Source organism: Serinus canaria, chromosome 2 (genome assembly GCF_022539315.1).
Source record: "Serinus canaria isolate serCan28SL12 chromosome 2, serCan2020, whole genome shotgun sequence".
NCBI classification, from domain to species: Eukaryota; Metazoa; Chordata; class Aves; order Passeriformes; family Fringillidae; genus Serinus; species Serinus canaria.
In genome coordinates this window covers 64,806,675-64,878,386 of record NC_066315.1, presented here as the reverse complement: position 1 = coordinate 64,878,386, position 71,712 = coordinate 64,806,675, and the positions used below count along the sequence as shown (strand labels likewise).

At 43.7% G+C, this 71,712-nt stretch overlaps 1 protein-coding gene across 1 annotated transcript; it reads right to left on the bottom strand.

Annotated features, from left to right (window-relative positions):
- Positions 1 to 12,629: 12,629 nt before the first annotated feature.
- On the bottom strand, positions 12,630 to 50,274 carry NEDD9 (neural precursor cell expressed, developmentally down-regulated 9). The gene is made up of 7 exons (XM_030236958.2): positions 50,203 to 50,274; positions 33,560 to 34,000; positions 19,092 to 19,193; positions 18,138 to 18,239; positions 16,501 to 17,724; positions 16,087 to 16,176; positions 12,630 to 15,247 (listed from the first exon to the last, which is right to left on the bottom strand). The coding sequence occupies exons 1-7, from the start codon at positions 50,212 to 50,214 to the stop codon at positions 14,756 to 14,758; spliced, it is 2,463 nt and encodes an 820-aa protein (XP_030092818.1). The 5' UTR covers positions 50,215 to 50,274; the 3' UTR covers positions 12,630 to 14,755.
- Between the last annotated feature and the right edge of the window lie 21,438 nt (positions 50,275 to 71,712).

Genomic DNA, 71,712 nt, shown 5'->3' with positions numbered 1-71,712 from the left:
ATCTCTGAAAGCTGGATGGAAGGGAGACACTTTGGCACTGCTTCACAGTGCCTGGGAGAAGGCTCTCATCTGGTCTAGGGCTAATGTTCATGTCTTACAGTGTTGGACTCCACTTCAGGCAAAGGAATTATTATTATTATTATGTAGGGAAAGATGGGATAGGGCCATAATGTGGCCACTCTGGTCACTGTCCAAGTATTGAACCTATAACCTACTATTTGTGGTGTACCTGCCTCTGCTGGCTTGTTTTGTGTGACTGCCACAGTGACTCGTCCCAAATGCTGGCAGTGTACTTGAACTGAGAAGGGTAGGAAGATGTGGGATCTGTGGCCTGAGAGGTACTTGCCTGTGAATCTTTCTCCCTGGGTCTGGGTGTGCTGAACAATTCAGGCTGCTGACTTCTGTCCACAGTCTATTAAAACATCAGCCTTCTATGCAGGTAAGAAGTTACATGTAACCTATGTCTTCCTCGGAACACTGGGAAGGAGATTGCTTTGCTCTATGTCATGTCAATTTCCTCTCCTCTGCACTAGAGTATTTTAACATCTTTTTTGGAGAGTCTGAAGCCTTCTGGCAGCAAGTTTGTTCACAAGTAACATAGGCTGTGGCTCAAAGCAAGTTTTGCTACAACTGTGTGCTAAGTTGTACCGCTGGGGCTGTGTCAACACTGAATTTTTATTAAAGTCAATCTTTAACACCCTAGCACAGTTCCCTGCTCCCTCTTACTTAAGGACTTAATCAGGAGCCTTCTGTCTTTGTGTGAACTTCTTGTTTATTTTGGGTTAATTGTCGTTCCTGTGTGGTAAATGAGTCCTTTGATGCCAGATGATCAGCTGTTGGTCTTTAATGTGTTTAAAAATGTTAGGTAACTTCCTTGCCATGATGGAATGCATCAAAATCTGTCCCTGTCCATCACTTATTTCTAACATTGGTGATCTCAGTTTTTAGAAATATAAAGAGTTGCTCCCCTCAGGTTCTGGAAAGGCCCTGCTTTGAGAAGATCCTCAGGAGAAGGAGAAGATACTGCCTGGTGGTTGCAAGAGGGCTGAGCTTGGTGCAGGGTGCAGGTGTCTGCAAGGTGTAGGCAGAGGATGTGCTTAGCTTGGACCTGCCAGGTCTGCAGCATCTCTGCAGTGATGGTAATCCCCTAAAGCCCTCTCGTGTTGGTGGCTGGGTGGCACCACTTCTGCTGTGACTGCTAATCCTGGCACAACTTGATTTTTGGTTTTCCAAGAACAGAATCAGTTTGATCAACCTTTGGTCTAGGTGGGTTGGGGGCACACTGGCAATCACCAACCACCATGAATACTACAGCCATGTGGGGAAATGTTCATCTTTCCTTCAGGCCAGCAGAGAGGCTATGCCATGGCCAGGAGTTGTGAATTTCACTTTGTGCCTCTGATTTGCCACATTTTACTGAATTTCTTTGTTAGCCTCTTTATTTTCCAAAATCCTAGAATCACAGAATGGTTTGGGCTGGAGGGGACCCTAAAGATCATCTAGTTCCACCCTCCTTGACGTGGGCAGGGACACCTGCCATAAAATGGGGCTGCTCAAAGCACCATCCAACCCAACATTTTCAAGGATGGGGGATTGACAGCTTCTCTGGGCAAAATCACGAGGTTAATTTAACAATTGTGGCACTCAAGTACTAGTAGTGACACTTTTGCAGCCTTAGTTTTACGTTTTCCAAGAGAGACAGATACATTTGGTTTTGCTTTTCTTTGTCCATGCTTCCAGAATGTCCTCACGTTTCTCCTGAGCCCTCAAGGGATGTCATGGATAGTGAAAAACACTTATCCTTGAACTGGATATTGCAGATTCAGTCTGAAATACTAAATAAAGAAATAGATAGTAAAATCCTGGAGGCTTTTATTATCCAGCTTGGGTGGGAAGGGTGCGTGTCACCACTAGATGGCACGGGCCGCCAGGCTTTGGGGATGGGCCCTCCTGGCAGGACTGATGCTGCTGAGCTCTTTTGCGGGTGCTGTCGCTTTATTGTTGTTGTTATTATTATTAATATTATTTTAATTAATAGTTATTCCGCTGTTATTTAGGGCAGCTGCTTGTAGGTATTGAGCTTGGTTCTTGTTTGGCTGTATACTGCATACCTGTGGGAATGCATGGAGCCTCAAGTCTAAGGGCACTGGTGCGTTGCTTTACTTTGTAAAGAAAGGTGACCTCAAAACTGTCTGCTTCAGGAAGAGAGGTCTCAAAAATGCCGAGAGAGGTCTGTTTTTCTTAACTCTTCTCACTGTGCCTGAGGAGAAAAAAAAAAGCCTACAAAACACACCACTTCTTAGGCTTACAAACATACTGTACCAGTGTCTACAGCAGCTTAGGAAAAGTATTGGTTTTGTGGGGCTTTTCCCAATCTGATGGCAAGGGCAAGCCACCTGCTGTCCAGATCTGTTCAAAACCAGTTCTTTATGTTGCATCCTCATGCTTCTCACAATTGAGATGTGATTTGACATTCCATCCCATCAAAGCTGGTCTAAATCCTGCTAGTTTCTGAGCAGGTAAAACAAGGGCTTATGATCACCTTACTTGAAAACCTTCTCCCAAAGTCTAATATTAGTATTAGTCCAATAGTAACCTACCATTAATATAAAATATAATATTAATAGCACAATATAATATTAGTTTTGGGGACAGAGAGCCTGTGTAACATTTTCCTTGAATTAAAGACCAAAATTCTTGAGAAAAGCTAGGGGATAGAGATGTGGTGGGAGCCTTGTTGAGTTGTGCTGCTGATGACTCTATTCAGGGTAAGGGAGGAGGAAGCACTGTTGCACAGGGCATTGGAGAAACCTATTTTCCCCTTACTGAGTACCTCATTTATTACTCAAGACTTACAGTGAGTCCCCGTTAGCAAATCTAGCATTTACACTTAGAGGGTTGCTGGCGTTAAAAACAAGCAAACTTTTTTCTTTTTTTTTTTTTTTCAGTCTCTGTGGCCTGAAAGGGACATTCAGGTTTATTCCAGCTGTGCAGGTGTGTGTCTGAGGAGTCTTCATCTGCAGTTTGGGTCTGAAGGGCTGCTGCTCTTGTGTGAGTGATCTCTAATGCTTGCGAGACTGTCCAAGTCAAAACCAAGATAAAATGCTGGAAATAAAAATTGGGCTGTCTGTAACACCAAAGCAAGGCTGAGGGTGGCACTGGCTCTCACACCACCCCTCTGCTTGGCAGCTGACAGCTCCATGGGGAGCACAAATGCCACTGGAAAGTAGGTGCTTGCCAATGCTCTGGACCACTGCAGCTGTGGCCACCCACCCATCCTGCAGGAGTCTGTACAGGAGGAAGAAGCCTCTGCCCTGTGGCCAGCAGGAGGAAGAGCTGAAGCCAACCTTTCATATGTGTGGTGTTTAAGGCTAAAAAAGACAGGGCTTCTCTTTTTCTCTTGGCCAGACTCCAGCCCAAGGCTGACTAGCCAGGGTCTGTCCACAAAACCAGCAAATGCTGCAGTCACACTGTATTTTCTGCATTCTCCAAGACCCCTGCTCTCAGTTCATGTTAGGTGAGATGTGCCTGTCATCAACACTTTAACCAGGACTGGTGGGTGCTTCAAAAGTAATTGTGATGGACAGCAGGGTGAGCCTGTCCCAGGGAAAGGAAGAAGGTGTGCTAGGATGAGGGGTATGTGGAGAGACTGGTGGGTACAGTGTGTGCTTCCCACTCAGGAAACACAACACAACAGACTAGGGACACCATTTCAAGGTACAGGTACGTGACAGGAGCAGTATCTTTTCTAGGATCACCAAGCACTTCAGTGGTGGCTGCAGCACCAGGTTTCTTGGGATGTTCCACATGTGGATAAACACTTCACCAGCAGGTAATGAAAACCTGCAATCTGCTGCCACAGGATGTCACAAAGATAAGTTTGTGAACCTGTAGATACCAACTAATAGATACTTCCATGGGCAAATCCCAAGTTTATAGGATAATGAGAGGTGTAGTCAGTGCTGTGTTTCCTAACATCCAATATCCAGTGATTGTGAGCACTAGGGAGAGTCGGCCTGCAAATGTACCATAAGCAGACCCACTTGCCCCTTCAGAAACAGAACATGCGGCTGTGTGCTCCATGGCCTGACCCACCTGTAAGTTCTTACTTAAATGTTGTCAGGCTGATAGCTAGAAATGCTCAGAGAAAAAAAAAAACAAACAACAAAAAACAATGGAATACATGCACATTCCCTCAACTAAAAAAGTCTTCCAAGTTGAGAATGAAGAAAACCCTTTGTTTCACAAGTGGCTGTCATATTTACTGCTCTGAACAGTCAGTAAGAAGCCAGCACTCAGTGCAGCACGTGGGAGGAGATGGCAGCCTTTCCTGCCTGGGATGCCCTGCATACTGAGCAGGACCAGCAGAGATCAGAGCTGGGCTCTGCCTTTGGGCTTTGAGCTGCAGCCAGCAGGTGTGAGACTGTCCCACCCTCCTGTAGCTGTTTTCATCAGCGTAGGGGAACTTTGAACTGCTAATTAGTTCCTACGTGTGCAAAAGGTATTATTTGTTCTTTACCTTAACCACAAGGATTAGAGAAAAATCAGGCTTGGAGGACTTGCTTCTGTGTACTTGGAGAGGGCTTTAAAAATAGATACCAGCTGGTGATGGAGCCACAGCTGTGGCTTCTGTGTGCGTAATGCTTGTGCCTTCATCATTGAGCCTGTGGAAAAACAGCATTGCTGAGGAACAGAGCCTGCTTAAATGGCCTCCTAGCTGCTTGTCACACAGTGTCCTCCTGGGAAGTCATGGATGCATTCATGTGGGAAACACTGAATTACACTTTTCTCCTTGATTGGTTTTTACATAGGATGAGAAACTGAGCAATGATCACAGGGCATGGAGATTTTATGCTCTGTTGCCTTGCCTGGAAGTAGAGGTTGGCATTTTCTGCTGAAGTTATTACTTGTGAATAACTTATATGGATCCAATGGGTTGCTCCAAAGATTTTGGTTTGCTGTAGAAGAGATGCCACAGGCTCCTATTTCTGCCTATTATGGGAACTTTAGCATAAAAACTTAATTGTAGCAGAGCCCCTCTGATAAGTAGCTGATGAGCAGTAATGGCTCCATATGAAATATATGAATTATGGAATTTCCCCCCATACTAGAACATCCTGAGGCAGAATCACTTGCTGGAAAACCAGTCAACTGCAGGGCTCTGGATTATATGGCAATACTGGTATCCTGTGCTGGCCTCCAAGTGGGTGCTTTTGTTTTATCCAATAGTGTGTTGTTTGTTTGTGGGACAGAAGACGTTTAGGAGTATTGTGACACTTCTCTATCTGGTTCACAGCTAATGAGCCTAAATACGTGACTCTTTATTCCTGTGCTGCCAGCTGCCACTGCAGGTCACTGCATAGACAGTGCCTGGCTGACACAGCTTCAAGAGTAAGATCTTTAGAAGGTTTTTTTATTTTCTCCAGAGGAAAATAAAAATGTGAAATCTCTATCAGCTGGATCTACATACTCACCATGTAAGGTACTTACTGTTTGCAGTTGTGTCATCCTCATTCCCATACGAGGAGAAAAACAGACAAAAATGGGGTGAGGCATATGTGCTGGTAGTGGAGAAGCATTCAGAGAAAATAAAAAAAGACTTTCACAAAACATTTCTAACTAGAAGAAGAAAGCAAATTCACTTTGTCAGAAAATAATTTTGAAACTAACATTTCAAAACTAAGAGTTGTTCTATTGTTTGACTCTCCTTTAGCCTCTCCTGGTGTTTCAGCCCTTCCTGTGCCAAAGCCATTTAACCTGGCATCTGGTGCATGCTCTCCCTGGAAATGAGTGTCTGAAACTGCAGGTTACACTTTTCAGCAGGACAGAGATATATGCAGATTACTTATGGAGGGGAGCTAAACCTCACCTATCAATCACCCCTATGACCTTTAGGAAACCTGCCTCATTTTCCTCTTCTCCTGTGTTTCCCTGCTCTGGTACAAGGAAGAACAACCTAACCCAGAAATCCTTCAGACTGGGAGTTCCTAAGGAGCTCTGTAACCACCTGGATTCTGCACTGCTACAAGCACAGAGCTGGCAAGAAAACTCCTGGGAGAGTGGAGGCACAGAGCTGTGAGTTATTTGCATGCCCAACTTTTCCCCCATGTGGCACAGAGCTGGTTTTAGTTGATGTGCCTGTAGAGCCAGGGCTGATTGCAAAGCCTGAAGGCTGTCTGAGGGCAGGAGGAGGCGGCAGGACAGGGGGTACTCAGCTTGGATGTGGGCTGTGACATTTGCTGGCTCAGGCTCCAGGAGTGCCCTGACTTGCTGAACCCTCAGGGCCAGTGCTTTGATGGTACCCATACCAGCTTTAGGCTTGGTGGGCCGTGGGGAGTTCGTGAGTTTCTACAGTGTTTTAGTGTTCAGGTTGTGACTTGAGCTGTATGTGTGGCCCCACCAAGTTTCAGGAGGCAGGTCTCCAGGTAGTATTCATCATTCTCAAAATTTAGAAGTGTATGATGTGGTCATTTGCACCTGAGCTGCTTGTCTCGGCCATCCTTAAAGACCTAAGAAGATGCAGTCAATCACTGGAGCCTGTCGAGGATTTATCTCATCCTAAAGTAGATTTAATCATATAGATTGGACTCTGATCAGCTTAAAGGGGACTCTGATGATATTTCTCATGAGCAAATGTCTTTAGATAGGCAGGATAGATTGCATCTGAGGTGTCTCACACTGAGAGTAGATACAGACTAATCCAAATTGAGGCACTTCTGAACATCACCACCCATGGAGAGAAAAGGAGGGAGTGAGGACCAAGCTTTCTTATTCGTGTATCTTGGTGTCTTTGGCACCTCTATTTCTTGGATGGAACCAGTGGTTCTGTGTAATGCCTGCATTTGAGAGACCTGTGGATTTCCACCTTCTCAGGAGCAAAGGCAGCTCCACCTGCTGCTGGAATGAGGTGTCCTGTGCAGTGCAGCCCTGCTCTGGCAATGTCCATTTGGTCATTGTAGCAATTCCCATGAAAGTGATACAGGTTTCCAGCAGGGCTGTTGTTTTTATTCCTTCAGTACATCGGCGAGTGGACAAGTGAAAGCTGTGTCTAGAGCAGCGAGGTCTGAAAACTAACTGCAGGTCAAGCACTGCAGAATGCACATGCTCATTCATCAAAAATTAATTTCTCTTTGAAATGCCTCATGAAGAAAAGCCAGGTAAATTAACTTCTCCCCTTCTGGAATGCAAGCTAATTACAGGTACCTGTTTCCAGCTCAAGTCACCTCCTGAGATAAAAGGCTTTTGGGTGGGCTGGTCCCAACATCCTTCATAAAAACAAAGCATAGGGTGAAAAAACAGCAAAAGTCTATTTTTTCTTTTTCATGTTCATGGCCACTCACCCTTGGGGCCTTTTGTCTTTGCGCTTGACTGGGAATAAAGGAGAACTTGGATCACTGTGCAGCAAAATGCTCTGGGGTCCTCTAACTTACAAATTTACAAAAAGTTGTAAGATTTACTTTGATTCCTTCTGTAAGAAAATGTAAAGCCAGAGCAGGCTTTTTACTTTGCCTTTACTTATTCTCTGCTCTCCTCCAGATTTTTCTGCTTGTCCTTGACTATAACCTTCATTTAACCACAGTTAACTCTGCCTTCATATAAATAGCAGATTCTTCTGGGACATTGTTATTGTGTTTTCCTGGTTGGCAATGGTTTGGGCAGCCTTGGCTGCAGTGTTGAGCAAGATAAATCTGGCTAAGTAGGAAGCTGTGAAGGGCCTCTTGTATTTTGTTTCCTGCAGCTTTACATCAAGGAAAGGGCCCTGATCACTCTTTCTGTAATTAAGGGAAATTACGTGGAAGGAGAAAAAAGTCCTTGTGATTGCAGAGGACAACTCCCCCCAACCAGCAGCAGGATTTTTACATCCCTCCCTCGGCTGACAGGAGCCAGCACTCCGTGAGTGCGAGCCTGCATGGAAGCAGGGAATTGTGATTTCTGCCTGGCCTTATGGAATGTGTAACCCTCTGGGAGCCCGGCTGCAGGCAGGGGTGGCAGCTGCTGCTGCTCCTGCTGCAAAGGCAGCGCAGAGCAGATGAGCTGAGCTTCATGGATCTCCTGGGCACCTGAGACTTCCTGCTCCGTGCTCCTGGTTTTACCACAGTCAGCCAGGCACGTTGAATTGCTGTGTGTGCAGAAGATATCCTTTCCCTTGGTGTTCAGCAGAGGAAAAAGAACCTCTGTGAGGGCCGTGCTGTGGATGCAGAGCCCATTGCTGCTGCAGCAGAGCTCCTTAGGCACTGGTTTCCCAGGCACTGGGCTTCGCCCTTGGCAGGGACTGGGAGGACTCCTGGAGATGGAGAGGCCAATAACAACAAGGTGGATTCCTTTGAGGAGCATTGACTTGGTGGACTTTGCCTGTGGGGGCTAGGGCCAGGAGTTAAACCCAGAGAGGTGCAGAAAGAAGAAAGCAAACTGCAGCTCGACTGTGGGTTGAGCCAAGCCTGATGCTGTCTGTTGAAAAGACAGAACTGAAGTACAAACTGCTGTGAGGATGTTACTATTGCAAATTAAACCCCAGGAGAGATGGGAAAGTGATCTTCTGCTCAGCACTCTTGGGACTTCTGCTGGTCAGAGTGACCCCGAGATGTGTTAGAAAGTCCCTTTTCCCAGCCCGGTGTTCGAAGAAGGAGTCAGAGCTCTTCTATTCTTGTTCTCAAGGTTGTTTATTGTTTCTTATCTATAAAACTCCTTCTCCTGGCCTGCCAAGGTCCATTCAGCAGCTCAGACAGAGGCACACTGACAACCCTCAGGGCAGTGTTATCTTTTTATACTAAAAATGATGTGTACAGTTTTTACCCTTGCTTCCCAATACCTATCACCTATGTTAGACAGGGAGCTTCTACTCTAAACCAATCCAAAAGTGCCATCACCACAGCAGAAGATGGAGGCCAAGAAGAAGAAGAAGAAGGAGAAAGGCTGGACATGGCCAGATTCCTCCATCTTGCCTCCTGAACCCCCATTCTAAAAACCCCAAAAATCTATTTTTCACCCTGTGACAAACTAATATTCTGCTTAAACTGTTGTGGCTTGTAGATCCTCATATAAGCTTGGTAATATTTCCACGGGTCATAATCAAAGTCACAGGTGTCTTGGACACTGTGCCAAGGTCTCTGAGCATCCTGTCAGGGTCTTGAGTCCTCCAGGGCAGCCAGAGGGATTTCCTGGGTTTGGACACAGCATTGTCTCTCCCTGTGAGCATTCCGGCTTCTCCTGTTCAGCATTCCACAACATCTGAGAGCAAAGGTTGTTTCTGCAGAGACAAGGGTTATCCGGAGTCACAAAGAGCTTTTGCCCATGGGATGGGCAGCTACTGATTTTCTGCTGCTTTGAGAGCTGAAGAGGAAGCCTCTACAGCAGCTGGCAGTGAGCATGCCCAGACTGTCCCCTGAAATTTTGACCCAAAATTATCCTTGTTGGTACTTTGCTCTAGGAAGCCACCCCTAAGTGGTCCTAGCCACCGGCCTGGAAGGTGGGGGGATGAAGATCACCCTGATGTGGACACAACAGCTTCCCAGGAGCTCAAATCAATACCCTGGGGAGGTGTTTCTTCCAAGGTCAGGCAGCTGACTGGCTATTTCATACCCTGAATAACTCCCTGGCACTGAAGGCTAAATATTTGGGTTTTGAATAGAGAATGATGTAGTTGAGTTTCCGAAATTAATCCAACAGCCAGCAATGTGTCCATCATGGTCAGGCCTTGCTCATGATGTGAACTCCACTCCAAATTTAGCTCTAATTTAATCAAGGTAAAATTGTCTCTGTGCAGCACATCAGAGGGAAAATGAAGTAGTACAAGTTGCTGAGACTGTGCTACCCCTCATGCAATCTCCCAGGAAGTCAATCATCATTCCTACTCTCTGTGAAGTCAACTGGTTTATAATAGGGCTGGATTAGATATTTTTCCTGCTGCTGTTCACTTTTTGCAGGTACTCTCAAGCCTTGGCTTCAATTCTTCAAGTCAGAACAATTTCCAGGAAGGACTTTGTAGCACTAGATACCACTGTAGCTTTGCTGCGATGCTGAAAAGCCACACAGCTATACCCAGGCTCTTAGACAAATAAAACTGCTGTCATAGGCAGAATTTGGGTGCAAGTAACACAAATAAATTATTTTATAAAAACCCCAAATCTACATTATCTGGACAGTCCATCTCTGAGATGGGAAAATCTTCTAGCAGTAAAAGGGCTCAGCTGAGCTAAGGAAGATACGCATATGCAGCTTTTGAAACTGCCAGTGTAACAGGTTAAGATGAAATGAACAGGCATATTTTAGAGCAGGGAGAAATGCTTTGTGCTGTCTTCTGGGACTAGCATGACCCTGGCTTTGCCCTGGAAACGTTTCTGTCTAAATGTTGACTAAAGCTGTGGACATTGTGAGAAGAGAAATGGCAAGGGGAGGTTAAAAAGTACCTTTGAACAAAATCCCATGAGCTTCTAAAGCCTTTAGGTTGAGATTGAGGCACATTAAGGTAGAGCAGGCAGCCTGGAAGTTGCATAAGGAAAAGTTGAATTTGGATCTGAAAAGCTACAGATGCTTGGCTTGTAGGCAGAGGGAAGGTGTCACTGGTGTGACAACACTCTGAAGAGCTGGTGACAGGTGTGGGAGGGACACTTCTGAAACGCAGCCCAGATGTTCGTGTCAGAGAGTGCTAAAAGCTCCAGGGCCTAGAAGTTGTGGGGGATGTGAAGATGCTGGGGTGTACTCTGGCATCAGGTGATGGTGTGGGAAGTGTGTGTCCTTCACCCATGCTGCCTGTGGGGGAGCAGCAGGCAGTGGCTCTGCTGAGGCTGCAGCAGCGCATCGCTGTGGAAAAGGCAGGAGCTGCACAACCCTGGCTTGCAAGAAATGGCAGAGGTAGCAGCAGGGGATTGTGCAGTATGAATTATGGCCTGTGTCATATTATTATGAATTGGCAACTTCTCTAAAACACGCCCAAGTGGCCGCAGCTCTCTTCACAGAGAGCAACAGGCACAACTTTCCCAGGAAATATCCTGGGGAAAGCAGTGAGAAAGCTCAGAGAAAGAAAAAAACAATTCTTAGCTCTATTTACTGCTGCTGTTGTTTGGCACATGTGGAATGTGTTGTGGAGATTGTTTACTGAAGAGGGATTTCTTAATTGGACTCTGGTGATGGTTGTTTGGATTGATTGACCAATTAGGTCAAAGCTGTGTCGTGACTGTCTGAAAGGGTCACGGGTTTTTCTTGAGTTTAGTATTAGTATAGAATGTAGTGTAATATAGTATAGCATAGCTTAATAAAGCTTTTGTTCAGCCTTCTGAAAGCATGGAGTCAAGGCTCTTTATTTCTGCGTCAGAGGCTCCTTGCAACAATAATGCCCATTTCAAGGATGCCTTTTGCCTGTTTTTTTTCTCCCTTGCTCATCATCCTAGAAGAGGAAGGAAGTGTTTTTCTAATGAACATGAAACAGTAATTACTTAATGGATGCAGTAAAGAGCCATGTGTGTTCTGCATTTGCCACTAGTGAGAGGCAGACTTTTTTCCACACTGGCCATGAGACAGTCATTTCACACTGGCCATCATCTTGGTTGCCAAACAACAGCAGTTTCCTGAAAACTGCATGGAGACAATGTGGCTCAAGGGAGGGGAACAAAGATGCTCTGGTTTCTATTCTGAGTTATTTTGTTTGTCCAGTCCCTTCTTTGTTGTTAGTTGCTCCCCTACATTTAGCAGGGGAGCAAAACAGAGCACTCTGTGGAAAAGTGCTCCACAGAGCAACCCTGCATCCCCATCTGTCTCCTTGCAAGGACATGGGGAGCCAAACCAAGCACTTTGCTCTCCAGGTTTTCATTGCTCTTACGCTTCCTGGCAGAGAAATCTTTCATTAGCAGCCAAAAACTGGTGCAAGGACAGCGCCAGCCCTGGGCTTTCTCTCTCCTCCTTGCACCTCTGGGTCTTTGACAGGAGGCTGGGCAGTGAGCACCTTGGCTGCAGTGAAATGTGAAAGTAACTTCAGGAAAAACTTTGTGATCCTTAAAGGCATGGGGTTGTTTCAGATGGAGCCCACACCCACATAATGCTCAGCCTGGCACATAGTGGAAGAGGGGTGCTCTTACCACTGGCTGTGGGGAGAAAGGTGCCTGTACTGAGCAAAGTTGCTTTTCCAGTTCCTGCATGGATAATGGCTTCAGTAGTAAGTGCTGGAGAGGGGGAGCAGGTCAGAATGGGTGGAAGGCACAGCTGTGTCCTGAGACCCCACCTTCCTGTGGGATTGTGTTGAGAGGAACTGCACCACTCAGGTGAAGGAACCACTGTCAGGGCCAGGCTGAGGGGCTTTGGGATGCAGCTTATGCAGCAGGAATACACACAAGGAATGGGGCAGGATGATGGCTCAGTGTACTGCAGGCCCTCATAGATGTATTTTGGACTTGACACCTTGTGTGGCTGAGTTGTAAAAATGCTTCACCTGCTGCTTCTAGGCAGGCAGAGAAACTGTGTGTCCCTTCCTCTTAAACCACCAACTCCTCATTTCACACTATCAGCACTGACCAGTGAAAAGACAAAAAATGGGTTCTTCATTTTAGAATGGCTTTGATAGTATCAGCAAGCAGCACTATTTCCTTTGAATATGCTTAGAAGACTCTGAAAGCAAGAAAAACCAAGACCAAGCTGCCTTTTTTTAATATAAAAAACCGCTAGTAATTTTAATCATTAAAAATGACTCTCTACAAGACAACAAACAGTAATGCAGGGCTGCAATAAAGGTTCTCCTTTGGAAAGCACAAACTATCAACATAACCACTACACTTAGAAACACATTTTAACTTTCTAAGAATACACAGTGAAAAAAATGGACAAGGAAATCCAAAAGAATCCCAAACAACAATAGTACAAAACAGGTTCACACAGATTGCTTTTTGGCAACTGGCTATAGGTTACAAAATCACAACTGCTCTTTCAGGACATTATACCAGGCCAAGCCTAGGAGCCCATCCTGAGCCAGCTGGGTTGTGCTGGCTTCCACTGACCTTCCAGGAATGTTATGTACTCTGGAATGTTATGGTAGTGAACAGTGGTCTTCACTCTAAGACAATACATTAAGGCTGCAGGGTTTCATACACAGCTGAAATGGTTCTGTCACCTAAGACAGAAACAAACCCCATTTAAGTAAGGCACATGTTTGGCTACAAAATGGGAAAGGCAGGAGTCAGGCAGAAGTGAGAAGTGCCTGTTTCCCAGGAGCTACTGATCTCACAACCCTGCTGTTACCAGCGATCTGGCAAACTCTCTGAACACATTAATGTGGGACCACCTTGAAATAATAAGGACAGTAGTGTTTCTGCTTTAAAAATGCCAGAATCACCTGGAATTTTCCTGTGCTACTGCTCACTTTGAAGCACAGCTTTTAGGCTGTGGACCACAGGCAAATGGTGTTCTGTGACTTATTTTTAGGGGGTTCACAGAAGGGAATGATGACAAATAGGCTTATATGGGTTTTGGAGCGACCAGCATACATTACTTTTCTAAAGGAGCCTAACACTCTGCTAACAATTTTTAAGGGTCTACATTGAAAATTACTGGGCGGGACTGTGCGTATTTACTGATGGAATGGTCCCATTAAAACAGGACATCATTTTTGGCAACAGTGTAGTGCAGAAAAGACCAGTACCTACACAACAGAATTCTGGAACAAAAGCCCAGTAGTTTAATGGAAATCAGAATTGCAACAGATGCAATTAATTCCCAATAATATGTCCTAGAAAATTAAGTGCTACTTCTTCATTAAATTGTGTATATGCTACAGAGATGTTTAAATAGCTATTTCAAATTAAGCTCTTTTCTTTCCATACAAACTATAATTTGTATGTTAATCCTTCTGAAAGGGATCGGTATTTTGAAACTTTGTTCATCCACAGCCTCAAAGATGAGGCCAGTGGATCCTGGGATACCCTCAGGATAACTCTTGAGTCCATGAACAATAAGGCTTCCAAGCCTGACTGTTAAATTAAACTGCCAATGCAAGGACATACAAAATAAACATGTATGAAATTACATTGCTGGGAATCCATCCACGGTTTTGAAATCCCACGTTGCACAGTTATTAGAAACAGCGAAATCTGAATGCCAAAAGGTATTAAATATATACAATTCTCCCTTCCTCCTTTGAAGGTCCTGTTTCTTACATGGCCTAAAAATGCTTTTCTCCAAATGCTGTACGCCTTGCTTGATATGTTGCTTATTGCAGCTGTGCATGTATGTTGGTCAGAATGATCAAATGTTTTACACAACAAAGTAACATGGAGAGGAGTTAAACTTCACAGAATTAACCTATAGAAAGTAATTTCTAAGAAGGGAATGGAGTTCTATGAGAACCATTACACTTGCTTCATGGATTGCTACAAGTAGGTTTCACAACCAAGTCCATGCACCAGCATCAAGATGGAATGAAACAAAAAGAGTGCAGCATCCAGTTAACAAATATGCTGAGGAAACAGGCTGTATATACAAAAGGTATGCACTGTTTACCTGACACGTAATTTTTAAGGTGCTTAATTGATGTTTCAGGGAAGGTAGCAACATATACAAATACGCTGTGTATACAAATCTAAATGTGTGTAAGAAACAATACAGAACCAGACAATATTCCCAGATCCCTGATTTGATTAGACTCTCTAATGCATAAGAATGTATTTATAATATTTAATAAAAAATATCTAAAAAAAGATACCATTTACATAAAAATAGCTCCAGTTTGTCTGTTCTTCTGCTTTGCTGCTCACGGATTGGATTCTGCTGGGTTTCATAAGGACGCCATTTGGACCAGTGAGAGTTTGAATAACTGTGCGTGGTGAGAGAGCTCTGTGACTCGGTCCACCATCTTCTGCAGGGATGCTGTGTTGGGGTAACTCAAGGCAGCCGCCTTGGTGGCCAGAACAACGCTCTTGAGCAGTTCACACAGCTGGTTGCTGGAGTTCATCACTCTGTTGCACATGTCCTGAGTCGTCATCTGCCTCGCGAGCGTGTCCCCAATGAACACGAGTTTGTGCGCGCTCAGAATGATGAATTTGCTGTGCGCCACGAAGATCCGCGGGGGCTGAGAGGAGTTGACACAACTGAAAAAGGCATCGATGGCGTTCAGGAGGGAGCTGAAGTGAGTCTCGCACTGGTCGGAGTAGAAGAGAAGCAGGCGGCTGTCATGGGAGGTCTGGAGGGCCTGCGGAGGCTTCCATTTGGAGATGTCGTTCTCCACCGGCTTCGTGATCTCTTGCTCCAGACGCTGAAACTGATTGATCTGAAAGGAAAAACAAAAGCTCCCATCAGCAAGTGTTCTGGTAAGATGCTGTTACGAATTACAATTTCACTTTGTGCCTCGGGACATCCCTGGGTATCCTACCTTATGCTAAGCAAAAAGTAACAGTATGTTTTCTAGGATCAAGTGCTTTGATTACCATAAATCCAAACATGCAGAGTTCAGAACGGAGAAACATCTAAAATACCTCATTTGCATTTAAAAACCCCAACAACACAAACTCCTGAATTTACAGGCTGTTGCTCATTTGGAGTATTCTGAAATCACAAGTGAGAGAGATGGATCCAAGTGGCAATGACTCCTACACAATCTTTAAAAAGCTGTCATCTCTGTGGGATTTTGAGATGAAAACCCTTTAAATCTCACCTCCTCACTGCTTGTACAATTTTCTGCCATACAATATGGCAACATACTGAAGAATTAATATGAGGGCAAAGTGACAGCCCTCGATCTTGTGAACCTACTTTTTTTAGCACTAGAAGTGATGTTCAGCACAATATTTAACTGATGGTGTTGATGTTCACTGAGCAGATGTGAAGGTGGCACATGTATTCAGGATGGTCCAGTGATTAAGGCCCTGGATGGCAATTCAGGAAAGCCAAGTTCTCAAGCTGGCTTTGTGACTGACCTGCTGTGAGACATCACAGAAGCCTGTTTCTCTTCCATGGTGAACTTTTAGAGTTTTTAAACTCTTTGCTTTTTATTATCTGTATCCTTTGCACACTGCTAAGGGGAGGGCCCCTCCTCCTCTATTTGACCAGTGCTCCCTATGTGTAAGGAATGCTGCATTTCGGGGCAATTATATACCTGGGAGAACATACCTGATGGTGCTCTAGCTCCATTTTGCTCTGCTTGATGATATTTTCTTTCTCCAGAAGCTCCTTCTGTTGCCTTTCAAACTCTTCTTTCCCCTGTTTTGCATAACATAAGAGACTGTGTTAAATCAAAACTGCTTCTGAGCTAAATGGCAGCTCACAGGTCAAGAAAGAGGCTGCTTTGTGTTGGCTTTTTTACTAGTAGTGCACCACTAACAGAACATGAAAATGAAAGGATAGAGTGGCAGAGCAAAAGGCTGTCACTATTAGAAATCCAACAGTCCTCTTTGACAGGAAGTAATCACCCTGGTGAAATTACTCTCGAATATGCATTAGCATGGCAATCAGTTGCTGCTTCCAGAAAAACCACAGACAATTCCTACATGGCCTTGTGCAGAACAAGGTGTTGGGTTTACCTACCTGCAGGTGAACGTAATCATAGTCATCCATCCAGCTCTTTTCCGAGCCTTCACTGGCGGCACTGTAAGGGTGCTGGCCTTTACTCAGGAGCGGGGGAAGGGAGCTGCAGTGGTTCTGTGCTTTTTCTCCATGACGCTGCATCTGAGGACTGTCACACACACAGTCAGGAGCGCTCATTATATTCTCTGCTATGTTTTTGACACGGGAGCTGCCCAGTGCCTGCTTGAAGAGCAGCTCTGCGTTGACACTGATGGTGGTGGTCAGCTGCTTGGCATCGTCCGGGACCGTCCTTGCCACCATAACGAACCGATCCAGGTCGTCACACTTGTTCTGCACTCTGTTGACAGCCAGGACATTCAAAGACCAGCTGTAGCTGTTCAAGTCATGACTGGTTTGGGTAAGGATCTGGTGAGAGTCCTCCAGCCTTTGCACCTCCCTCCTCATTTTGTTGAGGAGGCTGCACTCAGACAGGCAGGAAGCATTGGCTGCCGATCCTTTGGCAAACTGGAGGTATTCCAACAGCGACTGCTCTACCTTATCCACAGCAGCGTGAATTTCATTGATGTGTTTCTCCATATACCCATAGGACCGCCAGTCTGGAGTGATGAAGGCTGTGAGGTGACTGACAGCTGCCTCCACCATCTGCTGGAGGCGATAAAGCCTCTCTATAGCAGTGTCTGGATCAAGGATTAGTCTTTTGTCCTGTGCAGTTGGTGCTGAATGAGAAGAGTCTTTTGATGTCGTTGACGACGTGGACATGTTACTCCTCGTGCTTCCTGTGCTGGAGAAAGACAACCTATTCATCCCATCAGTCACATCCTGTAAGCCTTTATTGTCTTGGAGGATTGGTGGTGGCACATCATAGACACCTTCTCTTCCTTCTGTGATGGGATTTTCACTGAGTCCTGTCTGTTGTCCTGGGAATGCAATTCCCCTTGGGGTATCATAAACATCTTTTTCAGGTGCAATTTGCTGTCCAAGAAAATGGTTTTGATGGTTCGTAGGGATGTCATAGACACTCTGTGTCTGTGGCATTCCACCTGGCAATAATAGGCTTTCAGGAGAAAATCTATTGAGTTCTTTTCCAGTTGCTTTGGTGATGGGAGGAGGAATATCATATACTCCCTCTGGTCTTACACTGTGGCCCACTGAAGATGATAAATCCCGCAAGTTTTCCCTCAGGGCTGTATCATCTTGGCACGCAGATGGAGGTGCAGCATAGACCTGAATCACAGAAAACAAAACATGAAACCTTTGACTAGAATAATGAAATATTTACCATCTTCCATCTGGGATGGAAGATCTGTTATTGGCTTTCAAAGAGTCGTATACTTAAGTGTGACTGAGAGTCAGTTTTAATATCTCACTTTTATCACTCATCTTGATGCAAATTCCCATAAGCAGCAAAATTCAAAAAGGCAGCATGCTGCCACAAAGATAATGTAGGTCTAATTATCAATTTATAGTTCATAACCTTAATTTTGATGCAGTGCTTCACTTTACCAGTTTTAACAATTTAAAACTTTTTGAAGTACTGAATCTCCTTCTCCTTCAGGATCATACATGTATCCTTGTTAGAACATGTCTTTGGTCAGACATGAAAATACAGGATCTTGTGGAAACAGAGTAATGCTTACCCCTTTGGCAGGTGGTATGTCATACACTCCTAAGGCTTTTGCTTCTCCCATGGGAACTTGAAGTGCAGGCCCCCTTACCGATGTGGGGGGAATATCATATATCTGAAGAAAGAATAAGTTGAATGAAGAAACAAGTCACCTCAGGGAAAGCTCTGCTATTAGATGGATTTTCATATTTTCTTTCTTTCCTCTCAGAAAGTTTGAACGTGACCAGAGCTCTTTAGTCTTTTTTTTCATTTGGGAGACCATCTTGGATTTGCTTAAAATTTTGGACAGTTTGGAGGAAAAGCATTTTGCTAGGTCTCCTCTGGGCAATGGTATGGACAGCAGGCTGGAGAGATGAAGTCAAGGCTGACTTCCCTCCTGAGAGGTAAATCAGGGTCAGTCTACTACAGATACCTCTTGGGCTGAACATGTGACCAGAACTGATCACACCCTTCCAGTCAGGGTGGCTGAGTTCCAGGTCCTGCCAGCATCCACTCTACAAGCCTCTGGTCCTGGGGACTCACTGCTAAGAGTGCCCCCCAGAACAAAGATAAAGTTCAAGCTCAGTGACATGGTGCAGTCAATAGGTGGTGAAAACAGCTCCCTGCATAGCAGCTGTTCATCTAGGCGGTAATTTTATCCTTACTGAGTGAATTACTGTCAACTATGCATCAACAAAGTACAGGGGAAAAAAACGTTCCCAGGCAGCAAGTTTATTCTGTTTAGATATACTCTTTGATCAAAACAGAGAGAACAAATGGGACTTTTGTGTTTGGTGTGCTGCCAAATCTTAGCCAACATCAAATAAAACTTTGAAATACGTCTGTGATCTGTGAATAAGCCACAGCATCTAATTAAAACATATTTTCTCTCTGAAATGAGAGAACTTGCCTTGCTTATAAAAGTCTGGTAGAAATTCATCACCTTTTGCGCTCTGTCAGCCTTGCTGGCACTTTTATTGGTACCTACCCCTTGGAGAGGGCGAACGGGGGGGATATCGTAGGCATCCTTCTGGTGCTTAGATGGGAATTCATAAACATAACCTTGTCCTGACCTGACTGGTGTTATTACCTGTGGGAAAAGGAAAAAGAAGAAATGTTAAATCTCTGAGGATGTTCTCTCTGTAACAATCCAATCCTGTTAACATTCGTGCATCATTGGCAATGTTAGTAACACCAGTCTGCACACCCTTCTGAGAGCTGCACATTTTAAATGAGCGTTAGTAGCTACAAACACAGCATTTTTTCTTTCCAGACCAGCCCTGACATGACTGTTTGCTAGTGCTCTACAATGTCATCTATTTGCCAAGCACAGATTCTGAGGTCTGAGAGCTCTGTCCTTTCTTCCCACTGACCTCCTATTAGCACAGACCGCAAGAGGTGATGGCTGCACCACCCACTCGCTGAGATCAGGGCTGTGTACACTGATCCTACTACCTGTGGGTGTCCCCATTCCTTGTCAGAGGCTTAAAATACTATGTTAAGTCTCTGGGAGTCTACACCTTTGCTTGTAGAGGTATTTCCCAGCTACCCCAGCAGGACTCCATGTGTTACTGTGCTCCATAGACAACATCCTGGAGTACTGAGTGTGAGTTGAGGCTTTGGAAATTCTTTACACAGAAATGCCAAGCTTAAACCTTCCAAAGCAGGACATTCAATTTTGCTGTCTCTGCTTGGTTTATCCATGTTAGTGGCTAAGAGAAGGGAAATGTCAAGCCATTCTTGAAGTATATAATGCAATAACAGCTTCTGAAAAACAAGAAAGCTTAGATTTTAGATTTTCTGTCATTTTGTAAGCCATTGACTACCATAATAACTACAAATAAAATCTGGTGAAAAATAAATGCCTTAAGTCTTGGACAGCATCTGCACAGCAGAATTTCAGTACAGTGTGGTATGAAAGAAATGTTACCTAACCCTAAAAGAGAACTGGGTTTGTAGTGGAAATGCTGACATCTTAACCTCTGCTGCTGCTATTTAGCTCTAAGAAAAAAATATAAATACTGTAACCCAAAGGTTACAGTTATTGGAAGCTTCCCATAATGGGTCACTCCAGACAGTATCCCTCCCAAACTACTCTCATGTAGTACTGGGATTATTCTGTTTGCCAGAGAAAATTCTAACTTGTATCAACATCATTTCTTCATGCTTTTTCTGCCAATGAGGGTCAGTGACCAGACTAGAATAGTTTGCCATATATATTTTGCATCCTTTTTCCCCCCCAGGCTGTGTACTGCCAGTCAAATGCTTTCTACCCAAGTCAAGAAAAGAAGGATTTGGTTTTAAGTAATGTTTACTCAGAGGTTCCTCCCAAGGGGTCCAAAATTACAACCTTGGAGTTGCTTGAGTGAGTCATTCAGTGTGTTAAAGAGATCCTCTGGGAGAACTGACAATGTACAGTAAAAACAAAGGGCTGTTTCCTGGGTAGCCCATCTCCACCAGCCCTTCTACTGCTGTGAACACAGTGGCATTAGGCTGCTTGCTAATATGCTGGGAAACTGCTTGACCCTCCCAGAGAAAAGAAACAACAGGGTGTCCATGGCAGGCAGCCAGAGGCCCCACGCAGCGCTGGAAGCAGGAGGAATGGTGCACTGCTGCAGTCTGGCTCTGCTTCACCTGCTGCTTGCTGCCTAGAGGGACCATGAAGGACTCAGGATGTGTCAGGCTCCAAAAAGACAGATATTGGTTGCTCGGTGTGAAATTTTTATACCCACTTGCTCAGTTTTGTTCTACAGCAGAAACTGAATGACTGAAGTGCTTCAGGATAAAAGGAAGCTCAGAGGAGACCTTATCACTCTCTACAGCTCCCTGAAAGGTGGCTGTAGGCAGCTGGGGCTTGATCTCTTCTCCCAGGCAATGACTGACAGAACAAGAGACACAATCTTAAGCTGTGCCGGGGAAGTTTAGATTAGATGTTAGAAAAAAATTCTTCACTGAAAGAGTGATTGGGCACTGGTCTGCCCAAGGAAGTGGTGGAGTCACTGTCCTCAGACATTTTTTTAAAAAAAGACTGGATGTGGCACTCAGTGCCATAGTTTAGTTGATGAGGAGGTGTTAGGTCACAGGTTGGACTTAATGACCTCAAAGGTCTTTTCCAACCTAGTTTTTCTGTGATTGTGTGATAAAAGACACCACCACTCTTCTTGCTCAGAGATCTCCATGATCAAGATCTCCATGATCTTGATCTCCATGAACAAAGTCACAGGCCTCTAATATAAAAAAGGGAGTTGATCCAAGCAGCACAGGTAATAAGGCACAGAATCACAGAAGGCTGGAAAAGACCTTTAGGATCAGTGGGTCCAGCCGCTGCCAAGTCCACCACTAAGCCATGTCCCTAAGCACACACAAGTAAAACTACTTGTTCTTCTCACAGGTAAACATGGTATTTTGCTTTTGTAACAAGAATCCCTGGTCACAAAACAGATTATCTCCTTGCACCATGGAGCCTGGAACATTGATGGAAGAGAAGCTGGTCATGCCCAGTACTTGCAGAGAAATTCTCCTTCACTCTGCACCCAGGAGTTTCATGCAGCTGCAGTTACTCTGGTAGCCCATCTTTAGAGGCCTTTCCCACTTCTCAAAAAGTCCTGACATACCAGATGCCATATGAAAGATTTACAGTACTACAAGGGTGCTGCTTTTATTTACTGTGCTGATACAATCCTAAAAAGCTACACTAAAGCTAGATGGACCACAAAGGAAACCAGCTTGACTCAGCACTGCAGGACTTTTGATATCATCTAGGCACTTTTGCTCTTTCCCAGACCTGAAGCAGTGGTCAAGCAGTGTCACTCCTTTACTTAGTTGAAACAAAAATGTGCCCTGGGTGTGTCTAACTGCTGTCAAAGAAAGTGAGAGGTTAAAGTGCAAAATGCTTGATTCTGGGTATTCATGAGTAGAGCCTGCCTGCAAGTGCAGCTGAGGACAGGAGACCTGAGGTGTCTGCAGGGCTGTGGTTAGCAGTGCACTCTACTGATGGTGGCATTTATTTTCCAAATAAAAATGCATGAGATGCTTTTATGTCTGCTCCTCTTTAGGCTTTCGAGAAAGTCAGATGAAAGGCATAAAATATGATTTTAAGATACTCAGCAACAACCAAAGTTTGCTGATAACATGAAAGACAGCTTTTTTCTCCCAGTGACTTGGCTATTATTTTCCTGTGTGGAGGATTATTATGCAGTAACAACATGTTACGAGCAATTTCACAGCAAAATCTCCTGCAGATGATAATCTGGTCTGTACTGAGTACAAGAATATTTCCTGTTGTACCTCCACCCCTCTTTCCTTCCAATGCTTTTCATTAAGCTGGACTGCTTATTCCTGGTCAATTCAGGACAGAAGAAACTCATCACCTATGCTTATCTTGAGTAAACATTTTGTAACAGTAATTAAAAGAATGCCCACACTACTTGACAAAGGGAAAATGTGGGGCATTTGCTCTTTCTCTCATGACCTCACACGGGTCATCAGGACATGGGGTTGTGCTGCTTCTTCTGTTGGAGGAAGAGACAGAAGTAACTTCTGTAACATTCAATTTTGGATATTTAGAATTAACTTTTGAATTTGGTATTTACCCATAAACATAGTAAATTAACTTGCTGCTTCTGAATGGGATGCTCGGCCCTTCCAATGCATGGCTGAACATTTTTTTATGGTTTTATTTTTCATGGTAGTTTACTTTTGAAGATGAATTCAGAAGGAAGGAGGTGACTGCAAAGGAAAGGTTCCACATTAGCCACTCCTAGAACAGGGACAGCAGCCCCATCTGACACTCACAAATTTATTTTCTAACAAATGCCATTGCACTTCATACCTCATCAGGATTATTTTCCCTTTTACCTCTTCTCTTTTAAGAATGCCTGTGGTCACCCAAGTATAAAAAAATAATCCTGCATTTCAAACCAGCAATTTTCCTTGTTTACGTGTTAAAGGAAACAGATGGTGTTCCCACAAACTCTTTAGCTCAACAACATTCTCAAAACATTGTTAACCACTTAATCCATGCAGAGCAGCTAACAGGGACCAGCTTTGGCTCTGCTGAAAGATGTAATGAGCCTTCAAACTTTCAGTACTGCAAAACAAAGACAACTGAGCAGAGAGTTTGTTCTGTTCTTTCTGAAGAACCACGCTCTTCCAAAAGCAATTACTTGGGCCTATTCCATGCCAATGGCACGTCCCTAACCAAGAAAAAAGAGCTGAATGTGCATGTACTTTACAAAATATCCTGCCATGTGGTTCATTAAATCCCGCTTCCCTAAATATAGGGGGGGAAAAACAAACATTCTATTTCTTCCAGGATTAAAAGGCATGTTAGGCTGCAACAGAGAACATTCCTAACTACGGCAACAAGAAAACCATTCTCATTCTCGTGCTTACAGCAGATACACAACACTGTAGTTTACATTGTTTCACAAGGACAAAGAGAAAATAAACCTACTGAGGCAAACAAAATTACTCTGAATTTATGGCATGTACAGTGAGGGCAGAATTTGGCCTGTTCTCATGAACTGCAGTTCCTGATATGCAGAATGATGGGAAACAAGTGAGTTTTACAGGTGGCAGAACTGATCAGAGGTACACTGCACCTCTGCAACACCTTGCCCCACCCAAACCACAGGCAGAGGGCAGCTATAAAGGGCAGCTTGGTGTTTCCTGGTATGGTCCCTCAACCCCGAGAGCTCACTGATGCCTGCTGGCTGCTTTTTAAATAGATTATAAATAGTGCTTTTTGAAGGTGGGAAAGAGGGGGCATATATTTTAAATTGGGACAAATAAGTGTATTAAAACATCTTTGCCCCCACTATGCTCTCCTCTTCACCCCACGGGCAGGGCTCAGCAGCTGATGAGCTGATGCCATCCACTGCTTACCCTGGGAAAAGTTCTGCCCTGGAAGAGGCCAGGTGGTGGTGGTGCATAAAAGGGGGCTGGCATAAAGCCTGGGTGTGGGAAAAATGAATCAAAGTGTAAGGAAATGAAAAAAAAAAAAAAAAGTCATGCCTGTTTAGTGTTGTAAATTATTTCTTTAAATTTAACATGAAGCTCTAACTGTTGAAAGCTCTAATGGTTGAAATTCTGTTGCTGAGCCCATTAAGTGGATATGTAACAGCCACCTGGGCTCTCTTAGGCTTGGAATAAGCATTAAACAGACAAGGAGAATACAGGGAAATATCAGAGACAATTAAGGAGAAAAGAACTCCCTATTCTCATGAAGTCCTAGCATTTTGCAAGGCAGTGACAGAAGCCATGGAATTATGTCAAATCAGGCAGTGAACCACTTCTTAACCATTCTTTCTGTCCTGCTGCATGTAATTAGGAAGCCACGTGTGTCTCTTTAAATGTTTTGCAATTTTTTTCCCCCTGGGGAAGTTTCAGTGGCTAAGTTGAACCGCAGGAAGGTTGGGTTGAAAAACACACAGGTAATTTAGGTATTTGAAAGAACCTGGCTAGCTGGCTAAAACTGTCATTTTTACAGAAAGCACACAGAGTTTCCACCCATGTATTCTGCAAGCTGCATCAGGATTTCCAGTGACTGATAATAAATTTCCTGACAGTAATACCTTCTATATCACTTTCTGTTGCCTGCTCTGAAAAAACCAGGCAATCATGTTTTTACTTACTCATTTGCTGTATACAATGACAGTGTATTTCCCTGCTGCCAGCAAGCAGAAGTTGGAGTTTCACATGTGCTAAGGATACTCTTATCAATGACTGGGTTTGTAAGTTGCTACAGGTAGTAAGATTATGAACCCATAGCACTTTATTTTAATCCAAATAATGTATGAACATTGGGCCACTATAAAATGTTCTGGTGCAGTATTTTCTGCCAAGACTGAGCTGTTGGAGGGCTTTGATCAAGTCTCACGAGCTGGAAGAGGGTGGAGAAGTCTGTAGAGGCATTTTTTCTGATGCACTGGACTTGCAGCCCAGCTATGAGTTGTTTCTAGCGCTAAGGCCCAAATGTCTCTGCCAGGCAAAAGGAAATGGACAGAAATGGCTGAATTGGTTTTCTGGGCTGAGCGAGTTATCAGCTGTAGCACCAAGGCACGTTGTGACACCTCTGCTTGTTTCTGAGGGGGTGTTCACCACTGAGATTTCTTAGAATACTCAGATGTGTGAAGATAAGAACACATGACAAATACTACCCCGAACAGAGCTGATTATTTCTTGATGCTGCTTTTATCTTTAAAAATCCTGCTTATTTTCTCCTACACAATCTCCATTTGCTGTCCAAGACCTACAGCTATGAAGATTCTGCTGTAAATGCTCTCAAAACCTAAAGCAGGTCCAGATGTCTCTTACTCATGGTGTGTTAAAAATGCCTAACTCCTCAGGCTCAGGCATTTAAACAGAAACTTTTAAATGTGCCTATGAAGTGCCTCCCCAGTAGATGCCCAGTCTTAAAAAACACCCCTGTGGTACTGTCATAACAGCACGTAAGGAAAAGGGGTGTTACAATTTTGAGGTTGTATTATTTCAACAAGAATTACACGAATTTTGGGTTGTGAGTCTTGAAGATATAGAGGACAAGCTGTGAAACAAATTTAAGATAAAAAATGTGACATCACAAACTGGCCTGGATTTATACCCTCACTGCTGGTGAAAAGGGCATAACCAACTGCTTCGCAACTAGCCTAATCCTGAATTTTTAACTTCTGGTAGGACTTCTTCCATTAATCAGTACACAAAAGCAGGGTCATGACAATATCTTTAAGTTTTGATCTTTTCCTAAATCTGAAGTGCACGTTTATAGTCTTTGCAAGCAATTTAAAAAAAAAATAAATCAGTGGAGTTACACAAATGTTCTAAGCTCTGATTAGTATAAAATGACAGGGCTCTATGAAGTGTGGGGGAATAGTGCTGAACTTGCATTAGTTGTAGCTTTAGATGATAGCGTTGAATTTTTTCTCACTGATGTTCATGATTGCAAACTAAATGCAGATAAAAAGGTCTGTATCTCCAGATCTTACCAAATGAGCTGTACAAAGCACAAAAATATCTCAATAGCTTTGTCACTGGCAAGATTTGACTGGAAATGTTTTTTTTCTTTATTTGATGATGTTTTTGTGACATGATCCTGCTCTCTCTCACATCAGCTCTAGGGCTTGCTGCCAGTTGTGTTATGAGCAACATTTCTGCTCGCTTCAGTGAACAGCCTGGCCTTGAACTGCAAGGCTGACTGGGAAGGAGTATTTCCAAGATTCTGGTAAGAGTCATTCTTGCTCACAAAATGTAATTAAAGACAGTCTAACACTTCTGAGAATGTCCTGTTTTTGAGAGGAGAGGAAGAGAACAAGAAAGATGAGCAAATCATACCATTACTATTAACTTATCAGCATTTTAAAGAGTGTGAAGAAGACAGTTGTCCAAAACTATTGATAAGAGTTTTACCAGTGTCATGTCATCTCCATGACAATTACTCATATTTAGGCAGACAGAGACATCATCATTTTTGCATGCATTTCCCAACAGAGCTAAAAAGCTGATGTGTCACAGGACTGGTGATAGAACAGTCATGAACTCTGAAATAATGTCTATGGATGGGTCTTACAGAGAAAGAATCCCCCCAAATTATTGCGTGATAAGTTTTAGTGGAGAAATATGCGTGTCTGCTAAAGCATTCTCTGGAAAACTGTGATTAAATCTGAGCTGCAGTTTCGATAAATGAAAAGTATGTGGCAAAACTCAGCACCTCAGCATCTGGATCTCTCGTCCATGATAAAAAAGAGTATCTTGCTTTGGCCATCCCAGTCTGTCTAGTCTCCCCACTTCAAAAAGGTTGTCACATGAAGAACCAACTGCAAACCAGTGCTTGTCTTCTGTGCTGATAATACTATGACTGACTCTTTTCAAAGACAGAAGCCCAAGTTTAGGGCAAGTTTGGCAGAGGACAGGAAAGAAAGAAAATGCATGAGGTATTAAGACAGATAGGGCAGAGTGTGTCTTGCTGTAAAGGACATGAAATCCTAAAGGTTCACAATCAAAAACCAGTTTGGTTCAGTTCATATAAATAATTTTAATTCTTTGAGGTGCTTCACCTTTTTTCTGTTTTTTTTTCCTCCTATATTGAATTTCTAGATTAGGGGAGAAGCTTCATTTGGGAATTGTTGTAACAGGGTATTTCCATGACTTCTTGTTTCTCTTCCTTTAAGACATTTCTCAGAACAGATCCTTCCCTGTCATCAATTTCAGTTTTTGTGAATCGGCATTTCCCAGTGGGCAAAAAAATGGTTGAGACGAAGCATTGCTGGAGAGTTTCAATTCCACAAGAGTGTTCTCAGAGGCACACTTGGGCAGAAACAATGGAAGTGCCCCTAAATCATTTAAGCTGGGAACTGAGCTGCTCTGAGAGAGGGAGGCAAATAAAACCTTCCATGAGGAAGAAGCTTGATTTGATTTTATTTCATTTGTAGAGGCTCTCTGGCTCAGAAGCTGTATTGGCTCCATTTCTGTATGGGTATCTCAGGGCAGCTGTACAGACAAGTGCTTCTAGTAAGTGGTGTTTAGATTAGCACAGCTTGCTTTGGCAAGTTTATGGAAGGCAAAGACACCTTTTAAACAGATATAAACTCCATCCTTAACTGGTTTTTTTGCCAGACCTCAGTCAGGACTGTTTTATACCAGACCTCAGTCAGGACTGACTGTGCTTATGTAAAAGTTGTGATGGTAAGACCCAGTGGGAATATATTAGTGTCTTTTAAGGATTAGGGAGAGACTGGCTTATGGAAGGTTCCTGTCTCCTGGGAACTTAGCTACCTTAATTTCACTTTGCACCCATTTTAACAATCTGTTTGGGGAGAAAGATTAATTTAGATTCGTGTTAAAAAAAACAAAAGATGCAATACTGCCACTGCTATATAAAAAAGAAAAATTGAAATGTTTCATGAAAACATATGGAATGATGATATTCTGATGCTAATTAGTCATCCTCCAAATCAAAACATTTAAGAAATCACAGAATGCCTGCCAAGACTTTAGATTTCACTAGAACTGTATTTTCTGATGGCCAGCAACCTTTCTTCATCTACCCATTTCCTATCTCCAGAAACCATACTTCCTCCTTATGATGAGATTCACTTTCAGAATAATCAGTTTTCCACTCATGTGGATTTTTTTTTCAGCTGCTGTGCTTAGTTTTTAGTACTTGGAGGGCAATTTAGATTACCTGAATCTGGTGATTTGCTTCAGACATAACCAAAGGTTCAGTTAGGTTTCAAACCACCAAGAAAGAACCCACAAGCTTGCATTTTTCTTTTATTGCTACTATTACTATTGTTTTACTATTTTTAGCAAAGGTTTGATCCTGCTCTTGGGGAGACAGATTTGTGTCCCTGGTAACCTCAGTTATTGGATGAGACTGCAGGACTGGCCTTTTTCTTCTGATACTCCAGGGGGAAAATGCATGCCTCTGGTCTACAAATAGAACTGATGAAAAAGAGCCCTGTGCTCAGGGAGGAACAGGGAGTAATGTTGAGCTCATATATTTGCTCAGCCTAATAAAATGCAGTCTTTTTCTTGAAATACTTCTCTACAAATCACATCAGTGACTAACTACTGCTTACTCTGCCTTGTGGAGGAGGGATTAACTGCACTGACTTTTTATCAGTAAAATGGTTGTTCTCCTATTAACGCCACATGGAAAATTACAAGGGAAACTCCCGAGCCCAAGAAAACAGCTGTGTGCTGTTTTAACCACTGAGCTTGCATTTAACTTGAGGTATTTTCATCCTTTAGAGCACACTTTATGAAAGCAAGCTCTGAGTGTTGAGGTATGTGTGACCATTGCTGCTGCACTCAGCAAACTTCCTGTGTGTTCAGCACTTTAACACAGAAGCAATATTTTGTTACGAGGGATACAAATCCCCAAAGCAGAGTTTGTAATGTGAAAGCAGAAGAAAAGAGGGACTATATGATCACTGCTGGGGCCATTTATGGAAACCCCATCACAGGAAACTGTGGTATTTCAGGCCTGAGGGTAAATGGGGACATTATTTTGGAATGTAAATACATTTTACCAACAAACTGCAAAACACCAGATATGATCTCATTCTTTCTGATAACAAAATAATCTGTCACACAACTCTTTACTGTGCTTAATGTCTTTCTCTTCTTATTTCATAAATGTGAAAATAGGCAAGGAAAAGAAGACAGTAGTGTAAAGGCAGGCTTATTTCTGGAACTAACATTATAAGGAGCCATTTGTTTCTTCCCAGCTAGGGCAGTACTTGTGTAATTGGAAGGAAAAATGTCCTAATGTGGCTAACTTGCTCCTGCTACTGAAGCCTGTGCCAGAATTGTCAGGGTGGTGCTGCTTGTGGGGTGGTGTTTCTACTTTCTGGTGCATTGAACCGGCACGACTCCTGACATAAATAAAACCCAGGGAACAACGTCCGTTCCCATAGCCGTGGTTTACCCAAACCTCCTGCTGAAGGCAGTGACCTCTTGAGAAAGTAGGATGGTGGGGTGTGAAACCCTTGATTTGTCTTGGAAATCAAGTATAATCACATGTTTATACTTGGAAACAGGCCGGGGATGAAGATGAGTTCCTTCCCTATTCCGCTCTATCCACTTTTAAAAGGTGGATAAACCTGAGTGTTTCCTGAACCGCAGAGCTCCAGTCCAAACAGACCTACAAACAAAAAAGGTGATTTGTCCCAAGCTGGCATTCATCTCTGTATGCCTGAGTTGGTCTGTGCCTTGTGGGAGCTGTAGCTCAGGGCTGGTAACTCCCACAGTGCAGTCCCTTTCCCGGACAAACATCAGCCTCATTCTGTTTTGTGTGGAGTTTCCTTGACCAACAGTTCTCCTGACAGCTATTGGTTCCTACAGGAAGCTGTTTCCCAACAAGGAAATAATGCCCTTAATTTTTTTGGCCAATGCTATTTTCAGGATGGCAGGGACAGCACAACAGAGCAGCTAGAGGAAACACTGAACCAGAAAATGAGTGTTTAAATTATGGCAATGACTTTTCATGTGGAGCTTTCCCTACTTCACAGCTTAGGTGTGAACTAATGATTAATCACTAATGATTAATCAGATGCAAAGGATCTTGCTGCTCTGTTGGCACCTTTCCCAAAGGATATTCTCAAAGCAGTCTGTACAGAATGAGTTCCTTCATAATTAACCCACATATTTTGCAGATGAGATGCAAAAGCACCACTCAAGACCATGCAGAATTCTGAGACAAGGATGAAATCCAGGTTTCCTGAATGTCAGATTTGTCTGAAGGTTCTTTCTCTTTGCTGGCTGCAGCAAAAGAGAGTAATTTCTCTCTGTAGAGCACAGAAAGAGGGAATAAATTCTAAGACACAGCTTCCACCTCTTTACACTCCTCAGATGCTCTTCACACTTTGGGGTGGAGCTGCTTTGTGACTGAACTTGCAGCAGAGCTGCAAAAGCCTGGGGCTAACCAAGGCTAATTTTAAAGCTCCTTGTCTCTGCCATTGGTAGAGTGAGTTCTAGAAGGTGCTATTTTTATTTGATAGAGGGAGCCAATACAGCTCTGTTGTCAGCAACCAGTTTGGCCAGAATCAATTAATCACTGTAATTACCTGCCTCAGGACTCCTTTTTGACTCGCTCTGCCTAGCTGGCTTAGGAGATGGGTTACCTCAGCACAGCTTAATAACATGCCTGCTGTTGATTTACTGCTGCTCCAGGCTAGACAATTCCTGCCTGACAGCAGCTCCTAAGCCCTGCCTGCAAAACCTGTATGGCAGCCAAGCCACACGTTTGCACAAGAGAAACAAGCAGACACGTGCAGAAAGGGATGGCACAGAAAGTGCTGCTGGTCTTGCTTAGAATGGTGTCCAGAGGACACAGGTTTCTTCTCCAGCTCCTGCTGTGGGAAGGGAGAAGAGTACAGCAAGAACTTACAGCAAAACCCCTCAAGGTCCTTACAGCTACCAAAACACACAGCTTGCTGACCAGCTGGTTCTGCTGATGGAAGGAGGCAGAGTGGCTCATTTAAGCCTTTGAAGCAGGCATCACAAGTCTGAGAAAAGATATTATTCAGTCTGGAAGACAAAGCAAAGAGACCCCAAATCAAACCTTCAAGATGACCGGCTTTTCTCAATATTAAGGATTGTTTTTACTGATCCCTAGAGGAGGAGGATTTAGAGGGCAGACTGTTTCCTCATACAAAGGAGACAAGTGCTAAAATGCTTCCCTTTAATTAGGCTTTTCTTTCACAAAGGCATTAGCAGAGTTGCAGCTGTAGCTGTAAAAAAGCAGCTTAGCAGGACTGGGATGACACAGAATGGAGCAGTTTTACCTCAAACATCACCTTCCCTAGTAGGTTGTCTCTTGCCTGTCATGGATTCAATCCCAATGGGTTCCTCTTAGTGTGGAACTGAGCAATCCCAAGGAGCAAGAGACATATCTACCTCTGGTCAAAGCAGGATGCTGCCATGAGGTTTGCCAGTCACTAATAACACAATGAATACTGAGACTAAGGACTCTTGGGCTAAATAAATTTAAATCAGGACTAAAGCAAGAAGCAAATATTGGCTAGGGCTAAGCAGGTTGGCATTTACTTTGACTGAGGATCAAATGCTTTTTAAATGTGTATGTTTAGTTCTTTTACAGAGAGCAGCATAGCTGGACTTTCATGGGTTGCAAGGAATTAAATGAAAACAAGTCACAACTCTGACAAACAGATAACTTTCTAAAGGTGACTTGAATTCAGAAAAATTCATAATCAAGGTTGCTGGAAAAATTTCTCAGCAGAAACTTGGAGAAAACAGGTGCTTCACAGCTTCTGATTTTTGTATCTCAACAGGAACTTCACACTTAGACTAAAACAAAGATTTCAGTCTCTTAGTGTTTCAAGGGTTTTAATACAGCCCTAGCAGCCAACAGGTTTATGCAAAATGTCCTGTTATTTTCACTGGAGCTGGAGAGGGTGGGAGGAGGGAAAAGAAACCTCTTATCAGTTGGAAAATTCTTTCTGTGTGGAGTAGAAACACACATTAATTATGCTAAGCAAACTATCCTAATAGCATTTAGGCAAGTCAGGTACTAAAATGAAGGCACATAGTACTCATTCCAAACTAATTCCTTGGGCTTTTCTACAGACTTTTAGTGCAGATCTGCTGCATGGTGCATCTCCTGTGTCCAAGCTGGATAGCTGAGGCATCTCTGAACAGTGCTGTAAAACGTTTCCTGCAGCCATACCCTAAAATGAGATCTATTCTCTGCTGCCCCATCCACAGACTATTTACCGGTGTTCACTAACTCCCTCGGAGGGTATCCACTGTGGATAGGCAAAGCATATCCTGGAAAAGATTTCAGTGTATGTAGTCTATATGGAAAGAAGGAAATGAGAGAAAATACATGGGAGTTATCAAGAAAACTCATGTAATTGCTCCAACAAAGCTCCTATCTCTGCCTGTGCAGCAAGTGCAATTTTCTTGCATTATCTTCCTGCACAGCCTATAAAGCATAACTATGGAAAAGCTGAGCAAGCAAACCTCTTTATAAATTGACTTGGAGTAGTTTCACAGATCTTTCTCTCTTGCTCAGAAGACAAAAAATCCATTTATTCTTATCAAGGAAAATGAAATTATAACAAGGAAATAAAAGCATTAGAAGATGTCTTCCAAAGGCCTGATATGAAAAAGGCTGACTTGTGGATGATGTGGGGGAAAAACACAAAACAGAAAATCTTGCCAAAATAAATTAGATGAAAGTTTAAACCAGTAAAGAACTTCCTGAGAGAGCCATCATCTGCTGACGTAAATTGGATATTAATGCTGTGCTTTAAGCTCTAAAGGTAAGGAGGATGCTGGTATCTGGAGCTGTTGAGCTGGGAATGGAGGACTGAAAGAATTTCTTTTTGGCTTTGTAATACTTCCTTCCTTGAGTATCTTCATTAATCCTTTTCAGTCACCAGGGTACCTGGCAGGTATCCTGTGAAGGTAAAATGAGGGAGTGGCAGAAGATGGGGAGAACTTAAGAACAGCAGGAATAAGGGGGGACCCTTGCAAAATGCAATAATGCAGTAATGGCTGCATCATGGAGCTGCTGCAGCTCTCACTTTCAACCAAGAAATTTAAGTGTAGATAAACATCAAGTGCACTCTTAAAAGGCTGAGGTTTAGTATTAAAACATCCCTCATTATCATCATCCTCTTGTTTCCTCACTCTTACAAGTATGGCCCTTGTCACATCAATCACTGATTCCTCTTTGTAGTTTAGACCCACTGGGACTGCTCCAGCAAGACAGGATATAATTTTTAATTAAACAAAAATTACTTGGGTAGATGATGTAACTGTTCATTAATAAGTGGGAGAGTTCATCTTGCTGCAGCAGCTCTTTTGAACATACAGTGTGAGAGTGCCACAGGCCAAATGTGCTTCAGCCTGGGAGGAACCCGAATCCCATACTTCTCTCAGCACAAGTGAGCTGCTTTGGAGCTATGAAGTAAAAGCAAATGCACACACCTTGTTAGTCACAGCTGGACCATCAATACACCTCTGCATGGAGGGTGGCACCTGGTAAATATCTTGTCCCACCAGACCGTGACCGGTGGGTATCTGGTAAATTCCCTGATTCTGGTGGGAAGGAGGCACTTGGTAGACAGGGTCCCGTGCCGAGGGGTGTGAGCTCGGCACTTGGTAGATCTTTTGGTGGTTGAAGGGCTGATTCATCAATCCTGAGCTGGGCATATCCTGGCCAGGAGGGCTGTCCTGTACCACGGCACCGATCAGGAGCTTCACGCGGTTGCCTGGGACGATGCCTTGCCGGCCGTGCAGGGAGCAGAGCCACCATCCTTCCAGCCCCTCGGTGTTCTGCTCTATCACCGTCAGGATGTCTCCCTTGCGGAAGGCCAGCTCTTCCGCACACTCGGGGACATTGTCGTACAGGGCCCTTGCCATAAGATTCTGTGGAGAAACGAAGGCAAGAATAACAAGTCAACAAACAAGCCAGAATTTTTCTGTATCTTCAAGTACATTCTAAGTGATAGGAAATAAGAATTGAATTTGAAAAAAGAAGTGTGCAGGAAATCAAAAAACATGGAAAACCATAGAGCACAGGATTCCTCTGTCCCAAGCTGGGAAAATGAGAGGCATATGCACTAGCAACACTGCCAGTGAGAAATTTTCCAGCAACAGTGGGTCAGATAGAAACTCTTTATACGGCCCAGTCACCTGAACAGACAGAAAGTCAGGAGAGTTCTGCTCCTGGCACTGAGGTGCTCTTCCTGTGAATGAGGGGCTTGTACCTTCATCTCTTGACACTGATTTCCCTACAAATGTGCTCTGTGTACTGCTACAGCCAGCTAGCAGCCATTAAAAATAAACCTGAACAAGACTCACAAGGAGTGAGTAATCCAGAGTCATTTTTCCCAAACAGTTTTACATTTGTGGGGTCCCAAAAGACTTTCCACAGAGGTGCAGATCCCATTTAGTGTAAAGACAGTGGCCTGGCTTTTTTTAGCTGACACCTGCAGGTGGCCTTAAAAGTGATGGATCTGTAGACCACCTGGTAAGAAAAGCTATCTAAAATACGAGCTGACAAAACATCACAGGTTTTGAGCTGCGATGCTCATCCTTGCATGTAGCTTTGTGCCTTCTCACTCTCTGCAAACTTCTTCAGGGGCACAGCATAGCAGTAGTTTAATAGATAAAACTCTTCTTCCCCTGCTGCCTCAAAACCACCATCACAAAAAAAACCTCCTCCAAAACAACTTCAAAGAACATGGTTCCTCTGAGGTCCACCTTCCGTAGAAAGATGCTCAAAAGAAAACTATAATTCTAAAAAATAATGTGCCCGGTGACCCCAGGCGGGGTCATGCCCGAGCCATGAGGAAAGCAGTGCCCATCTAAAAGAATGTAAGAATGTAGGCATCAACCAGCACCACAAAGAGCCTCTGTGTGCAACTTAAGGGGAGTCTTAGGGCAGCCAAGGAGCGTCTTTGACTCCTGTCAGCATAGCTGAAGCACTCTTAGATGCACTTTGCTTGATTATGTCAAGTGGAGCAATACCATTAACACAAGGAACTTCACACAGCTCTACCCCCAAGCATTTGCCCAGAGTTCCAGGCAGGATCTACAGCTTACCCTGACTTCTCTCTTGCTGGGGTTCTACTCCCAGCAGTACTCCTGCTATGCAGTTTTAAGCCAGCTCTGAGTTGATGTAAGATTGTTGGCTGTGATGTGTTACTAATAAGTACCACCTCCTCTCCCAGATGGAAACACCTCCCTTTCCTCTTTCTTTGCAGGCCTCTATGGCACATCCAGTTCTGAGTAACTGGCCAAGGTATTCAATGGAAAGTAGGCAGGCTGTCTGCACTAACATTCTTGGACCCCTCAAAAAGGCCATGAAGATTTAATTTCTTGGCTCTGGTGATATTTCCAGACATATTGGAAACAATTGCTCCATGACTGCCTGACTTTCAGTGAAGATGGTTATAATCTGATTGTAAGCACTTGGAAAAATACACAGAGCCCTGGATCTGAAGTGTTCAAGCTGAAATATTTGGATGTAGTACACAAACTGAAATGGTGCTAATCCACCAAAAAGGATATGCAGCTGCCTTAAAGATTTATCTTTTCTATGTCAAAGGAATAGTGTCAAGTACAGTTTAGTGTTTTTGTCTGTCATATTTATCCTCCTCCTTGGACATATCAGAACTTTTCCTTTTAATCATCCCTCACTTGTTTTATCTTTCCCCGTTGACACACTGATGTTTTCCCATCATTCCTGTGCTTCCTCAAGACAGAGACTTTAGTTTGTCCTTGCTCAGTGTAGCAGGTTGTGTGCAGGGCTGACTGGTGGATGGAAAGGGGATAAGCTCAGGTATCACATAAAAGGTAGGTGAACCTGCATTTCCCAAGACATGCAGTGTTGAAATGGGGTGCAGGAGATCAGCTTCCTCTTCCCTGAATGGGAGATCAGCTTTCAAATGTATGAGAAACACTGGCTTTACCTTTCATCAGCATCATTAGTGAGGTTGGTATAAATTAAACTTTGGCTTGGAAAAGCAGCATTGCCATTCTGAACTCCCATGTAAACAGCAGCACTGGGCCCCACCATTCCCTCTGATCTACATCTACTCAGCTCATCAGTCAGCAACACTAAGATATCCCAATATAGATAAAGCAGGGAGCAATTTTTGTCCATGCCTTGGCAGGACTGCAAAACTAAGCACAGTCAAAACCAGTGGTCTCTTCTTAAGCACTACCTCTGTGGTCTTGCTGTGTCAACCAGGCTGCTTAGTGGAGTCTGAAGCTCAGAAAACAAAAGCCCCTGCCTAATCTGAAAATTCAAGTCAATCTCTTATCTTTCCACATTTCTTTCTAGCATGTCTTTCACAGGGGAAATCTACTAATGGGACCAGAGCCTGTGCAGCTTAAAGAAGACTTTCACAGAGGAGTTGTTTAAAGGAGGAAGATTGCAGCTGGGTGGGGGATGCACTAACCAAGCAGGCTAAATCAATGATAAATGTGTATTCTTCTATACTTTGGTGTTTAAAGATATTTGAAAAGCTTGATTAGCTTCTGCAGCAAAGCAATTCTCAGAACAAAGCTGAAATGGTGGTAGAATTAGAGCAGATAAAAGTTCCCATGTGAATTTTTTTTCTAGCTGCTCATTATCTCTGTCCCAGTGACCTTCTCACCACCTGGCATGCAGCATGTTAACACTTTCTGGATGTGCTTCAGGAACTTCTTTGCTGCAAACAGTTTCAGATTCTCATTGTTGGTGTTAACTCAGGCACCACTATGTGAATTATACTAATTGGTTGCCACTTGTTCCACAGCCATTTCCCCAAGGCCTTTTAAATAGCCCAGAACCATGCCACCAGCACCAGTCACTGATGGAGCAGTGAAGCAGGAAAAATATTCCTCCAAATAAGCACTGGGACCAGAAACACTAAGCCTGTTGCTTGGTGCCAGCAGCAAAGGCGCTGCTCCTGCTAAGCAAACCTTCTGTGTTTTCCCTGACTTCAGTCTTCCTTCACAGGACTGCTTAGTGTGAACTTCAGAAACAGTGTGACAGTCACTTTCACGAGTCAGCAGAATCAGCCCTGAGAAAAATGCAATTGTGACCACAGAAAGAAAGCTTTTGGAAACCACAGAGGTACCTTTAACCTGCTGTGGTGATCACGATGGTAGTATCTACTTTTCAACACACGGGAACGAAGTTCTGATCAAAGACATCTTTCAACACCTGTGGGCCTTATCTGCAAAGATTTGACAAATCTGACTAACTTTTTTGATCCTGTGGGCCCTGTATCCCATACATCAATATTCCTTCTCATTGGTCTCATCCGCTCAGAGAGTGGGGACAGTTCCACAAAATTAACTGGACTTGCTCTGAAGAGGCATGGATCTGTCCACTCAACTGTCTGAGAACTGGCACCAAGTAAGCACTAAGATCTGATATGAGAAGACAAAAGCACAGCAGTGACCTTTTTGTATCACTAAATGCTAAAAAAAACTTGGCTATTTCCTAGAGAAATCAGCAACAGAGAAAGGGCAAGGAGAAAATTGTCTTGGAACTTGTTTTCACAACTAGTAAGTTGCACAGAAGTCCCTTTATATTCCCAATAAAAAAGAAAAAAAAAAAAAAGGGAGGGCAACAGATGCAGAGCTACAAAATCAAGTTCTGTAAAGGCTGGGGAAAAGTTACCTGATGCTAGAAAGGGAAAAAAATTTTGTTATAGAAATCAGCTGCATTTCATAAAATGCAGATACTGGCAGCTACCAGCTTAGTTTAATAAGACTCATAGTGGAAGTGTCTGTTGCTCTCCTTTGGTCCAGTTAAATTAACTACATGACAGGAGCAGTGGTGCCCTCCTCAAAATCCAGAAGTATCTGTGGTCTCTGTGCAGCAGCTCCATTCTCCTGAGCTCCCTGTGTTGTGACAGCCCTACTTCAAGTAAGGAGTGCCTCTCTACAGCTAATGGTTGATTGGAAAGACAGCTCAGCTTCTGTGTCAAGCCTTGCTAGCAATACTGGGATGTCTGGAAGCTGAAGCCAGGGTCAGGCCCCCATGGTGTTAATGCTCTGTGCAAGCAAAACAAAAAAAACCCCACATTTGTTCTCAAGAAGCTTAAATTCCTCTTAAGCTTGGGCTCATGAGTGCAGTAGAAAGCATCTTATGTAAAATCACTGAAAACCGGAAGTTTTACAGTCTTCTGTTTAGCAAAGTGCTATCTCAGTTGTCAGCAGGTCAAAGTGAAAGGGAGCCTGACCCTAATGACTGCTGCCTGGGGATTTTAGCTGGAACATACTGCAGGAAAAGGCTCAGCAGACTCTGCTGACTCTGTAAGAAACTGTCTAAAAGTAAGGGAACTGAAATGGATACTCTCAAGATCAAATGCAGATTACAGTGTCCCTGGTCCCAACTTTCTACATTGGTTGAGACAAAAGTAAAGCTTTCAAGCTCCCTCTAGGTAAAGTGAATCTGGGATTTGAAACTTCTGTCTGAGGTTTCCTTTAATGCCATTCAGAGTCCATCAGATAAAAGCTGGAAAGGTTCAATTTGTATTCTCTGCACACCTTAGATTTTTCTTTCTTTTGCACCTAGGATGCATGACCCAGTAAGCAAGAAATGCTGCTCTGAAAACTGTCAGCTGTTCTACTTGCAGAACCCAAACTAAACAAGGTAAGACTCTGTAAAGTATTTTTCTTCTCAAATCTTGAAGGAACTACATGCCAAATTCAGCTGTATAAATGAGGTCTATTACAGAACTGTCAAAGGTGTCTACTCTCTCCATAGCCTGTTGCAATTGGTGGCTGATGCATCTGCAGCTGGATGAAGACACATGAAAATACTTTGAAGATCAGGACCTGTTTTGGCTGTCCTTCTCTGCAGTGAGGAGAAGTGACAGAATTCTGTAATTCACAGTCTGCAGGATGAAGCGGGTGTTTGTTGATGAAGCTAAGTGGCAGAAGAGGGAAGAGGCAAGAGTTAAAGAGAGGAGTGGAAACATCTACAACTTCTGTTAGCGTAAACACATCCAGTGACGTGGGTAAGGAGAGTGTGTGAGGTGCCCAGAGCCATGGCAGCAAAGGCAGGAATAACAAATGACATGCTAGGAGATTAAACACAATGGTCTCTTTAAGGGCCCAGCGAGGCGGTGCCAAGCTCCCAGCACAGGGCTGCCCACTGGACTCCTCTCAGCCAGCTCCACAATGAATGAATGCTCCAGGAAAAGGTTCAACCAACCATAAGCTCAAGGGATTCCTGCTGCATCCCTCAGAGGTGCAATAGGAGGATACTGATCCCCGCTCTGTGCTTGGCTGCTGAGGAGCATTGTTTGGTTCGGCTTTGTCTTGCTTTATAATATTGCTTCCTGTGTGTAGAGTTTATGTGCAAACAGGACTGGGAAAACTGCCTCTGCTCTTCACTGAAAGAGGGTGGGACCCCTTTTTTCTATTATTGGGCAAACTGTTTCTTTAAATGAGAAACAGCTTCTCTCCTATGTTTAGCTTGGGAGTAGGAAGGGAGGAACAAAGGAAGGAAAGGCGGGGGCAATGTCTGTGAACAAACCAGTAGCTTAATTTTGGTTGGATGACTTTTAGTTATCCATCTCATAATATGGTTGATACAGATCCCCATCTTTTAGATTTCTTAAAAATGAATGACTGCTATTCCAAAGTAAGCTTAAGCATTTGCATACCCTTGTAGGGCTGCATTAGGGCCAACAGTAATGATCTGCCTGTGAGATAAAAGGATCATTCTGAAAACCCTGTAAAAAGTGAGTTTTATTCTGAGATACAAGCAGGACTGGTTAGAAGAGAAGAAAATTTTAGCGCTATTGTGCCTTCTGGCAGAAGGGTTTCAGTGCAAGAGTCATTGGACAGTTTAACTTTGATTCTCTTCAGCTCCCATCTCCTTTTCTATTTCTCACTGTCACTGCCCCTGAAATAAAGCATTCATTGTGCTGTGTTGGCAAGGAAAGCAACTCTTGAGGCGCAGCAGGTAACAGGTCTATCTAGAACAAGCAACCTATCACAAAGGCTACCTAACAGAAGTTGACAGAGGTCACTGAATAAAACATTCAGCTTTGAAAAATGTCTTTTGCTGGTCTGCTCAAACCTGGAAGAAGGCAGTGTGAACAGCAGAGGCAGTGCCTGATACACAGCTGCCCTGGTACGTTCCTGGGCAGGTCCCTGTGGGCAGTGACATGGGGAATGGACTATGAAATGGCAACACTTGGCCAAAACAGCCCCCATCCATGTGCAGCCCTGAAACAACTCATTGCCAGCAACAAGCTGTGTGCAGGCTTTTGCTCTTTAGCTCAAGATGAAGCCTACAGCTCTGCAGAGAGGCAGGAAGTGCTACCACAGCACGTATCAAAGAGCCTCTGCACTAGCAGGGTGTCACAGCTACTGCAGCTGCAGCAGGGGAAAGGCCCCGAGCACCCAGCCTGAGCCTGGCTCTGGAACTCTCAGCTCCCTTGGCTCTCCCAGCTAATGACAAAATAAGGAGCCCAGTTGCAAATGCTCTCCACGGTAATGCTTCAGTTCACTCCTCAGGCAAAGCCCACAGTTCTGCTTTTGAGGCACTCTCTTGCTTTCTAACACCAAAACCCACAAGTTTTTGGTTTAGCGAAGATGCTTCTCTGGTCAAGCACTGCTCACCCAAACAATTTCAAGTCCTGCTGGATGGAAATTAAGGCAGTTTTCCATGCATAGATTTGGAAGACTGGCCTCACAGGTAATGAGAGAGCTGTGAGCCAACAGATTCAGCAGAGCCATAAGGAGGAGAGGTCTTTATCCACCCTAAGTATCCTTACTCTCTGGTCCTGTGCATCTCTGGATCACAGGCTGTTAGTCAGGATAAAATAGACCAAGCTGCCTGGAGGTTGAGATGCTGAAAACCGTCTTTCTGCAGGGCAGAGAGGCAAGTGCCTTATTTCAGTGGTCCACCAAGTTGTCCCAGCCCCTCTATCTGCCTGAGAGGCCTGATTTTCAGAGTTTGCCCTGGCTGGGACTTTTTTTTTTTTTTTTTTTTTGATAGTGAGACAAGTTATACAGAAAGTTAAGGAGGAAAAATGGGAATGTTCCCTTTCTTACAGGACCACACTTGGCTAGGCTAAAGCTGGCACTATGGCTGTCATGCTTTGGAATATTCCCTGCTAGTTTTTGCAGACACAATACTTCACCAAGCAGGGTGGGCAAGCAGTGAGCAGACCAAGTAGGGCTCAGGCACTTCACACTCCTGCCCAAGATGCTGATGTGGCCCATTGGTTCACCCAAGACTGGGATTCAAATGTGACAGAAGCATGTGAGAGACTGATAGTGCTCTGGTCTGAGAACCCTTTTTGCTGCGCCACAACTGCTTAATTTTAAGAAAATAGGAGATATTTGCGTATCCATTTTTTTTTTTTTTGGTAGGTGGTTGGCAAAGTAGTTTGCAAGGCTGAGGCACAGCAGTGAACCTGCAGCTTGGGAGGGAATCCAAATGAACATCTATGAAAGAAGGAATTAAGAGGCTAGAAAAAGTGGGTATGGGGGAAGTAAAGAAGGAAAAATGGGAAAATGAAGGCTAGAACAAAGGTCCTAACTGGTGCTCCAGCCTGTGTGAATAAAATACTTCACAATTCTGCACTGAGTGCATCAGCTTTTTGCCATGCCTGATGTTTCCCGATGGAAAAGTGAGTTGAAAAGAAAGATTTCTGGCTCTGTATCTACTGAGAGCAACAAAATTATAATCCTACATTGGCAAGAAGGAAAAAAAAAAAACAACCCAGGCTGTCTCTGTTTGCTCAGACGATATTCTTTCATCTGTTGACTGAATTTTGATTTATTGGCTTGCCCAGTTTTATTTCAATTAGAGAGGGTGAGAGGCATTACAAAGGTAATCACAGAAACATAATATCCTAGGTGTTAAATAAGGCGTTTCTGATGCCGCCAGGGCTGTACCGCATCCCAACCCGCCCGTGGATGGCGCAGAGCAGGAGGAGCTCAGGGGAGCCGGGCGCTCCCTTTCCCGGGCGGCAGCGCCGTGCGCGCAGCCCGCGGGACGCGGCGGTCCCGGCTCGGCGGGCAGGGGACACGGCCGGGACAATGCTCCTTCGGGACAACAGCCCGGGACAACAGCCCGGGACAACAGCCCGGCACCCAGCACGGCGCTACTGGGCTGGCACAGCAGCCACTCTGCGCTGCTGCCATCACAGGCGGCACCCACGGCGTGCGACACGAACATCTACAGTGGGGCAGAGCGCTGATCCGCTCATCACGTATTCCTCTTATTCCCCCTGAGCTCTGGGGTTTTACAGGAGTGCCGGAACTGCATTCTCTTTGCTCTTTCTGGGAATACAAACCACATCCCCTGACTTACCTTCAAGATCTATTAATATTTTGGGAAATTCCACCACACCTAACTCACTAAGCTTTCTGTATATGTTTCACCCTCGTAACCGGTTTCCTTTCCCCCCACCCAAGGAAGGGTGTGATCTCGTTCCATGACTTTAAAAGGCCTTTTCAAATCTGTCTGAGGGCTGTGTGCCTTTTGTGACATCAATAGGGAGAGAGGAAAAAAAAAAAAGTCAAGCATGCAAACAATACCCTTAGAGTAAATATGATCTCACTGTGATTAAACCACAGTACATCAGAATCAAAAAGCAGATGTAAAACTTAACCTCTTTCCCTCAGGCAAGCAATTAAAAACTTAATGAAAGGAGATCGGATGTTAAATGCTAAAGAATTGAAGGAGCAGAGCAGAAGGGGGAGGAAAAAAAGTATGGAAAGAAAGAATCCCAAAACGTGTGTTTTGAGTTCTCAGTTTTCCATTTTCTGGCATTTGAGAGCAGTCTTCTCCCAGACAAAGTTTCCTTAAAAAAAAAAAAAAACCAAAAAAAACCAAATCCTTCTTCCAAAATTAACCCTTCCTTCTGCGGCTCTGGGGAAACAATTACAACTTAATTGCCAAGAAACCATAGCTATGTAGACAAAGGACCTCAGCATTGCCACCAACTTACTCGCTTGATGGCTTCAGCTTTGAAAAGTATGCTTTTTAAATTTATTTTTTTAAAGTCTAGAACCTAGATGAACTAGGACATGCTCTCCTTCCCCCAAGTCTCTCTCAAAAAAAAATTCATTAGAAGGGAAAGCCATCCTACTCTGTCAATTTAGTGTCATCATCTGGGATACTACACAGCAGCTACAATTTGGGATGCCCTGGGATTCCAGCTAACTGAAGAACAACAAGCTCAGGAACTCCTCTTTCCAGGCTCTTTCCAGCCCTCAGCAGGCTGGTGGGACAAGTAGCACCTTGCCTGTGAATGAGAATCCCAGGGGAGCCAAGCCTGGCTGGCAGCTGATTTTTGCCAGGTCCAGTAAGAGTCATCTCCATCCTACAGGGCAGTGGCCAGAAGTCAACAAGCCTCCCAGAACAGCTCAGTTTTGGCAAGCTGACATTTTCTGGGTAAGTGTAACCCCAGAGAAGAGGGATGGTGAAGGTGCAGGTGAGTTTTAAGGAGCTCTGGTCACTCTGCTCAATCTCAGGCTGAACCAGAACTTCAGCTTCATCATGTAAGATCTTGATCATGTGAGAGATTGGTTTGGGCAGTTCCTGGGCTGCAAATAAAATAAAGCAGTATAAAAAGAGAGACAGAAAACAAAAGAAGATATCTGCTTGAAAATACACCCTTCTGTAGCAGTAAAAATTGGTTTATTACCCTAAGCATTTTAAGTGGATGTAAAGTCCACAGGACAAGGGTATTCATGACCCTGCCTACTACTAGCTGTATCTTAAACAGAGTGCACAGCTCTGGTTGTCTTGTACTTAACCCTTTGGATCAGAAATTTTTTTTAAAAAGAGAATTATTGATTTTTTAATGGTCTGTATCTTCCTCTCTCTGTCTGCAGCTAAGCAGGTCATTCGCTGGAAGAACTGAGAATTACTCCTAGGCTCCTTCAGAATTTTCTAAGACTTGTTGTTACCAAGTCATTTATGGTATTGCTATTGCTAAAATTTTCAACCTTGCTGTCGATGAGGCCTGCTTAAGAAAGGGCTTCTGATGGGCTGACTTGCATTCCTGTAGAGCAAACCCATTCTTACTACTCTTCCTTTTCTGGCAAGCTGATCCACTCTGATTGTGAAGAAAGTGTTTTCAAAACCAACACAAAAATAGAAAGGCGAGAATTTGCCTCATCCCTATAGACAAAAAAAAAATATACAATTTTTTCATGCTATGCACTTGTGTTTCTAGGAGTGTGAACTATAGCTTTAGCAGCCCTGTTTCATGTCAAACACAAACTACGTCCAAATCTGCTGTGGAAAAATGAGCTCCTTAAAATTAAGACAGTTTCCACTACTGTAATGTCTAGACCAAAAGGCAAAAGAAAATGGGCACTTGCCAAGTGCAGGCTGTGATAATCAGGCAATAATATGCAGAGGCTGAACTCTGAGCTGCTGTAAAGTGACCCAGCTTCACTGATGCTGAGAGCTGCAGCCATTTACAGGCAGAAGTACCTCTACATGCAGCTTTACTTAGCAGTAGCCTGACTCAATAAACATTGCTCAATACCTGCCATAAATGCTATTTTCATAGTACAGTCCCAGAGGAGTGTCTGATCAAGACCACTGAAGGCTTGGCATAAAGCACCTTTCAGGGCCCAGAGTGCTGCTCTAACAGGAGATGTCCACTGCTTTCATGGATGCTCAGAGAGCATCTATTATGTAAAGAAGCCTCTTGAAAAGTGACTTATGCATTTGTGATTCCAAATGTCACTGAAAGTGGTTTCCTACAGAGGCATGTGGACTTTATTGTCCTATGAAGTTCAGCTACTTGTCTCCGTCAAGTGCAGCCAGAAATGGGAACAGTGCAAGATAAGGGTCCTCCACAAGTGCTGCAGCCAAGGCTGAGACTGTGCACACTCCTCTAAAGCACTCATGCTGCTTTAAAAATGGAATTAAACTCTGGACCCTGGGAGACAGGTGGGTTCCTAATTGCTGCTGGTATGAATGGGATTTAAGTACTTAAATGCTGTAATAACTTAGTCCAAATAAAATAAAATAAGCAAGGCAGAAGTGACTTCACATTGGCCCTTAAGTGACCTAAGCACATCTATTGTGTGCAAAAAGGCACTCCCATGCCCTTAACACCTTTGACAACAGCAATATGACAAGTAGGAAGCTCCATGCTCCTGGTTTTCTGGTTTTCTACTTTTCTGTATGCACTAGATGCACCTGGCCTTGCTGCAATTACTCTGGTACTTAGAGTGGAGCACAGGCAATACACTAATACAAATTTCTCCTCAGACACCACACACAGGGGTTCAGGGATAGGTATCAGGTATCAGTGCAAGTATAGTCTTCCAACCCCACGTGTTGCTGGGCTTGAGATGGTAAGATTCCAAAGATGAGTTTGTCTGCAGTCTTAGGAACCGTGCTCCAACAATTTAGCAAGTTCCCAATAACACTTCATGAGACTTCTCTGATCTCTAGCCTGTATTCTGCAAAACAGCAGAGTTCTGCAGCCTAAGATAATAACCATTGAAATGTGCTTTCATTTTTCCTTTGCAGAAGAGGTTTCCATAAAGTCTTATTATTTGAGAGTTTTCCTGCTCTCTGATCTGATAGGTCCCCCTGGATGAGGTATTTTGATAGTATGGCACTGTTTGGAATCAGTAGAGTTGAGTCAAGATTCCTCTAGGCCAAGTAATAGTCTAACGTGCAACCTGCAACCTCTAGCAGGATCTTAAAAGCAAAAGTAAAACCGCCCCAGACAAGTATCTAAAGCCTCTTGCTCTATCTAGAATCAAACTGAATTGGAACGATTGAAAAATAAGAAAGGCTTTTCGTTTGGTAGTTCTGCTTCCCCATCAAACACTAGGAGCTACTGCACAGAGACAGATTAGGCTGCCAGTTTCTGATTCAATAGATTCACAGCTACCTTACTCAGGAGCAGCTGTTAGCATAAAAAGATACAAGTTTAGAAATCAGGTAAAAAACCTGTATGCTGTTGGCTGCAATGCTTTGTGATGGCTCTTATTCTTCCTCTGAAATAAGCACTGTAACATGCCCAAGCCTCAGCAGCTCCATCTGCAGAACAGAATTAGAAGCACTCTGCTCTCCTGCCAAGACTTTGGTAGGGCAAGTGGACACAATTGTGCACACAACTGTGTGTTGAGTTTCTCAGCTACCCTGGGGTACTCACCTCGATTAAGTATACAAATATAAATCTACAGTATGGGAGGGGAAGGAGGGCACACAGAGGCTACAGCCACAAGCTGAAAATGACAGTGGCCCTCCAAGCTTTATGAAGGGGACAGTCCTGGCTACATCTCACTGGTGCTGCTGCTGACTTAGGCCTGACCCTGCTAGACCTCAGCCACCTCATCCTGTAGGTGCACAGGTGAGAGAAAAATCATGAAACTTCCATTCTAAACTCATGGCAGTAAGAGAGACAGCACAAACTTAGGCAGGTTTTCCCCTTGTCGGTTTGTTCCTCTCCTACTGCATTTTACGAGGCTTTACAGTTCCTATTTACTTCTGAGTTTGATTGCCACCCTGTGATTGCTGAGATACTGAAAAAAAAAAAAAGTGAAACGAAGAGGAGTGAGGAATAAATGAAACAGAGAGGATTTGGTTAATAAAGTACAGACAGTTCTTTTCCTTTTACATGGCCCAACACTCAAAGTCTTTCATTGCCAGGGTTACAAGCAGCTTTTCACAAGCACTTCTGGTTGGGAATATTGTATTTCTTCCCAGGGACACTATTTTGTTTGTCTTGGCGTGCAGACATTGTAATCAAGTCTATATATTACAGGACTGTGCCTTAGCACAAATGGCAGGCATTTCGAACCCTATTTAGGTTTCTTCCTTGCCCAACAAATTATCTAAAAATAGATAATCAAGACCTCATACTTTACATCTACGTCATTCCTTCTGGCTTAAATGAGGTAAGGAATGCAGGGTTTTTTTCCTCTCCTCTTTCACTGTTTGGAAGTTTTAGTAAACAGACAAGTCCCCTTTTCTTCCTTCCTCCCCCTTCTTATTTTGTCTTGCATGTGAACAGCCACCAAGCTACAAACGCCTTGTTATGATAATGTCTTCTCCCTTTTGCTTCTGTTGCACTTTTATTGCCTGAGATAAGAGCGTAGGAATTGGGGGCCAGATACACCCTCTCCCATCCATGTCCCTCCCTCATCATGGAAACCCACTGGAATCTCTGTTGCTACAGAGGACACTGCAGCTGTGACTGCTCCATCCTTGGAGTCATAGCCTGTGTTTGGTTTCAGAAAAGGCTGACCCTACCTCCTGGATTACAGAATACTGGAACAGAGTCCTGTGAGAACTTGATGGGGTGCAGTTTTGTTGTACATGGGGATTTAGCTCAAAAGCAATCTGTTGTCATCAAAGAACTGAGGTGTTGCCCTCATGCAGCTGCACCCCTACAGGAACTGGCTTCTGAAAGCAGCTTTTAGACAAGCAGGACTAGGAAGTGCTCCAAACAAACACAAGTATTTCTTATGCTTAACCTTTCCCATCTTTCCATAGCTCAGTTAAAATAACTTCTGTGTTCTCTGGCTTTTGAGGAGTACATGAATGGGAGAACAGGACCTGACCTGGGGTTAAATTTTTCTTTGCTTTAAATAGTCACAGAATCACTGAATTTCTCACAGTGTGCAAAAGCTAGACAGTGGTGTAGAGACATATTTAAGGTAAAATTCTGAACTTGCTTAAATCCACAGGGATTTTCCCTTTCAGAGCATTTAGACTTGAGTGTTAAGATGGAAGAATGCAACTGACAATAAAAGAAGCTTAGATGAAGGAAGAGAGGGAGGGAACAAGTTTTGAAAATGTCTGAATAAAAAATGTATAGACTGCATAGCAGAAAGGATTTCTAGACCAGAAATGACTTTGGGTTTAGTCACACTGAAAGCAAAGTCATGACTGATGGAGAGACATATTCAGGGTCTCATCCATGAATCAGTTCCTGTTCTGTCCTACTGTTAAAACTCTGAATTGAACTATAATGAGCATTTCAATAATTTATTCAAATGAGGCATTACAGACTATCACAATGAAATTAAGGAATGACAGGCCCCAGTATAACACTGGGAGCAGTTAAACAGAGCCAAATCTGCACCTGGATGCTAAGCCTCCTCTGAAGTGATGATATGTCCCCAGGCAGGCCATTAGATTCTCTGTTCCTTTATTTCATGTGTACAATTAAAAAAAAAAAAAAAAAAAAAAAAAAAAAAAAAAAAAAAACAAAAAAAACCAAAAAAAAAACCCAACCAGTTTTCCTATAGGAAGATAAAAGAAAGAGAGAAAATACAGAAAGAACAAAGAACAAATGTGCAGGTATTTTCTTTGTGCATTACTCTAGGGATAAGAAATAGATCTAAGAATGTTTGTCCCAGTTAAACAGTGTAACTACTTCACATTTCCCGGGGAAAGTAAACACTGTAATCCAGCAAGAAGGTTTTTGAGGCCAAACCCTTCAGTCTCCTCTTTTTATTTATTTATTTTTAATGGCTTGTTCTTTCTCTGTCTAGTCTTCTCTGTCTAGAATTACGTAATCACAAACCAAATCCAAAATCCTCATTCCCACAATACAGGGCAAAGGAAACATTACAGAGCAGGGAAGACTTCCCCCTTTTGAGCCACCTTATCTGTCCCTTTTCTTGCAGGGCCACTGGCCTACATACAAGAAATCAGGAAGCTGTATAACCATGCAGGACCATTTGCTATTGGGATACAAGTGTTCCTTGGCCCTGGGCAGCCTGAAAGCAGTTTGTGAGCTTTGGACTAACAGTGACACTGCTCTTCTACCCTCGAGTGCCTGATGTTTTCTGCTCAGAGTAACACCTTCTCTAGGCAGGTATAAAGTCTACCTGGACTGATCAGAGGGGGAGTAGATAGAAGAGAAGAGATGAATTTTATCTCAGACTTCAAATCAGTCAGTTGTTTGAGACACAATTTAAAAAAAAAAAATAAAACATGAGCTCCACCTCAAAACTGTGAAAGCCATGGATTACCTTTGTCAACCCACATCTAACACACTTTCTTTTTGCCTTGTCTTTCCATGAGATGGAGAAACTGGCAGTTGCTTTGGAAACTTAACTCTAACCTTTCCCAAAGTTTGGCTTGAGAGACCCTGAAAACTTGGCCTGAGCTCAGAGATGCAGAGAAGAGCATAAAAATCCCTGCACATTTACCTGGGCATCACTCATAATTCTCACACACACTGCCACTCCATCAGCACTCTTTCACACCATGCTGCCTAAGTTTAGTACAGAGATGGACTTCACTTTCAAAGGAACTTAGTCTCCAAGTAAGTATATAGCGTGTGACATTTCCAAAATCACCTTTTTATTGACGCTGAAGTTATTTTTGGCAGGGCAAGGAAAGTTTTTCCTTCCCTCCCCCTTTTTTTCCAATCGCACAAGTTTACGGTATGTCTGTACAGTAATCTAATGCCTCGTGGGCAATTCTGTACCTTGCCCAGACGTTTTTGAGTAATATTAGGACAAAAGGCTCCTCATTTGTGTCTTTTGGGAAAAAACCCAATAAACCAACCAACCACCACCCCCTCTGGTAAAAGGTCGCTAAAAGCGATTATTGAATAAGCAGGGATAATAGGAATTAATACGGGGGATAGGCTACCCATTTTTAAAAAGTGTTAGGGTTTTTTTTCTTTGCCCTCGCTTGCGATCCATCAAACAAATTGCACCGTGATAAGGAAACATCCACAAGCGCCTGGAAGGAGGTGAAGGAGCTCCCGGGGAGGATCGGGGGGTACCTGTCCCAAACGCGCCTGGCCATCACGCACCGCCCCGTCACCTTTCCCGCGATGCCGGGCGCATCCCGTTATCCAGGGCCGGCACCAGCGGGAAAAGCGAGAGGATCTCCTTCTCCCCGCACCGCCTACACCGACAGAGCACCCGGGGGGTCTCCGCAGCCCGTCCCCTTCGCTGCCCCCTCGTTTCCCACTCCGCGCGGACACCTTCCCGGGGCTCTGCGCCTGGAGATAGCGCAGCGGAGGGCAGAAGGCAGACGTGGCCGCCCCGCGGGCACACGGCTGGCCTTGAGGAGGTGCGGAGGGGAGCCCCGAGCTGTCAGCGCCCGCCTGCGGTGCGGGGTGCGGTGCCGGCTCCGCTCCCGCCGCGCTCACCTTGTACTTCATGGCTGCGCCTCCTCCGCGCCCCGCCGCATCCCCGCGCGCTCTGCGCGCCCCGCCGCGCGCCGCCGCGCCAGCCTAACGCGCTCATTTGCATAGCACCGCCCTCATTTGCATAGCGCTCGGGCACGAGCCGGCCCCGCCCCCCCCCCCCTCTCCCGGACCGTGGTGGCGCCGCCGGGGGCGGTGCGGAGGGGAGGAGGCGGGGCCGCGGGTTCGAGACCGGACCCGGCGCCTTCCGCCGCTTCTCTCCGCCCATGGCCGGGGACAGAGCCCCGCGCAGAGCGAGGGCTGTCGGCCCTGCTCCCAAAGACCCCGCCCTGCCTTTTCAAAGCTGCTCGCCTTCACTTTTCCCCGGCGGAAAAGGACCTGGGGGCACAGGTTGACAGCGGCTGAACAGGAGCCCGCGTGTGCCCAGCGGGACCAATGGCATCCTGATCTGGATCAGCACTAGTGTGGCCAGCAGGATCAGGGCAGTTGTTCCTTGTATTGGACACTGGTGAGACCACATCTCAAGACCTGTGTCCCCTTCTGGGCCTCTCACTGAAAGACCTTGACGTGCTGGAGAAGGTCCAGAGAAGGGCAATGGAGCTGGTGATGGGTCTGGAGCACAAGTCCTGTGAAGGGAGACTGGAGGAACTTGGGGGTGTTTAGCCTGGAGAAAAAGAGGCTAGTGGGGGATTTGACACTCTACCCTGACATGATGTTGCACCCAGGTGGGGTTTAGTCTCTCCTCCCAGGCAGCCAGCAACAGGACAAGAGATCATAGCCTCAAGATGTCCAGGGGGTGTTCACGTTGGATATAAGGAAGAATTTTTTCATGCAAAGTGTGGGTAATGTGTTGGAAATCACTGCCCAGTGAAGTGGTTGAGTCACCAACCCTGCAAATGTTCAAGAAACAGCTGGACATGGCACTTAGTGCCATGGCCTAGTTGACATGGTGGTGTTTAGTCAAGGCTTGGACTCAGTGATCTCAGAGACCTTTTCCAACCTAATTGATTCTGTGAACCTTTTCCGTCCATCCCTCTCGCAGGCATTTTTCTCACATGCAGCTCTTGGAGGCGCTGAACACTGCTTTGTTTGTGTCTTTGCAATTGTTTTGTTCTCACTCATCCTCAGAAGATGATCTTTTTCAACTACTACTGCTCAAATCAATCTGCCAAGTGTTGGCTTTGCCTGGCTGCTATTTTAACGCTGATTAGACACCAGAGGCCAAGAATGCTTTAATGGCCTGGAGATGTCCATTATAAAGAGCGACCATTGTAAATAAGGATTATTTGGAAGAGAGTAATAATTAACTCTGGTATCTTGGAAGCAAGAAAGTGCAGGGTAAATAGATGTGTGGTGATCCTCCATGCTTTCCAAGTTAGATCTCTTAATCAGGCATGATTAATATGGTGCACATAATAGGAATCTTTGTATATGGGACATACTCCAGCTTGTTTAGAAGAACAGGAAATAAATTTTCTCCTTTTTGCCCGAGCTGAATCATACCCTGAATTTTTAGGTCACAGATGGACTCAAGACTATTTCTGGTGGCTTAAGGAAAAATAGCAAAGAATAATCTTGTACTACAAGATTACAAACATAACTACATTCCATAGTACAATGTTATCCTTAAATTCTCATGTGACTAATCCTCTAGATCCTATTGCTAAAATGGCTTCTTGGCTGATAAAGAATGTCATACTTTTATCTGCAATCTCCTCTGTTCTCCAATTTCAGCATAAAATATGTGGCTGTATTCTACAAATTTACTAAATGAATGCAAAAATGTTTTTTTTTTTTTTCCCTGTGCTGTCTTCTTGACTGCACATGCTGTAATAGCTCATGGGTGTGTGTCCCTGTCAGTACAACATAAGTCTCAGAAATTAATGAAAAGAGCGAGCTCCTGCTTTCTGCAGTGCAGAAGAGCTACTGTGGCTGGGCTGTAGCTTTGCTGCTCCAACCCCTTGTAAGGGTTTTTCTCTGGGCCATTTTTGTTGTTGCTGTTGATTCTTCTGATTTCCCAAGAAGAAACGTGAAACAGATGATATTTTATATGCACTGGGTTTAGGGCAGGGTTGTTTCAAGTGCAGCAGCAAAATAAATGTGGGTAGTTTCAAGAGAATAAAACTCATTTGTGTGCTGTGTTCTTAGACACCTTAATTAAGAAAGGAATTCTTCCAGTGATTATGTATAACCAGCTTACTATTAAGAGAGTGCAAATCTCTTTGGAGCATTTCTTATATGAAGAGTTAAGAATCAAAGACACACTGTTTTTCTTTTTGCATATTTTTGCTCTTCATACTCCAAGTAGAAAATTACTTTTAGATACAGAAGATGCAATGGCTAAGGTGTTAGCATGGTATTGAACTAGCATCCAGATCTCCTTCCTTGAATAAGCTCTGTATAATCTCTTCCCATGGCACCATTACCATGAAGATAAATATGTTAAGGACTGTAAAACCCCATCAGCAAGAACCAAATAAGTATTGGAGACAAAAATAAGTAACATCATATTTCTGACTTCACCTATATTTAAACTCAGAGAGCATCTGGTTTCCAGTCATCCCACCAATAGTGTTACTTTTCTTGTAATTGGCGTTTTTTCAGAATGCTTTACAATCACATTATGAAACCTAAGCACATTTGAGAAGTTGTGCCTTCTGCTATTATTTTAGCTTGCTTTGCTTTTAATGAGTGTAAAAAGTCCCTGACTGATTTTAATATGAGGTAACAGATGTGTCAGTATGAAATTCTAGTTGGAGTGTTCCTCTGTGCGTATTGTTTTGCCTTTATCGCTCTCCATAACTCTTATTGAATACTTTCCCTTAGATGCCACTGGAATGACACTCTGGGCACAAACCCACAAAGTCTGTCAGCGTTGGTAGCTGTGCTTTACAACTCTGAAGAAGCAGACACAAGAGCTGGTATTTTACGGGCAGAAAAGAGTTTGCCATCGCACAGCACTGCGCAGTGAAGTCCCACTGCTCATTTTATTCACGCACCCTCCCTCCCCCTCTCTCACCTACTGCATTTACCCTGAGGGGGTTTTTAATTTCCCCCAGGCTGAAACACTCCCACTCAGAGGGACACTCGTAGCAGAGCGGGCGGCATGGCGGAGCTCCATGGTCTAGCATGGATATCGGGAATTCAATATACCTTGAAAGAGGGATTTGTAAACGTGATCCCCTGAGCTCCTGGCGTTGCTGTAAGAAGTTGGGATTGCGGCAGGCACGCCTGTGGTTGGTGCAAGCACCCTGCTGCTCTTGGTGACCTTGGCGGCGGCCGTGCCTTTGCTGTGTAATATTGTATTTCAGGCACAGCCTAGGGAAGTTTTGAGTCGGTTGCCTTGGATAATCAGCTCAATTATACAATGCAACTTGCTGATGAGGAAGCTGGGACCAGGCATTACTGATGTCTGTGTTTCAGAGGCAACTTGAGCTCTATTGCCAGGATTTATAACTACAAGGTCCTATTGAAGTTCTCAGGAGGGTAATTCATGTAATGTGCCTTTTTTGCTTCACAGCACGGCAATGGCTTGATTCACTGCCTCATATTTATTCCGCTGCAATTCTAGCAGAGTAGCAAATGGGTTCTGTGACTTCGTCTTGTGCCTCTGTCAGTGGCTTTTGTTTGTTTCCTTGCTTTTGCTGAGGGCAATTAATATTACTCTCTGCTCATTTGGGCAACCTACTGCTTGTATCCTGCTCTCATACCCCATCCTGCTGAGCTTATTGCTTGCTTTATTTCTAGTCATGTCTCTGCTCTGTGTCTTCCCGTTGCCCTCCTGGTTGCCAGCTGGGGTGCTGAGGTGTTTGGGAGGTGGCAGCAGGTGAGGCCATCACTGTGGGCAGCCGCAGGGACTGCTCATCAGCTGGGCTCTGCGGCTGACCCTCGGCATGCAGCATGGAGCAGAGCTGCCAGCGGGCGGGGAGGGAAGCCCGCTGAAGCACACCAGCCAGCTCTCACCTTGTGACAATTGATAGGGGAACACGAGACAGATAGCCTGCTCTGAAAGGTTACTCCAACAAAAATCCCCTTGTTCCCGTTTCCCCATTGACACAATCTGAGAAAAGAGAGACACAGCAGAGTGTCTCCTCACAGCTGAGAGAGTCTTTTCAGGAAGGGTCTGTGAGCTCTGTGTTTGGGAAACATTGAGCTGTCTTTCTTTTTTTTTTCCCCCTCTTCACAAAGGCCTAACTATCTCTTGGATAATGTTGTGTGGCATCTGCATTTCTTCTTGCTGTGATACTTGGCTGGGGGTTTTGGATTAAAATTAATTTAGTTATAGTGCCACTGCACTTTCTGAGCACAGGAGTCATAATTGGCTTAATGTCCTGTCACCTATGTAATGCTACCCAGGCTGGTTCAGCAGATATGCAGTGGATGGAATTTCTTCAGTGCAGAATGGTTTTGTCCACACACTCAGAGTGGTGGAATTTGCTTCTTGGACATATCTGTTAAAAAGATGAAATGCTGTTGTTTCCTGAGAAGAACATTAACAAAAGTTCACCACCGACATGGGCAGGATCCTGTGTCTGCATAGAAAGGCTCCCTCTCCCACCTCACTAGGAGATAATAAGAAAAATATTTCATTCTCTCCCAAAGAAGGGAATATTTTGCATTTCAGCAAACCAAAACAAAGTCTGCTCGATTTTTCTGTGACCAGTGATGGAAATATTTTTAAGCAAGTGTTCTATTCCATTTAATAGTATGAGAAATCTGTCCTGACAGATGGAGGAGTGGGTAGCAGTCATTGTAGTGGTAAGATTTAAATGCAAGGGTCAAATTGTGAGAATAAAAATTGTGACATTAAATTATCTTCTTAAATTTGTCTGTGCTTTGCCATTTAAAGTTGCCTAAGATGCCTTTTAACCACAGTTTTAGTTCACTTGCCTTGCTTTAGAATTCTACATTTACTTTAATATATACTAACTAATCTTACAGGCATCCCACCTCCTTTCACAATAAGGCACAAAAGCTGTTCACATTCTTGAGAAGGGCATTTATGCAGTGTTGCATCAGGAATTGCTCATTTAACTTTGTAAGTCAACCATCAAGGCCCTGTTTAGTGCCCCTCCTTCAGATAAGGGGAATAAATGCAGCTCCTTCTATCCTCTCTGTTTTGCTTCAAATGCCAGCCAGAAAGAAACATACTGGTGTTCCTCCCACCCAAAAGGTTTTGAAAGTGAATCCAGCCTTTGTTAGCTTGAGAAATCATGGAAGGCAGTTGGAATTTAGATATTCTGGCACTGGCTGTCACTAAGCCACCAGCCTGACTCAGTGAACAAAATCTGAAAAGTTTGTTCAGTTAAAACAAAAAACCAAACTCCCCCCCCCAAAAAAAAAAAAAAAGAAAAAAAAGGTGGGGGGGAAGGGGTATAAATACCACTACAATTTTCCTTTTTTATGAGAAGCAAGCAGTCACCTTCTCAGGGGAGAATGGATATGGGAAAGGGAAACAGTGGAATGGCTATTAAAACAGCATGAGGGACACATCTTACTCTGGAGAAAAGAAAAAGAATGTAAAATTGAAAAGAAGTAAATTTATCTCTGTTCCAGCACTGGAAATCAGTCCCACAGAAATGATTCTCATCAATGGCAAGTTGAACATGAGCCAGCAGTGCCCTGGCAGCCAGGAGGGACAAGCATGTCCTGGGGGGCATCAGGCACAGCATGGCCAGTGGGCAAGGGAGGGCATTGTCCTGCTCTGCTCTGAGCTGGGGCAGCCTCACCTCCAGTGCTGGGGCAGTTCTGGGTGCCGCAGTATAAAGAAGACATGGAGCCATTAGGGAGCATCCAAAGGAGTGTCAGGAGGATGGTGAAGGGCCTTGAGGGGAAGCCATATGAGGAGCAGCTGAGGTCACTTGGTCTGTTCAGCCTGGAGATGAGGAGACTGAGGGGAGACCTCATTGCAGTTACAGCTTCCATGTGATGGAAAGAGGAGGGGCAGGCACTGAGCTCTTCCCTCTGGTGACCAGGGACAGGACCTGAGGGAATGCTGTGAAACTGTGTCAGAGGAAGTTCAGGTTGGGTATTTGTCCTTTATGATGCTTGTATCCCCAGCTGTCTGTTCTGTTTATGCTGAATATGAAGTTCTGCACCTTTAAGACTGGTTCTGAGAGCAAAGTGGGGGAAAAGAAGCATGGAGTTTGTTTGCAGAAGCTGCACTTGCTCTCACACCTTCTCTCTCATGGACTGTGCTGTCTGCAGCATGGACAGTGGGAGAGAGTTTTCCTTTGCTTTTTAGTTAGTTTTTTAGCTAGCTGAGGCAGAGAAGTTCCCTGGACAGTGGCTTTTCTTTTTCTTGGAACTGATCAGCCCTGCTCTGGACTGAAAATCCAGAAAAACACCGGGAGCTCACACCTGGGCCCCCCCTGGGCCTGGGACAGGGCATTTTCCAGCTCAGGAGGGACTGATAAGAGACTGAGCAAGCTGAGCTACACCCTATGAGAAGGACTTTCTGAATTTGACATCTCTTCAGAACAGCATGATGTTTTATTGTTTAATATTATTTGGTTTTTTATGCTTGTCAATATTTTGCTTATTAAATAAACAGGTTTTTTCCACTTTTCTCCAAGGACATCTTTTCCTGAACCAGCTGGGGGAGAGGCCACTTGAATCTGCTTTCTAGAGAGACCCCTTTGGAAGTTTCCTCCCAAATTTGCCATGACCAAGGGCAATATTAGAAAAAGGTTTTTTACCCAGAGAGTGTTGGGACTAGAACAGGCTCCCCAGAGAAGTGGTCCAAGCCTGACAGAGTTCAAGAAGCATTTGGGCAGTGCTCTTGGGCACGTGGTGTGACCCTTGGGGTGTGCTGTGCAGGGCCAGGAGTTGGACTCGATGATCCAAATCAGCATATCCTGTGATTCTGTGGAAAGCTTTTCCAGGTCTGTGCAGCAGCTCCCCTTGGAGATGGCTGGTGTAGGGCACTTCAGTCAGGGGGACTGCATTCCTCAGTCCCACAAATTCCTCTCAGGAGTGCTGGGAGGAATTTGTGGGGGACAGCACAAAGGGTCGTGCGCCCTTTGCAGAGCTGAGGAAAGCAGGAGCTCTGGGAACCTTGGCACGTGTGCTGGGGAGAGGAGAGATGTCAGAAGCCCGTGGCTTCCAGGTGGGTACAGGGCAGATTGGGTCTCCAGTGCCTGTTTGCCTAGGAACTGATGTTATTGGGAGGGGAGGAAGAATGTCAGGTATGCAGGGAAGACTGGAGAGGGAAAAGAATGTCAGCATGGAGCACGCACTAGCCTATTCCTTCAGAGATACTGTCAAAGGGTTATCCATTTCCCAAACAAACAAACCAGTCTAGCAGTCATGATTGCAGGCTACACTCCCTTAGTTTCCCCTCCAGCACAGAATATTTTTAATGCATGGGTTGAAAAATGCCAGCTTGCTTCCAGACATGTGGCATGCATGCCATTCAACCTACTGGTGCCAAAAGAGTTTTCCTTGTTTTTCCTAAGAAAAACTGAGAAATAGCCCAACTATGGAGACTGCAAAGGACTTCTGCTCTCTCTGGTTCACAATTGTGTGGATGAAATATGATGAATGTAGGGAGGTTGCTCAAGAGGAAATGTATGTTTGGATATCACAGCTTGGTTAAGATGAAAGGAATCCAGAATTGGGACCGGAATTGCCTCAGACAAGAAACTTGGGCACAAAGCTTAGGCATGTTAACCTTTTCATGCAGTTGTAAGAAGTCATGGTGCTGGCATCCAAAAGCTCAGATCTTCACCTGAACTTTCTACTTGAACTTTCCCCACGCTGGGGGAAACTCCAGAGCTGGGGTTTTATTCACATGGAACATATTACATTATTCCCCTAGATACATATTACATTATTCCCCTAGATACAAAACCTGCTAAAATGTGAATTAATTGAGTTAACAATTTATTTTCTTTTGAATACATTCACCCAGCATGCTAGGTTTGTGGGAACAAAATCCTGACTCAAATAGCACATAACCCACCTGCAGAGGAGTTTCTAAATGGAAGCAGGAGTGTGAGTGTGGACAATTAAGTAGAAGACAGTCAGGAATAAAAAGGTTCACTTTCCTGTGACAGCCTGGGAAGGTAAGGTTTTGTAGACTAGGATCAGCACGTTTTTTTCTCAGGAGATACAACCTCTCTCACCTCCTCACCTACACACAGAGTAATATGCAGCAACACTCATCCCCAGAAGCTTTCTCTTGAACACAGTAGTGCACAGCTCTGCTCTTTCCAGTCTGTAGTGCCCTGCTCCTGTCTACTTTTCCTGCCTACCTCTCCTTCCCCTCCTCCTGCCTTCCCAGCCCTGCAGTTGGCAGGGTGGAGAGGCCCAATTCCAGGCACATATGCTAGCACTTTGCTCTGAACTTGAGTGGAAGGAGCTTGTAGAGACACATGAAGGTACAAAAATGGTGTATAAAGAGGGAGGTGTGTTGAACTCCTCATACATATATTAAATAGATTTAAAATACTGCATAAAAATCCTTGAAAACCCATTAATCCTCTGTACAGAGCTTTTGTGTGTCTTAACCCCACTTTGGGAGTCAGGACCAAAGCCAGCCGTGTCAAAATACTCTCTCCTTCCTCTGATTTGCAAAATGCACACTCTTAAACTTGGCAAAACATCAATAACGACCCCAAAATATAATCTCTCCTGACCATGACTTGTCCATCAGTTTTACACATCATTCAAGGAATTGTCCTGTGACTGGACTAGCCATTTTGCCTTTGCAAAGCTTGTTAGATTTGTTCTCTCTGTTTTTAAAACCTTTTATTGTAAATCTCGCACACTTGTTTCAGAAAAATATATTTGCTGTTGCTGTATTTTATATATTCATGTTTTCTCTCTCCCCATCTCTCATCAGCAACTCTTTCAAACCAAAAGCATTTCTCTCTGGTAAGGCCATCAGCTCAGTGGTTGTTCACTAGCCAGCAGCCAGTTTTTTCCAGTAGGAGGAGAAGCAAAAGTAAGTTTGGGATTTAAAAAAAAATACAGTGGAGAAAGTACTGTTTTGCCTTTACTGCCAAGCTTCCCATGAGGTCTCAGCCTAGATGTGTTTTGAGGCTTGAGGAATTCCTTCGTTTGGAGGTGTTTGGAGGAAGGATATAAGATAGGAAAGCAATCATCTTTTCTCTCTTTTGCTTCAAACAGATCTGTGGAGATCAGTTGATATCCATAACGACAGAGAACAGCATATGAAATGTCTCACAGTGTCTGACTTATTTTTCTCTTCTTTGAGTGTTGGTGTTTAAGCGCTCATCTCATACTCAGCGTAAATTTGCATCTCTACAAAACTGCCAAAAAAGGTTTTCTTTGCTGCCATCTAAATCTGTTTATGGTCTACTCTCCCAAAATCATTCTTTAAAGGAAAATGACTGACTTTCAAACCCCTCCTCCCCTTCTGTTATTTTTAACAAGCATTTCAGCGTGGTGTCATTTAGAGAAAAGATCATTGCATTGCTGTGTGTTGCAGGACTCTCAGGAAACAATGCTAGAAGAGAAGGAACGTGGGAACTCTGTTCCCTCTCTTTTCCATTTGCAAACTCTGAATGCTTCCAGCAACAGGGTAGCCAAAGATGGGGTGAAAAGGACAGAGCACGCTCCCATTGGCAAAACTTCTCTCGTCTTTACTGGGACAAGGATTTGGCCGTGCCATGCAGCATCCCAAGCCTTGGACTGAGGACTTGGCTGGCTCCTCGCAGCAGGCTGGCTCTGCTGAGGGAGACAGCACTTGCAGATAACTCAGCCCTCATAAGTATCCACCTCAGTTATTCCTCTGCTTCCTTGGGTCTGGATACTTGCACAGGTGATGGAAGCCCCAGTCTTGGGCTCATATGAAAGGAAGACTCTGCACAACTCTAGCTGGCCTCACCTTCAACACCTCTGTTCTTGTCTTTGTCTGCCCTTTCCCCTACATCCCAGCTGACTCATGGTGTTTGCTTCTGAAGTCTGATGAGGGCTTGAGTCACAAGGATTTGACACTTCACATCCTCAGATTTCAGCCCTGTCTGGGAGCTGTAAAGGTCTGTCTCCACGTGTCCCTACAGCTTTTGAGGAGGAGCTTAGCTCTTTTGTTGGGTCACCACGCTCTGGAGTACATTTGTCTGGGAGCCATGAGTCAGTCCTGCAGAGCCTCTCCTTAATCTGCAGTTCTGAGATAGAGGGTGTTAGTCTGGCTCGGTAAGGGTGCTCTGTGGAAGGATCTTGGTCATGCTTTCCCAGTCGCTGCAGCACCGTGGTGGGCACAGCTGCTGTGGGATGGCTCGCTGTAGCTCTTCCAGAAGTTGTTGCCTCCCGTGAAAGACCATGATATGGCTGAGTGTTTGCCCAAAAAGAAGACCAAGGAGGACATATGTATGCCACCCCCTCTCCTCCTCTCCCCAGAACACAAGCAGTGGCCAGATGTGACTGTCTGGTGGGGTAAATGTTGGCGCAGAAATGAAAGTCAAAGGTGAGCTGGGAGAGCAGGTTTTGGGGATGTGTGTGTAGATACCAAAAGGTTTAGACTGGAGCTGGTGGCATAGGCTCCTTAGACTCTTCTTATAATTTCTTTTTGCTTATTTCTCAGAGATGGATATTCTGGTGCAGAGATCAAAGTGGGATAGCATAAGGAATGCAAGGTCCCAAATGCTGACTCCTGACCTAAGCACATGGGTGAGGGAGAGTCTGTTGGACCAAGCTGCTTTTATAGGAGCTGTAACCCCTCTAGAGAGTAATGGAGGGAGACAATTCCTTGAATTTGTGGGAAAAGGGAAGGAAGGAGGGCAAAAAAAAAAAAAAAAAGCAAGATAAATAGAGATATAGACTATTATTAATCAAAATAACAGGAGTGAAATAGTCAGGTGCATCAGGAATACAAAGCACCCCACACCTTGTGTGGATCAGTACATATTATGGCCTTTTCTGTCTTTTGAGAAATCTGTTCCCCTTCTTACTTTGATATTTTAAATATTCTACACTTGATAAATAACAAAAAATATGGTCCTTAAAGACTGAACCACATTCTGGTAGCAGCCAAGACAACTTTATGAAGACAGACAAACTTGTGTTAAATTAAAAAAAAATATATCATGCTAGAAAGTTATGTAAGATTCTATTTTAAAATCATCTGGTCCTAATTTACTAAATTTACTACCTCAGAGCTAATGCCAAACTGCTACATTTGATTTATAGAAATACTTTAGCACATTTTTCCATCAGGCCATTGTAGAATATATTTACTGCCTTTTTATTATAGTTAAAAATGCAGACTTTTGAAAGGAAAGGAACATTTTTGAAGAGCCTATTGATAGTTTCTCACAGGATGCCAGGAGACATGCAGATAGTAAACAATGCTGTGTGCTTAGGAACATTCCACTCGATTTTCAACTCCTTCACCATCTTTTTTTATTTTGTAATTGAACAAAGTGATCCATCTGGTAAATGGATGTTTGAAAATGTCCAGTTTGTGCCAAACCACTTTTCTTAAGCACAGACTACATTTTTTTCAGGCAAATATTTAAACAGCAGCCGCACTGTGATGCATTGCTAGCCATTAAAAAAACACACACAAAACCCAGACAGCGGGCGGGGGGGAGTCAGGGTGGAAGAAAGCTTAACAAATACTCCATTAAAAATCTATCTAAAAATATCATGGTAAACAACCCTCCTTCTTCTCCTTTCTCTTCCTGACAAGGGTTTCCAAATGGGAAATGACTGCTAGGGAGTAGAATCTACACTCTGATCAGCAGAGCAAATGAACACATGCTTAATTTTACACACATGCTCAAGTCCTTTATTAATTTCTGTGTCTGTGTTTCACAGAACTGGGTCCTTGATAAGTCTCTGTCTACTTGTACAACAAAATTCTGTTCCAGAAAAGTTAGTTTTTCAATGTTTTTGAGAAATTGCTGTGCTTTTTGCTCTCCTGTATCCATCTCCCATTGAACTTATCCACAAAGTTTGATCCATGTGCAATGAGTTCTCAAATACATGGATATCAGATAGAGCTCTGGTTCAGGTCCTTCCCTGAATTTTATTAATCTCTGAGTACCAATCATCTGAATTCAGAAGTGCCAAAATGCCACAAGCAGAGGGAAATTTTCTAGTATTTCCAGCTTGAGCAGAAGCAGTTGGGACAGGATATGTCCTCTTTTTCTGTGGTAAACTCAGGCTTATTCAGGTCTAATCTAGCAGTCATACCGACAGCTCTTTTCAAAAATCCCCGCGCAGTTACCCAGAACTGGCACTGCCTGCTTTCATTTTGGTATCTCTATTTCCTCATCCACCTCTGCAAATACTCTCTGTTCAGTCAGATTCAAATTCAGAGCCTTCTGAAGTCACACAATCAACCAAACATCTTCAAGGACTTACACTTTTAGCCCTGTTTTGAGTCCATAAACTCCCTCCCATTTTAAAGCTCAAATCTCTGAGTAATTTTGCAACTGAAGAGATTGATGTTTTTTGCCTTGATGCACCAAGGCACTGGACTCCTAATGCCTGCTCCAAAAAAAGCATCGAGGCTTTTAAAGTGTCTAGTTTCAGTGACAGCACTTCCAGATGGGCTGGGTTTGCACAGTTGGAGAGGCTGTTACTCCAGAGGGTGTAATCCTGGTCCTGTCAAAGCTGACCCAAGTGTGGCTGTGACGCCCCTGTATCATCAGTTTAGTCTCAAGGTAGGGAAGACTGAATCAATTATCGAATTTTTACAGCACCAAGACAAACCTGATGTCTATTTTGTATCCAAGCAATGCTTTGCCACTCTGTAACATCCCAAGGTTTTGGGGCATTGCGCTTTTGTGAAGGAGGTTACTGAGCTGTCCCGGGGTTTGTGGTTGTTGCTGTGGTGGTTGCCATGGTTGTTGTTGCAGGGCAGCCAGAAAAGGGGCACTGTGTTTGTTACCCAACATGAAAGGCTCCTGGCTGAGAAAACGTCCCTGCAGCTACTCAGTGCAAACCCACCAACTCCTCCCAAATGCTGCTGTGGTACAGATGCAGGAGAGCCTCTCATGGAGAAATGGGCTGACATGAGAGGGAGGGAGGGTAAAAAGGTCACAACTAGGAAAAGAAATGATTCAGCACTAGTTTTTGCGGGCTGGCATTTGTGTCTGCAGGTCAAAGTCGGTGTAAATTTGTAAATGTTCTTCTGTGTTCTGCTCTGGAAAGGAGGTAACAGCGCAAGACAAGCAAAGCACTAGAGTCGAAATTTAATTTGACACAGCATGAAAATGAGACAATTGTGTGCTGGCTGGTTGAGGTCCAGAGATGTCACCTCACATTACTATCATTTGTTGAGTGGTTGCCAACATTTGTCCATTTTCACAGCCCTCTTCAATACAGAAGATTTCTGGGGCTCCTCAGCAGTCTGAGGAAGAGTGGAGCTTTGTTTTTTGGGAGCTAATCCCCTTAAACCACTTCCTCTTCCCACTGGAGTGAGGTTTTCTTAATGCCTTTTTGTGTGTTTTGTTTTGTTCTAATGACCAGAGCTCTTGGGGCTGTTTCCAGGTCTCCCTGAAAGGTCAGGTCTGCTTTTTTCTTTGCTTGCCATTCATATGGTGAGTAGCAAGTGCTCCTCCTGTCCCTTTTCCTCAGGCTTTGAGTCTGCTCTGTTTGCTGATTTCAGTTCTCCTCTTTGAGTGTGACAGTAGATGTTTCATTATTTTACTATCTAGAAAAATTAGAGTTCCATAAAAACTTGTGATTTTGTGTCACTTTTTTTCTATTTATCACCACCCAAAAATCTGTGTGAGTAAAAATTATGTCTGCATCTTTCAGCCTTTTCTTTGCATGGTGATACAATGAAAGACACCTGTTGGAGAGAGAAATTTTTCCACCTGCAGCTCAGGACAGCTTTCAGCTCAGCTTTAGCCTTTGTTGTTTTCTCTCACCGGGTTGGTTCTGCATTTCAGAACATGAAAACAAACAAGCATGTGACGTGTTTATATAACTGTGGTTCTAGATTTCAGGTGTGTTGTCTGTAAGCAGGTGCCCCAGATAATCTAAGCTATATCAGGCATGCCAGTTTTAAAGACATATGTGATATAAGTGCTTGATTAAACTAGCCATACATCCTAAAGATGGTGTGTGATTGCTTCAAGATCTTGGTGGTGTCGAGAACCCACAAGCTACACTGAAGCTGCTCAGTTTTATGAGTCATTACTGTTTCTTGACACCAGTCCAGCTGATAGAGCTTGTGTTGAAGTAGCTGATAGTTGCATTCATATGTGCAGGGTAATAATTCTGATTTATTACATATAGATGGGGCTTCTGTATTTTCACTGGATCTCCCCCACTACATCATTGCCTGTGTTGTAGCACTACAAATAGCACCAGGCTGGATTTCACTGGCTCTAGGGCCAGTGTTGTCCTTGTCCTCAAAAATCATAGTGGTTTGGATGTTTGGTTCACTTAGGCATGTGAATATTGAGGGCTAGACTTTCAGGAGTAAATAGGTGTCTGCCAGGAATGGGACTGGGTTACCTGGGCATGGAGTCAGTGGACACATCTGTCTCGGGGTATCCCAGCTGACATACAGCTGCAGCTCCAGGAACACAGCAACAGCCAATATGCCCAAATGCATTATACCCACCCTTGCATGGATAGTTGAGAATGGGGGGCCTGAGCCTTTTGAATTCAACCCCTGAATATTTATTGGGATCATGGCCAAGATACCTAAACATCCTGGCTCAGCAAAGCTGAGCTGGAGTGTGAGACCTGCTTCTCCCTCTCTTCAAATCATTTCTTCTGGTAGGAGCCAGACATGCAGAGGAGAAAACACATAAAATAATAATCATCACATCTTCAAAATATGTTTGAGTTGCTTCCAGGTAAAAATTTGGTCCAGGAGTTCAGGGAGCAGGAAAGATTTGGAAGTTAGAGTAGCAGTGGTAGAAAAATCGGGGCCAGTTTACGGTCCCTAAGGTTCAGCCAAGTGAAAATTCATCCATTGTGAAGTTGTCACAGCCTGCTTGCTCAGGCAACCACGACCTCTGCCACTTTGATCCTTTGAATACAATGTGGCCTCTTCCCTGGTCCAGCAAGGAACAGAAAATGATTCATTGCAGTCAAGCATCTCAGTGCTCAAAGTAGTCAGTAAGTTTTTCCCAGGACTTTTGAAAAGCCTGTTCATTTGATGGAATGCACACAGAAGGCAAAAATACTGTAGAGGAAAACTGCTCTCTCTGGGTTTCTGTTTCTACTAATTTGTGCAACATGTAAAAGACCCTCAAATCCATCACTGATTAACTAACACTGATTAATGCATAATATCCTGCTCTGTGCATCAGCAGGCTGCCTTGCTAGTTGCCATGACAAAATGTATCTTTCTGGGTTTTTAGGCTGAAATCACACCTCACACCGGGAGTTTCAAGGCCATACACTCACATTCAGGATGTGGTTACAGCTTGCAATACAGAGCAGCAAGGGCAAAATGGACTCAGAAAGTTGGCTGTGTAGTGCCAGCTGTGATCCTTGCTTTGCCATTATTCTTCACAAAGAGATGAAACCCACTGTTTTAGTCCTCTGAACAGCAACTGGTGTGCTGGGAAGGCTAGACTCAGTTTAGCTTGCTCTCTGGGTACAGCAGGACAATAACTAGGACAGGAGGGCAAATGGAAAGATGCAGCACGATGATCCTTGCCCAGATACTCAGTACAATTGGCCCTTACTTTTTGCTTTGGCTTCTGCTTAAATTGAAGGTATCACCACAATAAATCTCAACTTTTTCTTTCTCCTAGGTGGGTACCTAATTAGAATTTGCCTCCTGGTTTGACTCCATACCTAAAGCTACCCTATACAAGGAGTCCCTAAATGCCACCTTTTGGGTTTCCAAGCATCTGCCAAGTCCTTGCCAGTGTTTAAGAGTCAGACCTTTGGGTTTGGGGTCTGCAAAGGGCCTCACTGTGAGGTCCTTGTGGTAGCTGCTTTCTGCAGCTGGTTCTTATTCAGTTATGAGAGGCTTAGCATGGATGAAACATAGGTGGGGACATCTACTCCTTAAACCAAATGATAGGGAAAAGCAAATGAAGTGGCTGTCCTGAAGCATCTTCTAAATGGGCTGGTTTCTAGGGACACAGGGCTAGTTCAGCAGGGACTAGCTGTGCTGCTGTAGAAGCTTTGTTAGTTTGCTCAACCCAATCCTGCTGAATGTCATAACACAGGAAAGAGGACTATCTTTCCTTTTTTTCTGGCAGGCAGTCATCGTTCACCATCAGAGTGGTGATATCTTCAGGGAGGGATGCAGTCTGTGCTGGGAGCTCAGCAGTCTGTGCATCTTTATGGAGGAAGGCCAAAGCTTTTCTGTCCTCCTTTGTGACAGATTTGCTACTAAATGGAGAAGAAAGAGGGTTTGCCATGCTAATGACGTTCCCCCACTCCCTGGCAAACAGCAGAGGCCATTTGTGCTGTGTGCTGAGGACAGCCCTGGTGTGACCAGGAGATGTGCACAGCTGTTCAACATCCACCCTCATCTTGCAGGCATTTGCCACACTTGCCTCTGGCTAGAGGGCCAGGGCCTGCTAATTCTCCCTGGTAAATTTATATCAGCATCACATTTAACAGAACTGGAGCTGTGGAACCTGATCAACATGGAGTTATTTACTGCTGGCACTGGAAACAAGTCTTCAACTTCCTTCTTCTCTAGAGGACACAGGAAAAAGAAAAAGCTTTATAATCTAAAAACCCTCAGAATCATGGTTTGAAACTGCTACCAAAGAAAAGTTTGAAGGAAATATTTGCCCACCAGTTAGTAAACTGATCTTTAAGGACAGGCTTTTGAGATTATTACATAATTTGTGGTCTCTGACCTCATAACAAAAAAAAGCAACACTTCCCTAAAACCACCACCCAGCTACAAATCATGACTTCATTTCAAAGAAGAGCTAATAAAAGAACAAGACCATTACTATGTATTACATTCTAATAATTTTCCAGAGTATCTCATTTTTGCTGGAGTAGCTTCTCTTTTTCCCAAAAGAAAATATGTAGAGCATAATCATCATCCATAGGGTGGGTTCCTTTTCCCATAAATATGTTTTGAATGTGAAAAACAGGCTTCACTACCATTTACTTTTGGTCTTGATTTCATCTGGGATTTTAATGAGTTGCACAATGATGTCAAAATGGCTCCTGGCCTAAGAATCTCATCCTTCTGCTGGTATGGCAGAAGACCACTCAGGGTAACTTAAGAGATGGTAATTGCTGCTGGATCTGATGTTACTGCAAAATTTAAGCCCATACTAAAAAAAAAAAACCCTCACTTTGAGTTATGTGGTAGTGTGGGGATGCAAAAACAAAGGGACAGCTCAGGGCATGTTTGCATTAACCCAAATAAACTAGAGACGTTCTCCAGCTCTCTTTATTTTTTGTTTGTTTGTTTGGTTGTTTGGTTTGGTTTGGTTTTTTGTTTGGTTTTATGTTTGTTTGTTGGGTTTTTGTTAAACATAGCCTTAGGTCTACTGAATCATTCATAACATTCCAAGTTTCTAAAATCTTGCATTAGTTGGTTTTTCACAGTCCGTCTTCCCAATCTAGCCATGTCAAGATGCAATATTTATCTCTAATTTAATATTACAGCCCTGTTCTGCAGCTGTGAAGCTGCTTCCTGAAGCAGTGAAGGAGCTTCAAGGGGGCTCACACTCATGGGTGGATCTTGTGGTTACTGAGCCAGGCCCTCAGTTTAACAGCACTGCTTCTGATGGGCTAACATGTGAGCATGACTCTTTCTCTAATACAATTTTCCAAGTCCAGAGAATATCAAACACAGGTGAAAATGGCCCTGACCTTTCTACCAAACAGCAGTGTTGTTCTGTATTTGCACTCCAGGATGTGGTTCTAATAATCTGAACCCTGCCTGATTCTGTGTACATTTAGCTGTCTTTTGTTATGCTAATAGTGCCATTTATTTCACGTGGAACAAAGTTTGCCAGGGGAACTGGATGCTCTTCCCTTTAAATAGCACTCTCAGGATCTGCTCCCAGGCCACTCTTTTCTCTGAATATTTTCTGAACACTATCATTTCAAATTGTTCCCACCAGCCTGGCATGCAAATATCTCAATGGTGAGGATTGCAGCAGCTCTTACAGAAGTTGTACAGAAGTCCATAGGCCAGATTATTAAAAGTGGCTCTAGGGGAGGATTTTTCTTCATTTGTGAAGTGTCATGACTGATTTCAATATGCTACTTATCAACCAAATAATTTTCAGTCTGGATAACCAAATATTGGATTCTGTACTTTCTGAAAAGAATAATGGTTTTCAGCCATCTACTTCCAAATTAATAATGGATATTAAAATATCTGCATGTGTGACAATTACATCTATGTATAAAGATACTCACTTTACAGTCTAACCAGTTTACAACTCATATGGTAAATTTTCTTGTTTTTAAGTACCATGAGTGTACCTTAACACAGTCAGTGAGCACTGAATGCCTCATTCAGTATATATACCTCATTCAAAGCACTGGTACTGGGTAAGTTTCTGTCTTCTTTCATAAGTGCAAGTGAAAAGTAAATATTCTGTCTGAGAAAGTGCAACCAACTGTGACCCAAGCACCTCTGCTGATTAATGTAGTGTGGAATTTTGCAACAAGCACCTCAAAGAGAAAGGAATGCAAAATGAATGTGACACATTTTTTTTCCTATTTTATGCCATATGACATCAATTATTGAAAGGATGAGTTGAAGTGCTGGAGATTCCAACTTAAAAGGTATCCTCCTGAATAAGGAAAAGGAATGGCTAAAATTTTCTTTTTAAAAACTTTTAAACAGTGGTGACTGGAACTCAATAGATCTGAAACATAAAGAAGTCCCCAGCTGGTGTCAAGTGCAGACAGAAGAAGAAGAAGAGGAAGTATAAAAATTTCAGGATTGTCCCTTGGCTTAGCGTAAGTCATCCCAGATGCACTGATTTGAATGAGTCAGCTCACACCTTCACTATCAGGTTCCTGGCATTTCCAAATGGCTGGGTGAAATGACCTCTACTTTCATGGTTTTCCTGACTGACTATCCATTCATTTGCACTGGATTAAGGTCCAGTATCTTTCCACTAGACTGCAAGAGGTACCAGCCCTCTAGTGCATGCTGCTTCCCACCTTTCAATTGCCTCTTCTTAGAGAATCAAGAAAAAGCTTCCCTTTTACCTTTATATAGATCTTTGACTTCTGTAGCTGTTGCTAGTCCTCTGCAAAAGGACAAAAATCAGATCAATAAGAAACATAGATGGTTCTGATTGGAAGCTCTCTCTGTTTCTTAGGGGGATGGGCTTCTGGGTGACTAATGAGGAAAAATAGTCCCCCTTGCCTCCTTACTCCCTTTCTGAAAGCTGCATCTAAAAATCTTTCCATTATTCTAGTTCAGTTTAAAAAGACCCCACAAAAACAACCAACCAGTAAATGGACAAGGAGTAATTTAACCTGGTCCCCTTCTGGGTGACAGAAGAAGGAAGAGCTGGAAATGTGAATATTATCACCATTTCCCTCTGTAGTTTTAAAACTGAGCATGTGTTTGCTGAAAATCATTGTTCCCTACCTCCCTGGGCTTCTTCAAAATAGGATTTAGAATTGCAATTCTCCTAGCAAAAGATTAGTATTAAGGAACTTGGGAATTTCCACTTTCCTCTGCAAGATGTTTTCAGAATGGGAAGCCTTCATTTCTCCTGCAATATGAACCACCCACATCCAACTGCTACATGGTTTTGAGACTATACATGTATGTGCGGTTCTTCTATACAGATTTGTGCATGGCTGCTAGTTTAAGACTGTTCATTCTTCTTTATCTTAAGATATTTTTTCTATGAGCTTAATTAACTTATAGAAATTATTTTCTAGTTTACTATTGAAGGAAACCTTTAGACAATGAAGAAAAATGTCCTTTCTTTCCTTCTGTTCCATGCTGTACCTGCGAATATTTTATTGCCCACTAATGTTGTCCTCTTATATTGAAAATGCAGGTGGATGAGAGCCTAGCTAAGGACTGTAGTGTATGAGATTTTTGGTATATGAAATCAAATGAATATTGCATCCTGAAAATAGTGGCATGATGGCAAATAACTTATGTGTATTCAAAATAATCTGTTTATGCAGGTAATGATACTGAGGCAGATTGAAAAAAAACTGCATGGCGTTCTATATGGAATTGTTACAGTTTTGGTGGCAGAGATTTTAAAACAAAGCCAAATGACCTTTATTTCAATGTAATTATTTGGTTTCTGGGAAGAGACACAATGTGCTTTTATTTTGGGGTATTTCTGACAGATTTATTTCCTTTTTCTCTCATGTACAAAAGGAGAGTGAAACTTTGGGGTTTCTAGTCGGTGGAAGTAGTACCCTGTTTCCAGTTGTGAATAGAGTACAGATGCTGCATGAAAGAGTTTTATTCCCTTTGCCTCCTAAGATTATAAAAATACTTTCCTGCATTTTTAAATTACAGAGAATAAAACCTCTGTAATAACTGGGGAGGTTAATTTTTATTTTCATTTTGTTTAACATGTAAATGAATTTAAGCTCTTGATCTACTTCTCCCTTTTCCAAGGAGCACTTGGATTGCCAGCACCTCTCCTTCCTTTAGGCCAATATTTTTATGAGTGTCTACTGCTGTAAACACCTTCCACTAGAAGACTAAAAACTCTGTGTTTATTGCTCATCATGGTTTTGCTAACAGCTGAAGTAGTTTATTTATTCACATAAACAAAAGAAGACTAAGGCTCTGCCTGACTACCCAGCAGAACAGTTCTTGCTCTCTCAGGTAGTGCTGTAAAGGACTTATGCCTGTTGTTAATAAAACCTTCTCTAAAATCCAGCCTGCCATAAAGGAGGTAGCTAGAAGCTTTTGCAGGACACCATAGTATCTGGAACTCATCCACTGAAATGCACTGAAGTATTTTAAAATACATATGAATCTCCCAAATCTTTGGAAAACTGAGCAGCTTGCTTTGAGCATGTCCAGAAATTAAATATCTCCCAGACCTGAAAACCACATCTGTTGCCAAGTTTAATCCCAAATACCAAAAATGCAAAAAGAATCTGTCTCATAAAGTGTTCAGAGACCCTTATAGGTGCAGATAGATCATCTCCTTTTACAGAATCCCTGACAAATCCCCAGAATTTTCAATATGCAAAATCAACTTGCAGCTGCATGTCTGCTATGAAGGGGATTTCTGTGCTGCAAAGAGATGGTTTTCTTGGTGATGTTACTATATCTACATCCAGGGCTTCACAGGCAGTTTGGAATTCCATCTCACTGGGATGGGCTGTGGGTGAGCTATCAGCCTTGGCTCTCTGGAAGTTGAGAGTTGGGACTTTCTTAAGTTTAGATAAATGGTCATCTGCACACAGAGTGCAGTTTCTAATAAATAAAACACATTCATCCCTTAAGCTTTCATTTCCTTAGGAAACCAGGCACACTCACACTCTACCCCCCCAGGTGCACACACAGATGGGCATTTTGTTGTAGGTCAATTTAAGGATCAGTTTGACAAGTTTAACAAACTGTGCTGGTCCCTCAAGTGCTGTTTTGTCCTGTGGCACATTTACAGGGACTGCACCAGCAAGTGGCTT

What these genes read in the sequence shown, in the direction of transcription:
- NEDD9 (XM_030236958.2), bottom strand. An exon ending in CCGTTCGCCCTCTCCAAGGG is followed by an intron (nt 18,240 to 19,091) that starts GTAGGTACCAAT and finishes TTCTTTCTTCAG; the next exon opens with ATATATGATATTCCCCCCAC. An exon ending in ACATACCACCTGCCAAAGGG is followed by an intron (nt 17,725 to 18,137) that starts GTAAGCATTACT and finishes TCTGTGATTCAG; the next exon opens with GTCTATGCTGCACCTCCATC.